The sequence below is a fragment of the Schistocerca nitens genome, chromosome 11 (genome assembly GCF_023898315.1).
Source record: "Schistocerca nitens isolate TAMUIC-IGC-003100 chromosome 11, iqSchNite1.1, whole genome shotgun sequence".
In the NCBI taxonomy this organism is placed as follows: Eukaryota; Metazoa; Arthropoda; class Insecta; order Orthoptera; family Acrididae; genus Schistocerca; species Schistocerca nitens.
Window position 1 is genome coordinate 179,393,338 of NC_064624.1, and position 72,089 is coordinate 179,465,426.

The following is a 72,089-nucleotide window of genomic DNA, read 5'->3' on the forward strand; positions in this document are numbered from 1 at the left end:
CACCTTCGTTCTGGAAATCTGTCTCGATACAAACGTACCGCGCCACGGCTATTGCCCCGTGCTAATCCGTACATCAAATGGACATCTGACAACTCCGCATTTGTAAACATTGCACTGACTGCAAAACCACGTTCGTGATGAACACTAACCTTTTGATGCTACGTACTGATGTGCTCGATGCTAGTACTGTAGAGCAATGAGTCGCATGTCGACACAAGCACCGAAGTCAACATTACCTTCCTTCAATTGGGCCAACTGGCGGTGAATCGAGGAAGTACAGTACATACTGACGAAACTAAAATGAGCTCTAACATGGAAAGTAAGCGTTTCCGGACACATGTCCACATATTTTCTTTCTTTGTGTGTGATGAATGTTTCCTGAAAGTTTGCCCGCACCTTTTTGTAACACACTGTACTGGGGTGGAGAGGCAATGGTCAGTGTGGGCCCATCGTTAGCACACTGCATGGTGAGGTGGTTGTGAAGATGGACCTTGCCATGGCCGTGGAGAGCGAAGTTGTGCAACATGCAGCCTATTGCACACAGTTTGAGTCGTAACACGACGTCCTGTGGCTGCACATCAAGCATTATTCAACATGGCGGCGTTGCTGTCAGGGTTCCTCCGAGCCATAATCCGTAGGTAGCGGTCATCCACTGCATTAGTAGCCCTTTGGCGGCGTGAAAGAGATACGAGGTGTGGCTAGAAAAAAACCGGACTAGTACTGGTGAAACAATAAAACGAATGCAATAAGGCTGAAAGTCGCGTGGCCTGTCACGTGACTCTCGCTCCGCCTACTGCTCGAGTTTCATCTGCCTCCTGCACTCAGTCTGCCCGTGGCGTCTGTTTTAAGTAGTTGACGTTTTGTCTGTGCGTCGGAAAATGTTGAGTGTACAGAAAGAACAGCGTGTTAACATCAAATTTTGTTTAAAACTAGGAAAATCTGCAAGTGAAACGTTTGTAATGTTACAACAAGTGTACGGCGATGATTGTTTATCGCGAACACAAGTGTTTGAGTGGTTTAAACGATTTAAAGATGGCCGCGAAGACACCAGTGATGACACTCGCACTGGCAGACCATTGTCAGCAAAAACTGATGCAAACATTGAAAAAATCGGTAAACTTGTTCGACAAGATCGCCGTTTAACAATCAGAGCAGTGTCTGAGTTAACAGGAGTTGACAAAGAATGTGTTAGGCAGATTCTTCATGAAAGTTTCAATATGAACAAAGTGTGTTCAAAAATGGTTCCAAAGTGTCTCACAATTGAGCAGAAGGAACGCCGAAGAATGATTTGTTCTGACATCCTGGAAAACTTTGAAAGTGATCCCACCTTCTTACAAAATGTTATTACTTGCGATGAATCGTGGTTTTTTACTTACGATCCCGAAACTAAACGCCAATCGATGCATTGGAAAACTCCTGGTTCTCCACGACAAAAAAAAGCACGAATGTCAAAATCGAAATTCAAGGCAATGATGATTGTTTTTTTGACATCAAAGGGATTGTGCACATTGATTGGGTACCAGAGTGACAAACAGTGAATCAGCATTACTACATTAGCGTCCTGGCTACCCTACGTGAGCGAGTACGGAGAAAACGGAACGATGTGTGGAGAAAAAAGTCATGGATCCTTCACCAAGACAATGCCCCAGCTCACAGTGCGTTGTCAGTGAAGACGTTTTTGGCAAAACACAACATTCCCATCTTAGATCATCCACCCTACTCACCTGATTTGGCCCCCTGTGACTTTTTTCTTTTCCCTAAAGTCAAGTCAGCTTTGAAAGGAACTAGATTTGAGACTGTTGAAGCAGTAAAAGAAAAAGCGACGGAAGTTATGTATGGACTTACCGAAAATGATCTGCAGCATTGCTATGAACAGTGGAAAATTCGTATGGAGCGGTGTAGAGACCGAGGAGGAGAGTACATTGAAGGAAATAACATGAAATTGTAAATAATTGTAAATAAATGTTTTTTCCAGCATCAGTCCGGATTTTTTCTAGCCGCACCTCGTATGTCATGGACAGTTCCTTTCTCTCTGTATGTCCTGCATGCCCAAATAACATCGCTTTGCTTCACTCCGAGACGCCTGGAAACTTCCCTTGTAGAGAGCCCTTCCTGGCATAAAGTACCAAGCGGACGAGATCGAACCGCGGTACTGACCGTCTAGGCACGGTTGAACCACAGACAACACGAGCCGTGTACCTCCTTCCTGGTGGAATGACTGGAACTGATCGGCTGTCGGACCCCCTCCGTCTAATAGACAGTGCTCGTGCATGGTTGTTTACATCTTTGGATGGGTTTAGTGATATCTCTGAACAGACAAAGGGACTGTGTCTGTGATACAATATACACAGTCAACGTCTACCTTCAGGAGTTCTGGGAACTGGGGTGATGCAAAACTTTTTTTGATGTATGTATGTGGTATAGGATGGCTCGGACAGAGACTGTTAGTAGCACAGATCACTGTTAGGGTTGTAAAATACACACTCAGAATAAAGTATTACGCAAGGTTATTGAACATGATTTGTAGCCAACTGCGGCTGTTTTTGAGGAACAGTATTGTTACTCCACATTGGTTATTGTGTGGGAATTTTTGGTTCGCTACTCCACCTCTGTCTTTGGCACTGTGAGTGGGTTACTGATTCACTGTACATGCAGACCTGCAGATAGTGTGATGGGATAAAAGTACGAATAGTCTGCCAGGGACTGGACAAGAAGGTAGGAATGGTTACGTGGTGAACTGAAAAGTGGAGATGAGTAGATTATAAGACAGGGATGAACTACTCAAAGGAAGCTGTAACTCGGGTGGCAGGTTACTTGTGAGTGCACGCGGGCGGTTTCACGCTAGGCAGTAGTTTGAGGTACTCCCATGAACACTTGCCAGCTGGTACACATATAGGGAAATCAGACCGCATTCAGAGTAAAAATTTTATCAGTAAATTTTCGAAGTATTGGTAACAAATTTCCCGAATTTACCGCCGTCCAGAGAAGTTCTCAGCCTCAAATTATTCTTGGAATTGAGAGCTGTCTAGTATCCGAAGTAAAAAACTCGGAGATATTTTACGAGTCTTGGACTGTTCATCGGAAAGACACATTAGACGCCGTAGGAGGGGCAGTGTTCATTGCAGTCGACAGCAAATATTTTGTCTACTGAGGTTGAATTGGAGTGTGACAGTGACGTTTTCTGGTCGCGCATAACAAGTCCAGGTGGAACCATGTTTATTGTAGGCGTTTTCTGTCGCCCAGTGGACTCTGCTCAGACAGATGGAGAGTCATTCTAAGAAGGTTTATAGTCAGCTGTGCATAAATATTCACATCACGCGACACTAGTCGGTGGCGACATTAACCCACCAAGTATACAGTGGGACGCTATAGATTCACTGCAGGGGGTACATCTACATCTACATGATTACTCCGCAATTCATATTTAAGTGCTTGGCAGAGGGTTCATCGAACCTCAATCATACTATCTCTCTACCATTCCACTCCCGAACAGCGCGAGAAAAACGAACACCTAAACCTTTCTGTTCGAGCTCTGATTTCTCTTTTTTATTTTGATGATCATTCCTACCTATGTAGGTTGGACTCAACAAAATATTTTCGCATTCGGAAGAGAAATTTCGTAAATAGATCTCGCCGCGACGAAAACCGTCTTTGCTTTAATGACTTCCATCCCAACTCGCGTATCATATCTGCCACACTCTCTCCCCTATTACGTGATAATACAAAACGAGCTACGCTTTTTTGCACCCTTTCGATGTCCTCCGTCAATCCCACCTGGTAAGGATCCCACACCGCGCAGCAATATTCCAACAGACGACGAACGGGTGTAGTGTAAGCTGTCTCTTTAGTGGACTTGTTGCATCTTCCAAGTGTCCTGCCAATGAAACGCAACCTTTGGCTCGCCTTCCCCACAATATTATCTATGTGGTCTTTCCAACTGAAGTTGTTCGTAATTTTAACACCCAGGTACTTAGTTGAATTGACGGCCTCGAGAATTGTACTATTTATCGAGTAATCGAATTCCAACGGATTTCTTTTGGAACTCATGTGGATCACCTCACACTTTTCGTTATTCGGCGTCAACTGTCACCTGCCACACCATACAGCAATCTTTTCTAAATCGCTTTGCAACTGATACTGGTCTTCGGATGACCTTACTAGACGGTAAATTACAGCATCATCTGCGAACAACCTAAGAGAACTGCTCAGATTGTCAGAGACAGACAGTCATGCAAAATACTTTTGAACAAGTTTTCTGAAAACTGTCTTGAGGAGCTAGGTCGGCAGCCTATGCGCAATGGAAATATCTTAGACCTTATAGCTACAAACAGACCGGGCCTAGTCGACAGTGATACTATGGAAATTGGGGTTAACGATCATGATGTCAGTATAGCAATTACGATTACGAAAGCTAATAAATCAGTCAAAAAGGCTACAGGAGTGAATCTGCTAGATGTAGCAGATAAGCAGTTGTTAACGTGTCACTTCGACAGTGAACTGACAATACTTCGAGTGAAATGGATGTAGAGGAATTATGGGCAAAGTACATTGTAAATCGTGGTCTGGGGAGTTATGTGCTTAGTAAGTGGATAAAGGAATGGATAAGACCCACCATGGTCTAAAAACGAAATTCGGCGGATTCTGAGGAAGCAGGGGCCGTTGCACTCTCGGTTCAAAAGGGAACACATAAACGACGACAAGCGAAGGTTAGCAGATATTCGTGCGTCTGCAAAAAGATCAATGGGCGAAGCATACAACAGCTACCATCCTCACACCTTGCCAAAACTTCTGGCAGAGAACCCGAGAAAATTCTGGTGACAGGTAAAATCACTCAGAGGCTCCAATGCTTTCGTTCAGTCTCGGGTTGATAGATCCTGCTGGGCAGCTGAAGATAGCAAAACGAAAGTCGAAGTTTTAAATTTCACATTCAACAAATCATTCATACAGGTGAATCGTATGAATGTACCTTTTGTTTGACCGTCAGACAGACAGAAATAAGCATAACTGGCATAGAGAAAGCAAATAAATCGCCAGGTCCGGATGGAATCCCAGTTCGATTTGACCACTATGGCACTGTCCCCTTACCCAGCTTGCATTTAACATAAATCTCTCGCGCAGCACAAAGTCCCAAGCGACTGGCAAAAAGTGCAAGTGACTCCAGTGTATAAGAAAAGTTAAAGAACGGACACGTAAAATTACGGACCAATATCCGTAACTTCTGTTTGATGTACGAGGTGCAGCTAGAAAAAAACCGGACTGATGCTGGAAAAAACATTTATTTACAATTATTTACAATTTCATGTTATCTCCTTCAATGTACTCTCCTCCTCGGTCTCTACACCGCTCCATACGAATTTTCCACTGTTCATAGCAATGCTGCAGATCATTTTCGGTAAGTCCATACATTACTTCCGTCGCTTTTTCTTTTACTGCTTCAACAGTCTCAAATCTAGTTCCTTTCAAAGCTGACTTGACTTTAGGGAAAAGAAAAAAGTCACAGGGGGCCAAATCAGGTGAGTAGGGTGGATGATCTAAGATGGGAATGTTGTGTTTTGCCAAAAACGTCTTCACTGACAACGCACTGTGAGTTGGGGCATTGTCTTGGTGAAGGATCCGTGACTTTTTTCTCCACAAATCGTTCCGTTTTCTCCGTACTCGCTCACGTAGGGTAGCCAGGACGCTAATGTAGTAATGCTGATTCACTGTTTGTCACTCTGGTACCCAATCAATGTGCACAATCCCTTTGATGTCAAAAAAACAATCATCATTGCCTTGAATTTCGATTTTGACATTCGTGCTTTTTTTTGTCGTGGAGAACCAGGAGTTTTCCAATGCATCGATTGGCGTTTAGTTTCGGGATCGTAAGTAAAAAACCACGATTCATCGCAAGTAATAACATTTTGTAAGAAGGTGGGATCACTTTCAATGTTTTCCAGGATGTCAGAACAAATCATTCTTCGGCGTTCCTTCTGTTCAATTGCGAGACACTTTGGAACCATTTTTGAACACACTTTGTTCATGTTGAAACTTTCATGAAGAATCCTGTTAACTCAGACACTGCTCTGATTGTTAAACGGCGATCTTGTCGAACAAGTTTACCGATTTTTTCAATGTTTGCATCAGTTTTTGCTGACAATGGTCTGCCAGTGCGAGTGTCATCACTGGTGTCTTCGCGGCCATCTTTAAATCGTTTAAACCACTCAAACACTTGTGTTCGCGATAAACAATCATCGCCGTACACTTGTTGTAACATTACAAACGTTTCACTTGCAGATTTTCCTAGTTTTAAACAAAATTTGATGTTAACACGCTGTTCTTTCTGTACACTCGACATTTTCCGACGCACAGACAAAACGTCAACTACTTAAAACAGACGCCACGGGCAGACTGAGTGCAGGAGGCAGATGAAACTCGAGCAGTAGGCGGAGCGAGAGTCACGTGACAGGCCACGCGACTTTCAGCCTTATTGCATTCGTTTTATTGTTTCACCAGTACTAGTCCGGTTTTTTTCTAGCCACACCTCGTAGAATCCTTGAACATATTCTCAGTTCGAAAATAATCAACTTTTTACAGACTGAGGAGCATATGTGCACGACTCAGCACGGTTTAGAAAGCATCGCTGGTGCGAAACTCGGCTTTTCCTTTTCTCACATGGTATACTGAATGCTATGGATAAAGGGCAACAGGCAGATTTCATATTTCGAGATTTTCAAAACGCATTTGACACTGTGCCCCATCGCGGACTGTTGAAGAAGTCACGGTCGTATGGAATAAGTTAACACATATGTGAGTGTCTCAAGGATTTCTCACATAATAGTATGTTTTTGTCGTCGGTCAATGTTCACCAGAGACAAGGGTATGGTCAGGAGTGCCCCAGGGAAGTGTGACAGGACCGATGTTGTTCTCTGTATACGTAAATGGTCTGGCGGACAGGGTGGGCAGCAATCTCCGGTTGTTTGCTGATGATGGGTGTGCTTATTCGAAATGATCTCAAATGGAATGATCAGGTTACACAAGTAACGGGTAAGGCAAACTGAACCGTGAATTTACTTTCAAAACCTTTTCTTAAGAATTTGCTTTATTTACTAGCGATTCATGAAGAACATTAACACATTTAATCACACTATGTGAGCGTGAAAGTAGTTGCCACTGGGTAACTGATGAAAACAAATTAAATTTATTTCAACAAATGGAAATTTTATTCCTAAAAGCCCTTTTTTTAATAAACAGATTTAAAATTATAATCAGAAATCACCCTCTAAAAATCAAGTTACAATTTATTCAGAGGCAGAAAGAACCAATTTTGACAGTATGAGCTTTTCGGGCTGAGAACCTTGCCGCTCCCTTTTGACACGGCCGTAATCACAACAACCTCTGAAAGACTACACTGGTGCAAATCTGCAACACACCAGATTACTTCAAACTAAAAATTTTAAAAACTCACACAAGCACATAAACTATGCACCCCGTAGGAGGGATGGAAATGGTACAAAACACTAACATTAAAAAAAAAGTTAACTTGACACCGAAAATGCAACTTGATTTAAAAAAAAAAAAAAAAAAAACGCATACGGTGGAAGGGTGGCAACTTTATATACTAAAATGACCATTTACATAAAATGTACAAAGATGCTCTACATTACACATATACCTCCTCTCAAGATGATAGGCAAGATAAAAACATATTTCAGGAATTCGGCCGTTACACTTCAAGCAATAAATTCGTTAACACCGAATCCGACACACATGACACAGGCAGCTATTAACGTACGGCAGACCGACAGGCAGACAGACACTAACTGCCTAACAAATGCGGACGAGAGACAGACGAGCAAGCTGGGGACGAGAGACTGACCAAGAAAACAAGTAGAATTTAACAAGTAAATCAACCAAGATATGACTAATCATTCAACTTCTAATAAACCGCGATTTCTCGAGAAGACCTGGCGCAGCACCCCCAACGCTCTCCCGAACCGTCCGCTGCCAGCCGCTTCAACGGACGCAGGAAGGCGCGCCGATCTCCCGTCTCACGGCGTCGCAGCTCGCACCGGCCAGACCGACGTCGTGGGTTGACTCCTGTTGCTCTCGTGTCGGCCGCGAAGCCGCTACCCCTCGCTATACGGCGCGGCCCACTGGACTCACGTGGCGACCTCACATGCGCCGACGCTCAAGGCAGACGTCGTGTCTCAGTGCGCCACCGACCGGCCGATCGATCCGACCGCCAATGACCACTGCCTGAGCAACTCGAGCAGACTGGCGGCCTAACACATACTGGCACTCCGGACGACAGACAGACACTGACTGCCCCACACTGACCTGGCTGACCAACTGACCAGACTCACTAACTGGCGATCTTTTTTTTTTTTTTTTTTTTTTTGTGGTGGTGCTGAAGTCTGATCAACTTCGTTGGTTTTTACTTCTGTAGGGAATGGAAGGGGTAAAAATTTTCTCTTTATTTATTTATTCTTCTTTCAGCTTTAGTTTGGGCACACAGAAGGGTCCTTTAACTCGCTGCTTTTGGTGTGTGTTTGAAAACATGTGTGTAGAAGTGCTAAAGGACGATATGTCCTTAAATTATGGATTTGTGGTTGCGTAAGGGTTCTACCACACCTACTGTGGTGAGTTGTGGTGTACTGTCACGTATCATGTCCAACTTCCGAAATAAGGTTCGTGCCTTCTCCTTGACCTTGTCTGAGAGGTAAGATTCGCTTAAGGCTCGATGAATGTCATGATTTCGGATCCACCATTGGACTCCTGTGATCCGATCCATCGTAGGCATCTGCTTTGTACAACCTGTAACTTCTTGTAGTTAGTGGCACACGTAGTACCCCAAGAGGTCGATCCATACAAAATAGATGGTTCGACTGTGGCATGGTACAACTGGAGTTTCGTGCGTTGGCTGAGGTATGAGCTCTTCAGAAAGGGGAGGAGAGCTCCCAGCATTTTGAGGCCAGACGTCTTCTTCTCCATAATGTGATGACTATACAACAGTTTGGCGTCCAGATGGACTCCCAGGTATTTTACAGTTGTTCCCCAGGGGAGTGGCTGGTCTGATATCCGCAGGCGGTCATTGACGATGGGTCTCCGACGTGTGAAGATTGGCGAGCTCATAGCGCCCCTTAAATGCACGTGAACAGGCAGCCTTTCCCCTTTCCCACCAGAGGGAGACACCAAAGCTGCGATTGCCACAGCGGCGCCACCGCCAGAAACGGAGGCCGACTGCTTCACACTACGCGCTGCGGCGCGCTCTTCAAAACAGCAATTTTTACCACGGCTCACAAACTCTAGATTGCGGTTTATTGGTAGAATCCTGAAGCGATGCAGTCCTTCAACAAAGGAAACAGCTTACAGTACGTTAGTTCGTCCAGTCTTATTGTTCGCCTGTGTGGAACCGTTAACAGTTGGGTCTGATTCAAGAGATTGAGAAGGTCCAAAGAAGAGCGGCAAGATTCGTGACTGGTACATTTAGCCATCGCGAGAGCGTTAGAAATCTCCTAGAAAGTTTGAAGTGGGACACACTTGCAGATAGATGGTGCGCTAAACTGAAGGGGCTGCTCACTAAATTCCGAAATCCGATCTTCACCGAGGATATAGAGCATATATTATTACTACCAACTTTCAAATCGCGCAATGATCACCATTCAAAGATAATGGAAATCGGAGTTCTTACTGAGGCGTTCAGACAGTTGCTTTTCCCTCGAGCGATCCGCGAGGGGAACAGAGGGGGGCGGGGGGATATTACTTTCGCGCGAATTGTGCCTTCCGCCACACACCGATTGGTGGCTAGCGGAATATATATGTAAATGTAGATGATGGTGTGGTATACGGTAAGGTGTCGAAATTGAGTGACTATAAGTTGACACAAGATGACGTAGACAAAATTTCTAGTTCGTGTGTTGAATGGCAGCTGGCTCTTGCTGTAGAGAAACGCGGATGAGTAGCAAAAACAAACCCGTAATATCCGGAGACAGCATTCGTTGTGTTGCTTGCCACAGTCACCTTGTTTAAATATCATGGCGTAACGTTGCGATGCGATATGAAATGCCATAAGCGTGTGAGTATTCTGGTAGGGAAGACAAACGGTCGACTTCGGTTTAATGGGAGAGCTTTAGGAAAGTGTGATTCATGTGTAAAGAAGACCACGTATAGGACGCTCGTGACACTGGTTCTTAAGTATTGCTGGAGTGTTTGGGATCCGCACCTGGTCAGATTGAAAGAAGACATCGAAGCAATTTAGGGACGAGAAGGGTGATTTGTTACCGGTAGGTTTGATCAGCATGCAAGTGTTACACATATGCTTTGGGAGCTCAGGTGGAGATCGCTGGAGGGAAGAAGACATTCATTTCCAAGACCACTGCAGAGAAAGTTTAGAGAGCCGGCACTTGAAGCTGACTGCAGAACGATCCTACTGACGGCAACATAAATTTATGGTATGCACCACCGGCCGGTGTGACCGAGCGGTTCTAGGCGCTTCAATCTCGAACCGCGCGACCGCTGCGGCCGCAGGTTCGAAACCTGCCTCGGGCATGGATGTGTGTGGTGTCCTTAGGTTAGTTAGGTTTAAGCAGTTCTAAGTTCTAGGGTACTGATGACCTGAGATGTTAAGTCCGATAGTGCTCAGAGCCATTTGAACCATTTTGGTAGGGACCACGAAGGTAAGGTACAAGAAATTAGGGCTCATAGGGATGCATAGAGACAGACGCTTCTCCCTCGTTCTATCAACGAGTGGACCAGGAAAGGAAAAGTCTAGTTGTGGTACAGGGTACCCTCCGCCAAGCACCGTGTATGTAGATGTAGATGCAGAAGACGATAGCTGAGAGGAATCAATGGTTTCATGTCCATAAATTTAGTGAAACCATTTTTGGTTTGGTTTTATTTGGAATGGTGAGGGTTTATCTGCTCTATTTCAATTGTTTGGTCCTATGACTGCACGCATGAGGCTTGTGGGGTAATAGGCGGCCCCAGTTGGGTGCAGATGAGGACCATTAACAAGAGTTTAAGACTGTGGTGATGACGCTACACTGGTGGCGGATGTGGTTGGAACTCGTGGCAATGGCAGTGGTGTGGGCAGAGGAGTGGGTCGCGGTTTTGGGGCTGGCGACGGGGTTGGTGACAGAGCCGGCATCGTTGCTGGCGAGGGAGTCGACGATGGTGTAGGTGACGGTGATGGTGATGGTGCATTTTACGGTGGCAATGGCGAAGAAGTTGCCAAATTACGGCTCTTTGCGAATGGTAAGACAATGAAGAAGAAGAAGAAGAGGAAGGGTGGGAGATTATCAGTGAAGAACCATTAGGAGAGTACAGGTGAAAGAGCTGAGGTGGTGCCGTAGTATAGTGGGTCATATCAATAAAACGGAGAATATACTTCATACTGGAAATTTTGGGAGAACATTTTCATGTTCGCAGAGTAAAGCGAGTCAGAGAACATAAGAGGGGCGTTTGAAAAGTCCGCGCAGTGTCCGAGAGATGGCACCAGCGGCGCGCATCGACGTCATGTTCAGTTAGTAGCATCTTTGGAAAGAACGCACACCAAGTTTCAGACATATTGGTCTATTTCTTTGTGTTTGGCATTCGTGTGAATCAAGGAAGTCGAGTGACTGTCAAGAAATGGAGGAAAAAGAATTTCGTGTGGTGATTAAACGTTACTTTATGAAAGGCAAAACGCCCCAGGAGACTAAAGAGAAGTTTGATAAACATACGGTGACTCTGAATCTTCGATTAGAACAGTTTATGAGTGGTTTCAAAATTTTCGGTGGGGCCATATGGGCACAAGTGATGCAGAACGTTCTGGACGCCCTGTGGAGGTTACGACTCCAGAAATCATTGATAAAATCCGTGATATGGTGATGGATGACAGAAGATTTAAGGTGCGTGAGATTGCTAGTCATGTGGGCATCTCGAATGAACGGGTACATAATATTTTGCATAAACATTTGGACATGAGAAAGCTATCCGCAAGATGGGTTCCACGATTGCTCACGTTTGACCAAAAACGGCATCGTGTTGCAAGGATAGTTTGCAGCTCTTCAGGAAGAATCCGTAGGAGTTTAAGCGTCGTTTCGTCACTGTGGATGGAACATGGATACATTACTACACTCCTGAGACCAAACAACTATCTAAACAATGGGTTACCAATGGAGAATCTGCAACAAAAAAGGCGAAGACCATTTCCTCGGCCGGAAAGGTTATGGCGACTGTCTTTTGGGATTCGAAGGGGATAATCCTCATCAACTATCCGGAAAAGTTGATGTCCTGATACCCAGTTCTAAGCAAAGAAGGGAAAGCAGAAAGGTGGAAGGAGTATATAGAGGGACTATACAAGGGTGATGTACTTGAGGGCAATGTTATAGAAAGGGAAGAGGATGTAGATGAAGATGAAATGGGAGATACGATACTGCGTGAAGAGTTTGACAGAGCACTGAAAGACCTAAGTCGAAACAAGGACCCAGGAGTAGACAACATTCCATTAGAACTACTGATGGCCTTGGGAGAGCCAGTCCTGACAAAACTCTGCCATCTGGTGAGCAAAATGTATGAGACAGGCGAAATACCCTCAGACGTCAAGAAGAATATAATATTTCCAATTCCAAAGAAAGCAGGCGTTGACAGATATGAAAATTACCGAACTATCAATTTAATAAGTCACGGCTGCAAAATACTAACGCGAATTCTTTACAGACGAATGGAAAAACTGGTAGAAGCCGACCTTGGGGAAGAAATATGGGAACACGTGAGACAATACTGACCCTACGACTTATCTTAGAAGTCAGATTAAGAAAAGGCAAACCTACGTTTATAGCATTTGTAGACTTAGAGAAAGCTTTGGACGATGTTGACTGGAATACTCTCTTTCAAATTCTGAAGGTGGCAGGGGTAAAATACAGGGAGCGAAAGGCTATTTACAATTTGTACAGAAACCAGATGGCAGTTATAAGAGTCGAGGGACCTGAAAGGGAAGCAGTGGTTGGGAAGGGAGTGAGACAGGGTTGTAGACTATCCCCAATGCTATTCAATCTGTATATTGAGCAAGCTGTAAAGGAAGCAAAAGAAAAGTTCGGAGTAGGTATTAAAATCCATGGAGAAGAAATAAAAACTTTGAGGTTTGCCGATGACACTGTAATTCTGTCAAAGACAGCAAAGGACTTGGAAGAGCAGTTGAACGGAATGGACTGTGTCTTGAAAGGAGGGTATAAGATGAACATCAACAAAAGCAAAATGAGGATAATAGAATGTAGTCGAATTAAGTCGGGTGATGCTGCGGGAAGTAGATTAGGAAATAAGACGCTTAAAGTAGTAAAGGAGTTTTGCTATTTGGGGAGCAAAATAACTGATGATGGACGAAGTAGAGAGGATATAAAATGTAGGCTGGCAATGGCAAGGAAAGCGTTTCTGAAGAAGAGAAATTTGTTAACATATAGATTTAAATGTCAGGAAGTCGTTTCTGAAAGTATTTGTGTGGAGTGTAGCCATGTATGGAAGTGAAACATGGACGATAAATGGTTTAGACAAGAAGAGAATAGAAGCTTTGGAAATGTGGTGCTACAGAAGAATGCTGAAGATTAGATGGGTAGATCACATAACTAATGGGGAGGTATTGAATAGAAATGGGGAGAAGAGGAGTTTGTGGAACAACTTGACTAGAAGAAGGGACCGGTTGGTAGGACATGTTCTGAGGCATCAAGGGATCTCCAATTTGGTACTGGAGGGCAGTGTGGATGGTAAAAGTCGTATAGGGAGACCAAGAGATGAATACACTAAGCAGATTCAGAAGGATGTAGGTTGCAGTAGGTACTGGGAGCTGAAGAAGCTTGCACAGGATAGAGTAGTATGGAGAGCTGCATCAAACCAGTCTCAGGACTGAAGACCACAACAACAACAACCTTAATTGGGTTTTTATCTTGTTAAGATTTCTTGTTGGAGGCCTTCAGCCGTGAAAGAGTTCGGTAAAGATTCGGCTATGTGCCGCTTTGGTTGTAAAGGTTATTAAATTACAATAAATCACAATTAGTAGCAGAAACTGACTTCAACCCTTGGCTCTTTCCGCAATCCTATTACCTGTTCTGCCCAGCGGGTTTAGCGGACGTATCAGATACCTTTAGTAATGGCTCCAGCACTACAAGCCAGAACCGTCGATCGCGCGCTGACCCCTGCCTCTGCACGCAAATTGACGACGATTGTCCTCCGTGGTAGTGGTCTGCCCCGCATGTCGGCACTACAGGTCCTTGGGGCGAGTATTTTTGCGGCTTCTGTTGATTTGACACTTTGTGAGGCAAAGTAAGTGCTCCTAAACTTAATTTGGCACTCAGTATTGTATCACTACAGCTGTGTAGTACATTACAAATTGTCCAGAAGTTTCGAGATTTTCTTTACACTTCGTTGAGTATATGTTGACCTCCTTCCTCTAGTTAAGGGGACCACACCCTGCCTATCTAACCCGTGTTAATTTAGGCAAGTATTTGAACCATTTCTGAAAAAAACTATTTGATGCAGGACCTTAATATTTTTACTGAATGTTACATGATGCTAATAGAGTCAACTGTACTAAAATCTACTTTATCCATTTTATAGTTTTTAAGAAATACTTTTTTAAATTTATTAACAAAAAATATTAAGTTTTTTCTGCAGAAAATATTTTTTGTTAACTTCCTAATGGGGGAATATTAATGAACGTAGTACCAGAGGTGGCTTTTTATGTTATGGAGAGTCTCCGAGAATTTCGTTCATTTATCTATGGTAGTTTCTGATATAATGGGGCATATGTACCGAAAATTTTAGTTTGCGGGAAATTGACTTTAAAGAAAAAACTTTTGAAATTTGTTATTTACAGTTAATTAAAACTGTCCTGCTGCATATGATGGCCCTTCTTTGGCCTGTAGCAGGTCTTGCAGCTTCTTTTTCACCTTGCTGGATGTTTGTCTTGCTTTCTTGGCCATATTAGATGCAGACCTGTCTACATCGGCTATCCTCATTTTATCGAACTGTTGCAGCCCAGTGATCATGTTTTCACCAGGATTAATTCCCAGCTTTTTCAGTACCCAACACTTCCCAATAATACCACAAATGAGTGTAATAACAGCATCATGAACTCCTAGTTTCATTGTATACATGCCTACAAATACAGTTTCAGGAAGGCGGTTCCAAATTATGCTGTTGAAACATTCATTTGGGTTCTGTGTCTGCCCATGCAGACATTTCCTTAGCAAGTCAGGATGAGCCAAGTCTCTGAAAATAGGTGTAATTGCTCTAATAACAGCAGCAGGAAGAGAATGCTGGTGTGAATAAGATTCTCCAGTTGCCTGAGCCCTATTGTATTTGTACCACGAATTTTCTCCTGCTGGACACAATCCATGACATGGCTTATCAACACTAGAGGACTTATGGAAGAATATGGTCCAAACATCTATCTTCATTGCCTTCAGATTTTCTTTATTTGTCCTAATTGCATTCCCATAGTACACATGCAAGTTTTCTATTTCAGTTTTAGTTAAGCGACCCTGACCGGTCAACATTTTTCCATGTTCTAATTTTTTCCTCTCATATCAACAGTTAGTTTTCTCAGCCTTGTTCCCAAACGTTTCTGAACATGGCCTACAAAGTCTATTTTGCTAATAGTGGCATCTCCGTGTGGCTTAGAGTTGACAGTGGGTGGGTTGACAGTGGGTGACAGAAAAGTGGGCGTGGCACATAAACACACATGGTAGGAAAATGCTCTTTAAATGGTCGAAAAACCTTTTTTCAGGAATATCGTTTTCATAGTACTTAAATAAAACCTTAATCTATCGAAATATGATGAAAACCTGAACCAGAATGTGGTCCCCTTAAATCTGTTCTTTGGTTGCCTTACGGAATGAACCGTTCCATTACGTTAAAAACAGCCCTTTCCCGAAATTCTTCCCCAGCCAAATCTCCGTATAATGATTATTCAGATCACTGTCAGTACGCGGGTACTTCCTCCATCAGGGGCATGCAAATGATGAATTTCATAACGGCATTCTGAGTCCCAGCTTATTAGTGGAGTACGTGTGGTACTGTACAACCAAGGAGAACAGCGTGCTGGGATAAGTCGCATGGAAACGATATGCGAGCCTTAGCACCATGGCACCACATGTCTTGGGAGGGACTGCTTTCCGGTGAAACCGGGGACCCAGACATCACACGCAACTCATTATCATGCAGCTTCATGCTTTAATTGACAACGTTGTTCTCAAGTAACAGTGATAACCAAGGATCATACCACAGGGAGTACAGGGAGTACTGATTGTTCTGCATTGTATCTGGCAGTATGTTGTGCTATAGGGAACGCAGTCGTAGATTAATTAGGAATCATATCCGATTTTGAGGGTTCCATTCACATCGTAAGATGTACCTGATACATATCCATCTAATCGGTCTACAGAGCACTGATCTTAGGACCAAGTTTTACGGCCAAGAATTGCCGAATGATAACTTGCACTGTCAAACAAGAGACCCACACCAACCACTCACGAAGCGAGACCCAGCGAATGGTTCAGAACCAAGTAAACAAACATATGTATGGAATAGTGGTGCGTCATTTTGTCAAGTTTAATATCAGCAAACATGTGCTTCTGCTCGTCTAGCTGCAAATATATCAAACATAGCAGAGTGAGGAGCTGGGATGCGCACTTCCGGATGCAAGCAGAAACATTATACACACGTCAAAAAAAAGTTTTTCGTAACCCCGGTTCCCAGAACTCCTGAAGACAGATTTGACTGTGGATACTTTATCGCAGAGACAGTCACTTTAACTGTTTAGAGATGTTACTAAACCCACCCAAAATATAATTAACCATGCACAAGCACCGTCTATTAGACGGAGGAAGTCCGACAGCCGGTAAGTTCCAGTCATTCCACCAGGAAGGAGGTACACAGCTCGTGTTGTCTGTAGTTCAGCCATGCCTAGATGGCCAAAACCGCGGTTCGATCGCATCCGCATTGTTACTTTGGCCCAGGAAGGGCTCTCAACAAGGGAAGTGTCCAGGCGTCTCAGAGTGAACCGAAGCGATGTTGTTCGGACATGGAGGAAATACAGAGAGACAGGAGTTGTCGATGACATGCCTCGCTAAGGCAGCCCAAGGGCTACTACTGCAGTGGATGGCCGCTACCTACGGATTGTGGCTCGGAGGAACCCTGACAGCAACGCTACCATGTTGAATAATGCTTTTCGTGCAGCCATAGGACGTCGTGTTACGACTCAAACTGTGCGCAATAGTCTGCACGATGCGCAACTTCACTCCCAACGTCCATGGTGAGGTCCATCTTTGCAACCACGACACCGTGCAGCGCGGTACAGATGGGCCCAACAACATGCCAAATGGACCGCTCAGGATTGGCATCGCGTTCTCTTCACCGATGAGTGTCGCATATGCCTTCAACCAGACAATCGTCGGAGACGGTTTGGAGGCAACCCAGTCAGGCTGAACGCCTTAGACACACTGTCCAGCGAGTGCAGCAAGGCGGAGGTTCCCTGCTGTTTTGGAGTGGCATTATGTGGGGCCGACGTACGCCGCTGGCGGTCACGGAAGGCGCCGTAACGGCTGTACGATACTTGAATGCCATCCTCCGACCGACAGTGCAACAATATCGGCTGCATATTGGCGAGGCATTCGTCTTCATGGACGACAACTCGCACCCCCATCGTGCACATCTCGTGAATGACTTCCTTCAGGATAACGATTTCGCTCAACTAGAGTGGCCAGCATGTTCTCCAGACATGAACCGTATCTAACATACCTGGGATGGACGACGTGACCCACCAACCACTCTGAGGCATCTACGACGAATCGCCACTGAGGAGTGGGACAATCTGGACCAACAGCGCCTTGATGAACTTGTGGATAGGATGCCACGACGAATACAGGCATGCGTCAGTGCAAGAGGACGTGCTGCTGGGTATTAGAGGTACCGGTGAGTACAGCAATGTGGACTACCACCTCAGAAGGTCTCGCTGTATGGTGGTACAATATGCAATGAGTGGTTTTCATGAGCAATAAAAAGGGCGGAAATGATGTTTATGTTGATCTCTATTCCAATTTTCTGTACAGGTTCCAGAACTCTCGGAACCGAGGTGATGCAAAACTTTTTTTGGTGTGTGTAAAAATGAAAGAAACACACAGTTTTTGTAGCTGCAAAGAGGGATTTACCTTAAGTCATCATATCGTGCTGTCCTTACCATTGGATCAGCTGAAAGGAACTGAATAAGTGGAACTGTTTGACGGTACATTCATGTTTCTGTGAGAGTTCTGCTTTCAGCTGGCCTAGAGTCTTGATATGCAGATGTCACATCGGTTAATGCCGACACGAAACTACCTGGCAGGCTAGAACTGTGTGTCAGATCCCCGACATTTCTAGTGAGTGAACTCCCCACTGCAGAGTGAGAATTCATCCAGGAAGCGTTTCCCGAGGGCACTGGTAACTGCAGTATCATCTCTTCCTGGAGTGCTGTTCCCGCCAGACGTGCAGGGGAGCTCGTGTGACGGCTGGCAGGCAGGAGGTGAGGTCCTGGCGGAAGGATAGCTGGGAGGGCAGGACTCCGTCCGTGCCTGGCTAGCTCGATGCGCATTTTTTTAAGGACCTCATATTCGCCATTGACTGTAAAAATTATTTGTTTTGCAATTGCAGTTTCGGCTTTGGGCCATTTTTAAGTGGTATTGAGGAGGATTTCGCTTCAGCTCATGTCAGACTTTAAGATCCATATGTGAACAAGTCACCATCTAAAATAAGCGTTTTTATTGTAGAAATAAAGTAACATGAAACAAGTGCGAACGTCTACACATGGTGAAATTATAGTTTCGAAAAATTGTGCGTGACTGTGAACCACAACGGTGAAAAGTTAATAAGTGCGTACTGTTGTGAATCTTCAGATTTGGTGGCGCAATGATTGTTCCATTACGTTTCGGGTGTGCAACCGCAAGAATTCTACTCCTCCTTCTTCTTCTAATATTTCGGCTGTATAACGTTCAGACATCTTCAGAGTGAGCCGCAAGACTGCCGCTCCAGTTTTTTTTTGTTTTTTGTTTTTTTTTCCTTTATTGAATTTCGATTCCCCCCCCGAAGGGGGTATGCCGCTCTTCAGCCTACAGATTTTAAAAAGGTGAAGATAATAAATAATAAAAAACAGGCGATAAAAGTGAAGACTTAAAGGGTAACATGGCGAAACAAATCGTGGAACTTAAAACAGAACAAAGGGAGGCTGATGTTAATAAAAATACATACGAAGCAGACAGATAAAATAATAGACAGACAATTAAAAGGAAAACGGCGACAGTCTGGTTTCTGTTCGCAAAGGACATAACATTCACACCCAGCGACAGCATGGTTTCTGTTCGCTACATGGGAAAAGATGAAACAACACTGAACATGCACTGGAACACTGCACTAAAATATGACATACCACAGCCGAGAGCACATGGGGGGAAACTAGACAGATGAGGGGAAGATAAAAAAGGGGGGACGGAGAGGAAAAGCAAAGGGGAGGAGGCAGGAAAGGAGCCAATGGAGGAAGAGGACCCATAAGAGGGATGGAGGGTGCTGGTCAGACGCGACAGGGAGTGGGGAAGGCAGAGGAGGGGAATACAGAAGGACTTGGGCGGGGGGGGGGAGAAGGGAGGTAGGGAGAGGTTTGTTGGGGAGAAAACAGGATGGCAGGGGGGAAGAGGGAGCCCAGGGAAAGGACAGAGGAAAGGAGGGGGGGTGGGGATCAGAATTGATAGGAGGGATAGATGGAGGGAGAGAGGGCATCATCCGGGAGGGGGAGTTGATGGAAGCCACCTTGGGAAAGGAGATGAAGGGTGTAGAGATGGAGGGTAGGGGGGGGACAACAGTGAAGACGTGGCAGGGGGCGGGGATGGGAGAGGAGAGGAGCAACCAGGGGGTGAGGGGGATCAAGGCAGCGGGAGGTGTAGTGGATATGTTCGAGAAATAGGAGCAGATGGGGTAAAGGAATGAGGCCATAGAGGATCCGCACGGGGGACAGGAGGCGTATACGGAGGATGAGGCGGAGTGCATGACGCTCGAGGATCTGGAGGGACTTATAGAATTTGGGAGGGGGGGGGGACAGATATCCAGGCAGGACTGGCATAACAGAGGATGGGACGGATTAAGGATTTGTGGGTGTGGAGGATGGTAGAGGGGTGCAATCCCCATGTCCGGCCAGAGAGGAGTTTGAGGAGTCGGAGGCGGTTGTGGGCTTTGGATTGGATGGAGCGGAGATGAGGGATGTCGCGTCCCGGCACAGGTCCCGGATACCAATATAGAGTTGGTCGAGCCTGCGTGGCGCAATCAGGACGTTGACGACAATTATGGGTTTGTGGTTCCCTTTAACTAGTCTTTATTACGGAGGTGAGAGGGAGTAGAATCTCCTGGACTGGCTAAGGGCGTGTAGGAGGTGTAGATACCTTATACAATACTTCCAATAGGTAGCGGGTACAAAGGGGAATTGTCAGTACTGAAAACACAGTAAGGTGAGATTTCTCCTTTAACTTAATTTATTCAATTAATATCACAAAGAACATGTGAGGTGTCAGACCCTTCCCCTTACTTTGTATACTTCTATAGATTCAGCCAGAATCTCCACTTTACTCTTCGTTCAAATAAAGGACCTTTATACTATCCACAGGAGACAAGCCCCAGCCAGTGACTTGTTCCTATTATTGCTGAAACTAGCTGTAGAAGCTACTTGAGACGGAGACAAACTGTCCCTGTTCAAAACTATTCCACGGTAACAACTTCTACTTAACTGACAGTTGTAGTTGATTCCACCAGAGCATCACCGTCTTCTCGTAGTTGCAGTTACTATGAACTCATTAGTAGCGGATGCTACCTTCTCGATGCTGCCGGGCCTTGGGCGCTGCTTGTGCCCTCTTCGACTTCTGCGACGACTCTGCTTCATGCTGCTCGTGGATGCCCTTAAATACTCATTGTGAAGGTCTGCCCTGCTCGGACGCAGCCCTCACATCCACTTTCTCTAACTTATTTTTCGGTCTTCTCGGACATTTCGTTGCTGTGGACCTACATTGGTTTCGATATGTCGAGCCGAGTCCCTGACGGAAAGTTCCTTCTCACCCTCCAAGGTCTGGGAGACGCGCTGTTCGTCCCCTCGACGTGTTTACTAGCTCCGGCTATTTGTACTGTGTGACACTTTCCCTTCCGTGCCCGCGGTACTGCGCGGCGTCCGCGTAAGAAATACTGGCTGAACCTTTACATTATGAATAGCTATGTCATTTGGTTAATTAAATCCTCTGGGGACCTGACAGGGATCCAGGTGAGGTGACGGTCAATGGTGAGGCCAAGGTAGGTGAGGGTGGGGGTGAGGCGGACAGGACGGGCGCAGACGGTAAGGGAGAAATCCAGGAGCCGCAAGGAGCGAGTGGTACGACCTATGACGATCGCCTAGGTCTGGGAAGGATTGATTTTTAGGAGCCACCGGTTACACCGTGCGGCAAAAAGGTCAAGGTGATTCTGGAGAAGGCGTTGGGACCGTTGGAGGGTAGGACCGAGGGCGAGGAACGCGGTGTCATCGGCATATTGCAAGAGGTGTACTGGAGGAGGGGGTTGGGGCATATCGGCCGTGTTCAGGAGGCGCTCACTTCGTCCCTTTACACTCGTGTAACGCGCGACTGCGCAAGCGGCCACAGATGCAATGCACCAGAGACGTTGGTCGGCGGCAGAGACGTGCACAGTGCGCGAGTTACATCTGTGACTCCGCAGTCGATCTGTGTTGGCATGTCGATATATCCTTGTGAGCTGCACTGTGACGACGTCTTTGTGAGTTTATTACACCAAGTGCCGGATTCCATGATTTGACAAGTTTGAAATCACTATCTCTATTGGTTAAATTGGTCGTCAAGCGAATCTCAATTGCCTCCTTCACTATCGAGTCCCATAAAGATGATGTAGTTGCCACAATTTTGACGTTGTCATACAACATACTGTGACCAGTGTCAATACAGCGCTCTGCCACTGCCGACTTGTTAGGTTGTAAAAGTCGTGTGTACCTGCGGTGTTCTGTACATCTTTCTTGGACAGTACGAGTTGTTTCTCCAATGTCAGAAAGGCCACATTCACATGGAATTTTGTAAACTCCAGACTTTCGGAGCAGCAAATCATCTATGACAGAGCCCACGAGTGCAGCTGTCTTGGGTGGAGGACGAAAAATCACTTTTACTTTGTGTCTGCTGAGGATCCGTCCTATTTTTGATCAGAGGCTACCCACATATGGCACGAAGGCCATCGATTTAAAGGTTTCTTCGTCTTCTTCTGCTTTCTTTGTGGCCTCTTTCGTGCTTGACAAATCATGGAATCCGGCACTTGATGTAATAAACTCACAAAGACGTCGTCACAGTGCAGCTCACAAATATGTCGACATGCCAACACAGATCTACTGCGGAGTCACAGATACAACTCGCGCGTTGTGCACCTCTCTGCCGCCGACCAACATCTCTGGCGCATTGCATCTGTGGCCGCATGCGCAGTCGCGCGGTACACGAGTATAAAGGGACCAACGAGTTAAAATTTCATAGAGTGGCTATAGGTCCGCCATGTTTGAAGCAAATTGAAGTTCTGGCCGCCATGTTTTCTTTAGTCAAGGCAATCGTCTGCTGTGTCCCGCCCCCTTGTAACTGCGTTTGACTTACTTGAAATAGCCCATACTAGCTTCATTTTTTCTAAAAAAAAAAAGCAATAGACAGCAGTGATTTCAGTGTACACTGACAGCAAAAAGGGATGCTTTTGTCGAAATATGGCTAAACTTTTCGATGTAGACAACTCAAATAAGTCTGTCCATCCACTATAACGTTACTTGTTGCTCATAAATTAATGCAATTAGAGCAGGTACCGCCAGAATATTACGGTGAAACTTCTAAACATGCTCTGGTTAACTATTAGAAACAGTAACGGGCGCAGAAATGCGATATTTTTGTCGCTATGTCTTGGCAGAATAAAAGTGTAGGGTCAGGGCAAATTTCCTTATTTGCTGAGAATAATGGCATACTTTAGCACTGCACTGAAAATCCAATAGCTCCTTCAACAAACCAACTACATGTTCACTGTTTAACATATCACAAACTGAACTACATAGCCTTCTTCTCAAACCAGCAACTAAAGTCTGTAACTGCACTATTCTTCTTTTGTGTCGTACACTAAGTTGCTTCATTTGCTTTATCCGCTTCTTTAGTCGCACATTCTCTGCTTGTACTCTGTTATATTGTGTTTTCAACTTCTTAGGGCTTGGTAGACAGTAATTGTGGTCAGCAGAAACAGATGTGGGTCCGACAGGCACTGAAAGAATGCAGTTACATCATAAGTTTATAACAGAGTTACACCATAAGATTATAATAGAAAGTATGCAATTCAAAGTAATAAGAACACGGAGTAAAATTAAATTATTGACTTACTTTGTGCTAATGATGTCACTGTAACAGCACTATCTTGCAAATTGTCGAAAGATCGCTTTCTGGGTTGTGGTCGTAATACTTTATCTTGCTTTTGTAAATGTGGTGGAAAGTTAAAGATAGTAGGTACTGCTTTTGACAAAAGGCGCCTCTGGACATTTGTGTGGTACATATATTTCTCTTCAAAATGAGCTGAACAGAGGTAACTGGCTGTAGTAGGAAACCAGTTTTCTCGCTTCATATTTATAACCCATCTTTTCGTAATTTCCTTATCTTTTAAAGGAAATCTGTAATCAACGATAAATAAATTACTTTCCTGCATTTGTCTTAAGCATAATTACAGTTCCAATGCAAATGACTCTTTAATAAACATTAAAAAACGTGTGTCGTATTTCGGTACTAATATACTTACTTATAATATGAAATATTTGTTGTTTTATCGCTGCGATTTGTGCAGTTGAACGCTGAACACACTGCAGGCATGTTGACTTTATATTTTGTAACAAAAAAGTCAACTAGAAAAGTTAAATATTGCAGTAATATCACAACAGATGACACACTTCCAACATAAACAACAGTAACGCTTTCCTAATGTTTTGACTAAGGAGAACATGGCGGCCGAGTTAGCGTTGGTTGCCGCTAGGAGCGCTGTAACTAGTATCTCAGCCACTCTATGAAATTTTAACTCGTTGAAAGGGACGCAGCGAGCACTGGAGCGGCAGTCTTGCGGCTCACTCTGAAGATGGCTAAACGTTATACAGCCGAAATATTAGAAGAAGGAGAATTCTTGCGGCTGCACATCCGAAACTTAATGGAACAGTGTGTATTGTATTTCACCTCTCAGTTTTATTATGTGTACAGTTTAGTCAACACAAATGTGGACAACTTCATCTATAAGAAATTTTAACAAGTCATTCACATCCTTAACAGAAATATCACATGTTCACTCTCTTGCAATGCATGCGAAATTCTTCTTTAAGGCCGGCCGCGGAGGTCTAGCGGTTCTAGGCGCTCAGTCCGGAACCGCGCGACTGCTACGGTCACAGGTTCGAATCCTGCTTCGGGCATGGATGTGTGTGATGCCCTTAGGGTAGTTAGGTTTAAGTAGTTCTAAGTTCTAGGGGACTGATGACCACAGATGTTAAGTCCCATAGTGCTCAGAGCCATTTTCTTCTTTAAGGAAAAGACATATTCTGCGGCTAGTGCTGCACTTCTGCTGTTTAATGTGTCTAAAACCAGCTCAAAAGATATAGCAGCGCAGAACGGAGTGAATGATGTGCAAGAAATAGTTAAAAATCTGTATCTGACTTAAATGCTCTGAAATCTGAAGTTGATATCTCGATGTGCTAAAATGCTGAAAAACCAATGCGTCTGCGATTGTTTGCTGTGTTTCTGTGCTTCCTTTAAACAATATAAGCGCTGCAGTCATGGACTGTGCGGCTGGTCCCGACGGGGGTTCGAGTCCTCCCTCGGGCATGGGTGTGTGTGTTTGTCCTTAGGATAATTTAGGTTAAGTAGTGTGTAAGCATAGGGACTGATGACGTTAGCAGTTGAGTCCCATAGGATTTCATAGACATTTGAACATTTTAAACAATGTAAAAGTTCAAGGATTCAGTCCCAGTCCCAGTCTCACACACTGTTTTGATGTACCGGAACGTTTCTAATCCATTGCTGAGTGGAAGTCCAGTGTGGATACTTTTACATTCTTGCATACAGTGTACACGCTTGGTTTCTAACTATTAACCTCGCAGCTTGTGTGTTACAGGCGGCCGCTGCTGAGTGAACAACTGCTGCACCATCAGCCGTGGAACGTCTCCTTCCACGACGACTTCAGTGGGCTGTGCGAGCAGCGGCAGCCGGAAGCGTCGCAGATGTTCAGCCTCGCAGCCACACTGTACGCCTCCTACCGTGTCTACTGGTACACCGCAGCCGTGTTCATGGATAGGTCCTACGAATTTAGTTTCAAGCCTGTGGGTAAGTTCAATACTGGGACCGCTCCACTTCACGCTTATCCACTGCCGACTGCCCAATTATGCGAGGAATGAGGTTCAAATGTCCTCCTCAATATATACACTCCTGGAAATGGAAAAAAGAACACATTGACACCGGTGTGTCAGACCCACCATACTTGCTTCGGACACTGCGAGAGGGCTGTACAAGCAATTATCACACGCACGGCACAGCGGACACACCAGGAACCGCGGTGTTGGCCGTCGAATGGCGCTAGCTGCGCAGCATTTGTGCACCGCCGCCGTCAGTGTCAGCCAGTTTGCCGTGGCATACGGAGCTCCATCGCAGTCTTTAACACTGGTAGCATGCCGCGACAGCGTGGACGTGAACCGTATGTGCAGTTGACGGACTTTGAGCGAGGGCGTATAGTGGGCATGCGGGAGGCCGGGTGGACGTACCGCCGAATTGCTCAACACGTGGGGCTTGAGGTCTCCACAGTACATCGATGTTGTCGCCAGTGGTCGGCGGAAGGTGCACGTGCCCGTCGACCTGGGACCGGACCGCAGCGACGCACGGATGCACGCCAAGACCGTAGGATCCTACGCAGTGCCGTAGGGGACCGCACCGCCACTTCCCAGCAAATTAGGGACACTGTTGCTCCTGGGGTATCGGCGAGGACCATTCGCAACCGTCTCCATGAAGCTGGGCTACGGTCCCGCACACCGTTAGGCCGTCTTCTGCTCACGCCCCAACATCGTGCAGCCCACCTCCAGTGGTGTCGCGACAGGCGTGAATGGAGGGACGAATGGAGACGTGTCGTCTTCAGCGATGAGAGTCGCTTCTGCCTTGGTGCCAATGATGGTCGTATGCGTGTTTGGCGCCGTGCAGGTGAGCGCCACAATCAGGACTGCATACGACCGAGGCACACAGGGCCAACACCCGGCATCATGGTGTGGGGAGCGATCTCCTACACTGGCCGTACACCACTGGTGATCGTCGAGGGGACACTGAATAGTGCACGGTACATCCAAACCGTCATCGAACCCATCGTTCTACCATTCCTAGACCGGCAAGGGAACTTGCTGTTCCAACAGGACAATGCACGTCCGCATGTATCCCGTGCCACCCAACGTGCTCTAGAAGGTGTAAGTCAACTACCCTGGCCAGCAAGATCTCCGGATCTGTCCCCCATTGAGCATGTTTGGGACTGGATGAAGCGTCGTCTCACGCGGTCTGCAAGTCCAGCACGAACGCTGGTCCAACTGAGGCGCCAGGTGGAAATGGCATGGCAAGCCGTTCCACAGGACTACATCCAGCATCTCTACGATCGTCTCCATGGGAGAATAGCAGCCTGCATTGCTGCGAAAGGTGGATATACACTGTACTAGTGCCGACATTGTGCATGCTCTGTTGCCTGTGTCTATGTGCCTGTGGTTCTGTCAGTGTGATCATGTGATGTATCTGGCCCCAGGAATGTGTCAATAAAGTTTCCCCTTCCTGGGACAATGAATTCACGGTGTTCTTATTTCAATTTCCAGGAGTGTAGTTTTAGATCCTACGTGATTTTCTATGTCTCGCAAGATGCTCTTTCCAGAGTCAGTGTCCGCAGCTCGTGGTCGTGCTGCAGCGTTCTCGCTTCCCACGCCCGGGTTCCCGGGTTCGATTCCCGGCGGGGTCAGGGATTTTCTCTGCCTCGTGATAACTGGGTGTTGTGTGATGTCCTTAGGTTATTTAGGTTTAAGTAGTTCTAAGTTCTAGGGGACTGATGACCATAGATGTTAAGTCCGATAGTGCTCAGAGCCATTTGAACCATAGCCAACCAGAGTAAGTTTTTCGACTCCTTGGTAACTGTCCATCTGGACCTGTTACAAGGTAACTACTTCATATAAACTATGGAATGCTTAGAGAAGAATAAAAGGAGCAAATTTTTATGCGACACAGATGTCACAGGTGCACTCTCTACGCGCTCGTGGTCCGTGAATGTTGCGACGCTACTGATGTTCAGAGACTGTGTGATGTTTTAGAGATGTTACTCGAGTGCAAACCCGCCAGGTTAGCCGAGAGCGATAATGCGCTGCTTGCTTCCTGGACTCGGATAGGCGCGCCGGCCCGGGATCGATTAACGACGAGAGCCGGTGTGCTCGCCAGCCTGGATGTGCTTTTAGGCGGTTTTCCACATCCCACTAGGTGAATACTGCGCTCGTTCCCACTTCCCACCTCAGTTACAAGACTCGCAGAAATCTGAAACACGTTCGCACTATTTCACGGTTTACACTAGACGCCGACAGCTGGGGGTACACTATTTCTGTCCCAAGGGGTACAGCGTGGTGACAGGAACGGCATCCAGCCACCGTCTGGAGCTAACATAGTAACAACCCAGACCTGGCGGTAGCTGGTGCGGGATTCGGACACAACAACAACAAGTGCGAGCTGGGTGCTAATGATTGTATAACACACTCGAAACAAGTGGGTGTTTCACAAATAGTGCTTGCAGCCTCAGCCTAGCAGGCAGCTAGCTCACCTGGAGTGTCAGCCAGTGCCTGGTACACCGAACAACTCGTCTCCCTCCCGTAGGAGGCCCGCAACATCTCTAAAAGAGTATTCATCCCTCAGCAGACTGAACACCATCAGTGGAGGTGCAACATTTGAGTCACATAAAAAAGTGTTCCTTTTTATCTTCTCTAAACACTCTAACATGTAGTTTTTTTCAGAGCCAGTATAAGGCTTGCTTTGAAAACAGCTGTTGGTTTGTGTAAAATAACGACTACTGACAAACTAATTTTTTTATTAATACTGTAACTGGTGTAGTGTTCTAAATTTCTCTCTAGTATGAAATTGTTCGTATTTACTAATTTTATTTGACGAATAATACACTATGCGATCAAAAGTACCCGGACACCCCCTAAAACAAACGTTTCTCATATTAGGTGCAATGTGCTGCCACCTACTGCCAGGTACTCCATATCAGCGACCTCAGCAGTCATTAGACATCGTGAGAGAGCAGAATGGGGCGCTCCGCAAAAATCGCGGACTTCGAACGTGGTCAGGTGATTGGCTGTCACTTGTGTCATACGTCTGTACATGAAATTTCCACACTCCTAAACATCCCTAAGTCCACTGTTTCCGATGTGATAGTGAAGTGGAAACGTGAAGGGACATGTACAGCACAAAAGCGTACAGGTCGACCTCGTGTTTTGACTGACAGAGACCGCCGACATTTGTAGAGGGTCGTAATGTGTAATAGGCAGACATCTATCCAGACCATCACACGCAAATTCGAGACTGCATCCGGATCCACTGCAAGTACTATCACAGTTAGGCGGGAGGTGAGAAAACTTGGATTTTGTGTTCGAGCGGCTACTCATAAGCCAGACATCACGCCAGTAAATGACAAACGACGCCTCGCTTGGTGTAAGGAGCGTAAACATTGGACGAGTGAACAGTGGAAAAACGTTGTGTGGAGTGACGAATCACGGTACACAATGTGGCCATCCGATGGCAGGGTGAGAGTATGGCGAATGCCCGGTGAACGTCATCTGCCAGCGTGTATAGAGCCAACAGTAAAATTCGGAGGCGGTGGTGTTACGGTGTGGTCGTGTTTTGCGTGGCACTATCACAGCTCAGGCCTACATTGATGTTTCAAGCACCTTTTTGCTTCGCGCTGTTGAAGAGCAATTCAGAGATGGCGATTACATCTTTCGACGTTATCGAGCACGTGTACCTGTGGCAGAGTGGTTACACGACAGTAACATCCCTGTAATGGACTGGCCTGCACAGAGTCCTGACCTGAATCTTTGGGATGTTTTGGAACGCCGACTTCGTGCCAGGCCTCACCGACCGAGATTGATACGGCTCCTTAGTACAGCAGTCCAAGAAGAATGGGCTGCCATTCCCCAAGAAACCTTCCAGCACCTGATTGAACGTATACCTGCGAGAGTGGAAGCTGTCATCTACGCTAAGGGTGGGCCAACTACATACTGAATTCCAGCATTACCGATGTTGGGCGCCACGAACTTTTAAGTCATTTTCAGCCAGGTGTCCGGATACTTTTGGTCACATAGTGTATTTCGATTTGTAACTTAAGTTAACTGGACAGGATAAACTGTTAACATTATTCTTACAAATAGTTTTTACTATGGACTGTAGTAGGACTGAGGAAACTCTGTACTTTCAGCAATGGCACCTGCCTGATAAATAATTCTATTTTTTTTTAATTTATTGTTTTATTCTTGTTGCTAGACTTTATCTCCTACTCGATCGTTCCATCTGCCTGTCGTGCACCAGATTTGAAAGAAGTTGTAATTGTTCATTTCGCTCTTTGTAACTGCCTGATAGGTTCTTGCTCAGTATGGAGCAAATCAATTTAAATGAAATGATTGGGGTGGGGGAGGGGTAGGGGGGGAGGGACAGCGAGTTTGTGCTCTCTCCACGGGAAAATTAATGATGCCTACCGGTGTCGCTCTTGACCGCTTCAGACAATCGGATTGGTATTAAAGTGACTAATTAAGAAACATGATCAGCAAGTGTTACAACAGATAAAGAAGTAAGTTATCATAAGAATATGCTTATATTAGAACCAGGAACTCTAATACTGCAAAGACCGGCCTTTACAAAATTTCGGCTGTCGACAATAATTTACAGCTGACTCATGAGCATAATAATGGCGCATAAACGGAAATACTCATTGTTAGCAAATTACTAAACAAGAAGACGTGTTGGGGAATGAGGCACACTTGCCCCATTTGTTGCTAGACTGTGCAGCTCTCTGCAGCATGTGTATAATTACGACTGAAACTGTAATGGACGCAGAGGATAAATGTGTGAGCTGAAGTTATGTTTCAATTCCTTGGAATGCTAGCGAGTAGCGACAAGATATTATAGAGTGAGTACCGACGACACCTCACAGAGGTTTGGACAACTGGCAGTTTATCTGGCAGCTAACTTCAAGCCCGACATTGAAGACATCTTCAGGGCAAAGCTGTCGTGATAATCCATAGAGATCGGAGAGATCGTGGCAGTTCGGTCGAGATAACAAAAGAAGGGGAGGGGGGGGGGGGAGGAATCTCTTCTGAGCACGTGGCAATGTTGGATTGCGGCATCCAGCAGGTTGCCGTCGCCGCTTTAAAACCGTGGCTCTTTACTTCCGGCTGCTTTACGCATCACTGTCCAGCAGAATCGTAACGAGAGTAGGCGGCAAGTCCCTGAGCCAAATTCGGAAACCTTTTATCACATACGAGTGACCGACCCCACAAACCCTATGACGTCAAAAATTAGGACTAATTTCAACTGCTGCCAATGGCAGCGGCCACCATGTACCTGCCGGTACACAGAAAGCTGATAATGCCTTCATCCCTCAGAGGTTTTCCGTCCTGCCTGGGTGGCAAGTGGCGCAAGGAATGACATTTTCTGCATCAGGGCGCCTCTTTGAAAATTAGATTCTAATGGCTTTCACTATTCGGAAAAAATTATGTTATCACACGATGGTCGTATCAAAAATCAGATTCAGGAACGTTGTTCTCCGGTATTTAAGGAATCTGGCCCCGACTGTCACTTTACTCTCTGTTTTTCCTATAAGGGGGAATATACAAATCAAAAAAAAGTTTTGCATCACCTCGGTTCCGAGAGTTCCGGACCTGTACAGAAAACTGGAATAGAGATAAACATAAACATCATGTCCGCCCTTTTTATTGCTCATGAACACTACACATTGCATATTGTACCACCATACAGCGAGACCTTCAGGGGTGGTGGTCCAGATTGCTGTACACACCGGTACCTCTAATACCCAGTAGCATCCACAAGTTCATCAAGGTACTGTTGGTCCAGATTATCCCACTCCTCAACGGCGATTCCCTCAGATTGGTTGGTGGGTCACGTCCTCCATAAATACCCCTTTTAAATCTATCCCAGGCATATTCGATAGGGTTCATGTCTGGAGAACATGCTGGCCACTACAGTCGAGCGATGTCGTTATCCTGAAGGAAGTGATTCGCAAGATGTGCACGATGGGGGCGCGAATTGTCGTCCATCAACACGAATGCCTCGCCGATATGCTGCCAATATGGTTGTCTTATCGGTCGGAGGATGGCATCACATATCGTACAGCCGTTACGCCGCCTTCCATGACCACAAGCGGCGTACGTGAGCCCCACATAATGCCACCCCAAAACAGCAGGGAACCTCCGCCTTGCTTCACTCGCTGGACAGTGTGTCTAAGGCGTTCAGCCTGACTGGGTTGCCTCCCTCCAAACACGTCTCCGACGATTGTCTGGTTGAAGGCATATGCGACACAAATCGGTGAAGAGAACGTGATGCCAATCCTGAGCGGTCCATTCGGCATGCTGTTGGGCCCATCTGTACCGCGCTGCACGGTGTCGTGGTTGCAAAGATGGACCTCGCCATGGACGTCAGGAGTGAAGTTGCGCATCATGCAACCTATTACGCACAGTTTGAGTCGTAACACGACGTCCTCTGGCTGCATGAAAAGCATTTTCCAACATGGTGGCGTTGGTGTCAGGGCTCCTCCGAGCCATAATCCGTAGGCAGCGGTCATCCACCGCAGTAGTAGCCCTCGGGCAGCCTGAGCGAGGCATGTCATCGACAGTTCCTGTCCGAACAACATCGCTTTGGTTGACTCCGAGACACCTGGACACTTCCTTTGTTGAGAGCCCTTCCTGGCACAAAGTAACAATGCGGACGCGATCGAACCGCGGTATTGACCGTCTAGGCACGGTTGAACTACAGACAACACGAGCCGTGTACCTCCTTCCTGGTGGAATGACTGGAACATCGTCTTTTGACTCCCTCCGTCTAGTAGGCGCTGCTCATGCATGGTTTTTTACATCTTTGGGCGGGTTCAGTGACGTCTCTGAACAGTCAAAGGGTCTGTGTCTTTGATGCAATATCCACAGTCAACGTCTATCTTCAGAATTTCTGGGAACTGGGGTGATGCAAAACTTTCTTTGGTGTGTTTATTTCCCCAGTAATGGGAGGGGGGATGGGAGCTCGAAGTTGCTCATCACCAGGCCTTGTGTCAGTGTCCTTCATTAAATTACCTCTCCTCAGTGTGTCATGGCACGTGGGCCTGTGACACTGTTGAAGGTAACGTATGTGGTGTCGACGATGATCGCCAGTGGCAAATCGTCAGTCGACCGCCACAGAGGTGTTGTACGCCTAAGCTGCATTGCCAGGCGTCCATGAGAAAGAAACAGAAAGCCACTCCTCCTGTAGTTTCGAGGCGCGACATAGGACAGTGCAAGGACAATACCCAGTTGCGTGGAGGAAGATAAGCGTTTCTCCCTGCTTACATGCGCAGAGGACTCTCAATTTCTTTCTCGTATCTTGGACTACCTACACACTCCCAGCGTACAACAGACTCAAAAATGGTTCAAATGTCTCTGAGCACTATGGGACTTAACATCTGTGGTCATCAGTCCCCTAGAACGTAGAACTACTTAAACCTAAGTAACCTAAGGACATCACACACATCCATGCCCGAGGCAGAATTCGAACCTGCAACCGTAGCGGTCACGCGGTTCCAGACTGAAGCGCATAGAACCACTCGGCCACACCGGCCGGCACAACAGACTCAAATTAAGAAAGCAGCAAACTGGACATACGTGGGTATTCCATCATTCAACCATCCTTTGTACTTGGAAAAACCCGCTGAATGAGGCGGTGTTGTGGTAAGCTGATGGTTCCAAACTCGATTTTCGATCAAAATTTCGTTTCTCTGTGATGTCCCTAAGCAGCTTAAGGTGAATGATACGATGGTTCCTTTGGATGAATGCAGCTGTCTTGCTTCCCCATATTTCCCAATTCTAGCTTATGCTCTGTCTCTAATGGCTCTGTCATCAACAGGACGTTAGCCCCTAATCTTGTTTCTTCCTTCGTCTTTCCAAAATCCTGTTCATGTCTTACTTCCACCAATATAGCCTGGATCTCTGCCCTCTCACAATTTTGCCATTCCTTACAGTCTTAGAACACGATGCACTCTGTATCGTCTTCCTCCTCTCACACGCAACCTCTGCTAACTAATTACATTGCCTTCTCTTCTGAAGTTCCTCTATCTTTGTCACAAAGTGTATACGTTCCATAAACTTGGGGATCAAAAGCAGATTTTTCTCCCCAATCCCATGCATACCTTCTGCGCCTCTACTAACATACCCACCCGCCATCTGCGCTCCTTGCGTATCCTATTCCAGCGAAACTTGAGCTGGATGCTTCTTCCTGTTCCAGAATAGTATGTTGACACCCATCCAACCAGCTATAATCCTTGCGTTTATATCCCTTCAATATATAGAGGTTCCCGCTTCCAGCCTCCTGGCCACCATAATCCCTCCCTCACACCTCCCTCTTCCCACATCAACTTATCAATCTTACTTCCCAGCCCATTCCAACACCTCGTAATGCATACACCCTTTCTGGCCTGCACCTGCATCATACTGTATTACCCTCATAGCATTTATTGGAACCTGACTCCCAATGACTTGCCAGAAGCACTAGCTTTATCTTCACCATAGCACCATCATCAACTTCAACATCTGTGTGTTTGTTTAGAGACGATATGCCTTTTGTTTTTCATTCAAACAATAAAAAACTATACAGGCATTTTTAACCTCGATAGGCTGAAGAGCAGCAACTTGTGTGCAGCTTGCCCACCACTCCATCATGTGGTGGGAGTGAAATGAATGACAAAGAAATTGAAGTGTCTACGACAAAGCCGTGTATCCGGCCTTTCACAGAATCTGTGTATAGGAATCGTAGTGTGTCTACACTTGCGCTCAACACGCCAATGAACTATGTACATTGGCTTGTGTACAAGCCTATACTTCTGTCTACCCTGAGAAGGAGACCTCACTGGACGTGAGGCCATTTTCTAGGATGGCCTACGGCTGTGTGTCTGAGAGGGACTGAGAGTGTAATATTTGTTTTTACATTTACACATATTTTCCAAATCGGGCCATCCCTTAACCTTATTAATATCAGCACTAGTTTCTGGTTTACAATAGGTTACAAATTTAAATCGGTTCCTTCTACTATATTTTCTCCATGGAACGTCTGATGATCGTTCCGGCTTCAAACTAAATGGCCCTAACTTATTACTACATGCTAAACGTACTTTTTCCAAAGCACCCTGATCTTCAAAAATCTTTTTGTTAGCTCTGTCATCTAGTGTTAGTCTTTCAACCCTTACATTGATTCTATACACATATGTTACTATCTTATTAATAATAACAGAATCATATTTATTAGAAAAGAACTTAAATTCATCGGTAATGTCATAGTGTTTTAGAGTCGTAAAGTTCTGTGCGTTTTCATCATGTTTCTCTACAGCTCCCATCTTGCCATATTCAAAGCGCACTCCATCTGATTGTGTGTATTCCGTACGCCACTTGCACATTCGTCCAAAATACGGCCTAGTCAGAAGATTCCGACGGCGTATCCAACGCCTGGGGCGTGCACGGCGAAACCGGCTCATCATCCTCGTCCGACGAAATGCATATAATCTCTTCCTCGGCCTCCACGTCCGACGTGTCCGACGCCATTTCCTCCTTAACATTAAGACAATGTATTGTGTGGCAATCGGCATGTATAACAGTTAGACGTGATATCAAGGCTTCATCGCCAATATTAAAATCATTTGACACAAAGATAACAAGTCCACGATGTTTTATAACAAGACCTGGTTTGTTCTTTACATTAACAGTGACAGGTCTGCCCTCGACTATTCGCTTTAAAATAGATGCATATGGCCGCCATCGCAACCAATCAAACTCTTCAAATTATATTACATTATGTATTCGAGGGTCATATCCACCAAATCCGAATTCGGAACAAAATGGCATATAAACATGTTGTTTCCTAGTCAATACCTTTTCTATAAGAGTGGATTTGCCAATATTTGTGTCTCCGTGGAGGTATAACTGTCTCTTACGTACCACTTTGGACCGAAAGGCCTCCATTATACCAGCGGACCACGCGGCCCGCCCAGCCATTATATGTTAGATGACACTCGGTTAAGGAACGTGCGACACACTTCTTTCCCTGAAATGATTCAAAATACTTTTCTATAAAACGTACACGGGACCAATTATTCACTAGAAATGGATCTGTGTAGTCTATAAATTCGGTACGTTCGGCCCAGCGGCGCAGTATCATTCTTCTTTGATTTATGCTGTGGAAGTGAGTGGTGCTCGAGAAAAACGACTATCAGGACTTCTCAGAAGGCAAAAGCTAAAGCTGTCCTCAAGCTGAAGCTTGGTTAGGCCACTGCAGTGCTTCGCCAACCATGCTCCTACTGCAGGTTGTGGTCATTGGCCATCTTCCTACTTTTGAACTAAATTAGCCAGTTACTTATTGTGGGCCACAGTTAATTATTGGACCTCTGAACCATTCTGCAGTTCCGACATTTTCGACTTCGATAAATCAGTGTCAGAGGTAAAAGGCGTAATAAGTGACAGAAGGAATGTCGGGAGCAATCTGTGAATCCCACATCTCTCGAGTTCTAATCCCACATTCATCCACTGAGCAACTGAGCCACATGTGCCCCAATTGCATTTATTGCTGCATTATTATCGTCACAAAAGGTGCGTGTGAGATGATGTAGTACTTTTACATTTCTGTGCGTGTTTTTGAATATTAAGAGTAAACCGTTCATTGTGGTAAAGATATTTCCTAAATCTTCAGCTACTGTAGTTTGTTGTGCTTTTCCTCGACATTCTCGCACTAACGAAACAAACTGGTGACAAATCTGCTCCGTCACTTGTCTTAAATCTGCGTCATGGGGATCACTACGTTAGGGGACAAAAGTGAAATATCAGAAAGACGAGAATTCAGCCTGCATCCTCTTTCATTGTACAGCATGTCCCAATGTCCCCATAGAGTTATGTCAAAAGAGCATGTTCCCTGTTGAGGTACTTAGATATGAAAAGTAAGTGTCCAGCGGATACACAGAGAGCTATGTGTCTCCATGTCTCCCTAGCATATTTGCTTATCGGCCTTGTAATTCTGCTTAGAAAGGCTTCCTGTACACTTGCGTCAATTTTCTATTGATCTTTTAACGTTGAGCCACATGGAACTTAATTTATCTTCATATTGAGTTACTAGGTTGTTCTTGTGGTCTTCCGTCCTGAGACGTTTGATGCAGCTCTCCATGCTGCTCTATCCCGTGCAATCTACTTCATCTCCCAGTACTTACTGCAACCTACATCCTTCTGAATCCGCTTACTGTATTCATCTCTTGGTCTCCCTCTACGATTTTTACCCTCCACGCTGCCCTCCAATACTAAATTTGTGATCCTCTGATGCCTCAGAACGTGTCCTACCAACCGATCCCTTCTTCTAGTCAAGTTGTGCCACAAACTTCTCTTCTCTCCAATCCTATTCAATACCTCCTCATTAGTTATGTGATCTACTAATCTAATCTGTAGCACCACATTTCGAAAGCTTCTATTCTCTTCTTTTCCAAACTATTTATCGTCCAGGTTTCAATTCCACACATGGCTACACTCCATACAAATACTTTCAGAAACGCCTTCCTGGCACTTAAATCTATACTCGATGTCAACAAATTTCTTTTCTTCAGAAACGCTTTCCTTTCCATTGCCAGTCTACATTTTATATCCTCTGTACTTCGACCATCATCAGTTATTTTGATCCCCAAATAGCAAAACTCCTTTACTATTTTAAGTGTCTCACTTCCTAATCTAATTCCCTCAGCACACTGTCCATTCCGTTCAACTGCTCTTCCAAGTCCTTTGCTGTCTCTGACAGAATTACAATGTCATCGGCGAACCTCAAAGTTTTTATTTCTTCTCCATGGATTTTAATACCTAGTCCGAATTTTTCTTTTGTTTCTTTTACTGCTTGCTCAATATACAGATTGAACAACATCGGGGAGAGGCTACAACCCTGTCTTACTCCCTTCCCAACCACTGCTTCCCTTTCATGTCCCTCGACTCTTATAAATGCCATCTGCTTTCTGTACAAATTGTAAATAGCCTTTCGCTCCCTGTATTTTACACCTACCACCTTCAGAATTTGAAAGAGAGTATTCCAGTCAACATTGTGAAAAGCTTTCTCTAGGTCTACAAATCCTAGAAACGGAGGTTTGCCTTTTCTTAATCTAGCTTCCATAATAAGTCGTGAGGTCAGTATAGCCTCACGTGTTCCCATATTTCTACGGAATCCAAACTGATCTTCCCCGAGGTCGGCTTCTAAATGGTTCAAATGGCTCTGAGCACTATGGGACTTAACATAGAACTTAGAACTACTTAAACCGAATTAACCTAAGAACATCACACACATCCATGCGCGAGGCAGGATTCGAACCTGCGACCGTAGCGGTCACGCGGTTCCAGACTGAAGCGCCTAGAACCGCACGGCCACACAGGCCGGCCGGCTTCTACCAGTTATCCAATATATACTATTCATTGTTAAATATTTACTGTGTGTTAGGAAGCACAGAGACATCAGGCTACTGGCCTACCTTTTGTTCTATTCCTTTGATAGCCGGCCGGGTTGGCTAGCGGTTCTAGGCGCTACGGTCTGGAACCGCGCGACCGCTACGGGCGCAGCTTCGATTCCTGCCTCGGGCATGGATGTGTGTGATGCCCTTAGGTTAGTTAGGTTTAAGTAGTTCTAAGTTCTATTGGACTGATGACCACAGCAGTTAAGTCCCATACTGCTCAGAGCCATTTGAAGCCATTCCTTTGATATATGTTTATTTAATTTGTTTATGTATTTAATAATGTGTCTTAGAGCGTGTTTACGGTCCAGCCGAAGGAATGTTTAATTAATTTCCAGTTATTCAGATGTAGATCCAGTATTTCGAATGTGTTTGATTATGTTTGTGTGGGTGCGTTGGCTTGAAGACATGACGGGAGCGCTCTAGCCAATGACAGCGCTCGTGAGTGGGGAGACTGGATGAAAGCCGGAGAAGAGCATCGTTTCGAGAGAGGTCAGGGGGGCGTGAGGAACAGTACGGCACGGGACAGGGGAGGTGCTGGACGTAACGGTTGCGAGGAAGGACTTGGAGTGTGGAGCGGTTTGTGCGTCGTCGCGGCAGATAGAAATACACTCCTGGAAATTGAAATAAGAACACCGTGAATTCATTGTCCCAGGAAGGGGAAACTTTATTGACACATTCCTGGGGTCAGATACATCACATGATCACACTGACAGAACCACAGGCACATAGACACAGGAAACAGAGCGCCGGCCGAAGTGGCCGTGCGGTTAAAGGCGCTGCAGTCTGGAACCGCAAGACCGCTACGGTCGCAGGTTCGAATCCTGCCTCGGGCATGGATGTTTGTGATGTCCTTAGGTTAGTTAGGTTTAACTAGTTCTAAGTTCTAGGGGACTAATAACCTCAGCAGTTGAGTCCCATAGTGCTCAGAGCCAACCAGGAAACAGAGCATGCACAATGTCGGCACTAGTACAGTGTATATCCACCCCTCGCAGCAATGCAGGCTGCTATTCTCCCATGGAGACGATCGTAGAGATGCTGGATGTAGACCTGTGGAACGGCTTGCCATGCCATTTCCACCTGGCGCCTCAGTTGGACCAGCGTTCGTGCTGGACGTGCAGACCGCGTGAGACGACGCTTCATCCAGTCCCAAACATGCTCAATGGGGGACAGATCCGGAGATCTTGCTGGCCAGGGTAGTTGACTTACACCTTCTAGAGCACGTTGGGTGGCACGGGATACATGCGGACGTGCATTGTCCTGTTGGAACAGCAAGTTCCCTTGCCGGTCTAGGAATGGTAGAACGATGGGTTCGATGACGGTTTGGATGTACCGTGCACTATTCAGTGTCCCCTCGACGATCACCAGTGGTGTACGGCCAGTGTAGGAGATCGCTCCCCACACCATGATGCCAGGTGTTGGCCCTGTGTGCCTCGGTCGTATGCAGTCCTGATTGTGGCGCTCACCTGCACGGCGCCAAACACGCATACGACCATCATTGGCACCGAGGCAGAAGCGACTCTCATCGCTGAAGACGACACGTCTCCATTCGTCCCTCCATTCACGCCTGTCGCGACACCACTGGAGGCGGGCTGCACGATGTTGGGGCGTGAGCGGAAGACGGCCTAACGGTGTGCGGGACCGTAGCCCAGCTTCATGGAGACGGTTGCGAATGGTCCTCGCCGATACCCCAGGAGCAACAGTGTCCCTAATTTGCTGGGAAGTGGCGGCGCGGTCCCCTACGGCACTGCGTAGGATCCTACGGTCTTGGCGTGCATCCGTGCGTCGTTGCGGTCCGGTCCCAGGTCGACGGGCACGTGCACCTTCCGCCGACCACTGGCGACAACATCGATGTACTGTGGAGACCTCACGCCCCACGTGTTGAGCAATTCGGCGGTACGTCCACCCGGCCTCCCTTTGCCCACTATACGCCCTCGCACAAAGTCCGTCAACTGCACATACGGTTCACGTCCACGCTGTCGCGGCATGCTACCAGTGTTAAAGACTGCGATGGAGCTGCGTAGCCGGCCGGAGTGGCCGTGCGGTTAAAGGCGCTGCAGCCTGGAACCGCAAGACCGCCACGGTCGCAGGTTCGAATCCTGCCTCGGGCATGGATGTTTGTGATGTCCTTAGGTTAGTTAGGTTTAACTAGTTCTAAGTTCTAGGGGACTAATGACCTCAGCAGTTGAGTCCCATAGTGCTCAGAGCCATTTGAACCATTTGAGCTGCGTATGCCACGGCAAACTGGCTGACACTGACGGCGGCGGTGCACAAATGCTGCGCAGCTAGCGCCATTCGACGGCCAACACCGCGGTTCCTGGTGTGTCCGCTGTGCCGTGCGTGTGATCATTGCTTGTACAGCCCTCTCGCAGTGTCCGGAGCAAGTATGGTGGGTCTGACACACCGGTGTCAATGTGTTCTTTTTTCCATTTCCAGGAGTGTACTTTGGAGTGCGGACTTGTGAACTTGTGAGATTTCCGTGGCCTCTACATTGAAGACGTAGTGTGCGTTTCGAAGTGAATATCTCTCGAGCTATGTTCTTGCTCATAACTAATTACGTAAAGTAGGAATCTATTGTTTCCCCGTAATTCAACTAGTATTTTATTTAATATCTGGACCATCGACACCAGTAAGTGTTTTGCAGAAATATACCGCATTCTCAAAAGTACTTGTACTGCCGTACTCATCATTTAAAGTCATTAAGATAGTATCTGCAGATTTTATTTAACTGCATTCTTTCATTTCTAAATGTCTTCGTTACGTTCAAAATTCGCAGTTGCCGAGTGATAGGATCCTTCCACCATTCGATTCATGCTATATTCATATTGTATACTGTAGACTCAGCAGTATTTGGCCTGTAATGCGGCAACTACGTATCCCAGCCCCTAGACAACGAAACCAGCCAAAACTTTAATGGCTCAAATGGCTCTATGAGAACATTTGAGGTCATCAGTCCCCTAGAACTTAGAACTACTTAAACCTAACTAACCTAAGGACATCACACACATCCAAGCCCGAGGTAGGGTTCGAACCTGCGACCGTAGCGGTTACGCGGTTCCAGACAAAAAGCGCCTAGAACCGCACGGCCACGCCGGCCGGCTCAAAACTTCAATGTTTCACCTCTGAGTCAGAGGGTACGTAGTTGAGGGCTACACCCCATCACACCACATCATTCCATTTTCTCTTTTGAAAGCCCGCACGTGGACTCCTTTACAACTCTTGCTGATAATGGGCATTTTCCTTAGACAAGAAAACAATATTTCTCCCGTGCAAACTGCGATGTATGGCACATTTATCAGTAAACAAGACTCTTGAGCGAGGCACGGCGGAAGTTGTCACAACGAAGTACGGTAGGTCACAAATCGTTGCTCCACACCATTGTCAGATAATTCAGTAACAAACGTCGGCCGAAATCATTTCGTATTCAAATTTTTTTTCAGAGTGGTCGTGCGCTGTTGACCAAGATACTCGGAAGTTCCAACTCCCCTTTTGCGAATGGATTTCGCTGGAGACTGCTCATCTGATTAAGAGACGGTGGCACACCTTTCCTCTCACGCTTTATTGCTTCCAATACGTTGCTTGTCTTTCAGACAGCCTGAAAAAACAGGACATTTATCTCAATCAGGCAGGGCTACTTTATGACGTGAAGTGTGGCAAACGGTCTCATCAGAACTTTCATAGTTTTTCCTATCTGTCGAAGTTCATGCACCCACAAATCCGCCACTAATCTCTCATTTACAATATAACTGTTGCTCCATGGGGTCGGAACTCAAGGACTGCAGTGCTGAAACAAAAATACAATACCGATAACATTCTTTTTTGCCAGCTTCAAAGAATGAATAACAATAAAACCTGTCTGCAGCTCGTGGTCTTGCGGTAGCGTTCTCGCATCCCGCGCACGGGGTCCCGTGTTCGATTCCCGGCGCGGTCAGGGATTTTCCCTGCCTCGAGAGGACTGGCTGTTGTTGTATCGTCTTCATCATCATTCATCCCCATTACGGACGGAGGAGGGCAATGGCAAACCACCTCCGCTAGGACCTCGCCTAGTACGGCGTTGTTGGTCTCCCGCATCGTCCCCTGCGCTCCTAGGAGTATGGGGCCTCCTCACCATCAACAATAAAACCTATATATTTCCTCATTTTTATTAAGTCAATAACGATACACGGATTTCTTCGACACCTTGTAGATGAAACAGACTTGCATAGTAAAAATGACATCTGTTTACATAGTTCTCGGTAACTGAACCTGGATAATGTAGGTTGAAACGGTCCTATAGTCCCCTTTCATTATCATTTTATTTGCTTTCCAGTGCACTTTCACCCCACACTACTGGCCATTAAAATTGCAACACCAAGAAGAAATGCAGATGATAAACGGATATTTATTGGACAAATATACAGGGTTATTACAAATGATTGAAGCGATTTCACAGCTCTACAATAACTTTATTATTTGAGATATTTTCACAATGCTTTGCACACAGATACAAAAACTCAAAAAGTTTTTTTAGGCATTCACAAATGTTTGATATGTGCCCCTTTAGTGATTCGGCAGACATCAAGCCGATAATCAAGTTCCTCCCACACTCGGTGCAGCATGTCCCTATCAATGAGTTCGAAAGCATCGTTGATGCGAGCTCGCAGTTCTGGCACGTTTCTTGGTAGAGGAGGTTTAAACACTTCACCATTAAGAAAAAATTTTGCTTCATCACTGAAAACAAGTTTCGCACTGAACGCATCCTCTTCCATGAGCTGTTGCAACCGCGCCGAAACTCAAAGCGTTTGACTTTGTCATCGGGTGTCAGGGCTTGTAGCAATTGTAAACGGTAAGGCTTCTCCTTTAGCCTTTTCTGTAAAATTTTCCAAACCGTCGGCTGTGGTACGTTTAGCTCCCTGCTTGCTTTATTCGTCGACTTCTGCGGGCTACGCGTGAAACTTGCCCGCACGCGTTCAACCGTTTCTTCGCTCACTGCAGGCCGACCCGTCGATTTCCCCTTACAGAGGCATCCAGAAGCTTTAAACTGCGCATACCATCGCCGAATGGAGTTAGCAGTTGGTGGATCTTTGTTGAACTTCGTCCTGAAGTGTCGTTGCACTGTTATGACTGACTGATGTGAGTGCATTTCAAGCACGACGTACGCTTTCCCGGCTCCTGTCGCCATTTTGTCTCACTGCGCTCTCGAGCGCTCTGGCGGCAGAAACCTGAAGTGCGGCTTCAGCTGAACAAAACTTTATGAGTTTTTCTACGTATCTGTAGTGTGTCGTGACCATATGTCAATGAATGGAGCTACAGTGAATTTATGAAATCGCTTCAATCATTTGTAATAGCCCTGTACTATACCAGAACTGATATGTGATTACATTTGCACGCAATTTGAGTGCATAGATCCTGAGAAATCAGTACCCAGAACAACCACCTCTGGCCGTAATAACGGCCTTGATACGCCTGGACATTGAGTGAAACAGAGCTTGGATGGCGTGTACAGGTACAGCTGCCCATGCAGCTTCACACGATACCACAGTTCATCAAGAGTAGTGACTGGCGTATTGTGACGAGCCAGTTGCTCGGCCACCATTGACCAGACGTTTTCAATTGGTGAGAGATCTGGAGAATGTGCTAGCCAGGGCAGCAGTCGAACATTTTCTGTATTCAGAAAGGCCCGTACAGGAGCTACAACATGCAGTCGTGTATTATCCCGCTGAAATGTAGGGTTTCGCAGGGATCGAATGAAGGGTAGAAAGACGGGTCGTGACACATCTGAAATGTGACGTCCATTGTTCAAAGTGCCGTCAATGCGAACAAGAGGTGACCGAGACGTGTAACGAATGACACCCCATACCATCACGCCGGTACACCCGATGTCGCCAAACACGGATGCGACCATCGTGATGCTGTAAACAGAACCTGGATTCATCCGAAAAAACGAGATTTTGCCATTCGTGCACCCAGGGTCGTCGTGGAGACACCATCGCAGGCGCTCCTGTCTGTGATGCAGCGTCAAGGGTAACCGCAGCCACGGTCTCCGAGCTGATAGCCCGTGCTGCTGCAAACGTCGTCGAACTGTTCGTACAGATGGTTGTCGTCTTGCAAACGTCCCCATCTGTTGACTTAGGGATCGAGACGTGGCTGCACGATCCGTTACAGCCGTGCGGATAAGATGCCTGTCGTCTCGACTGCTAGTGATACGAGGCCGTTGGGATCCAGTATGGCGTTCCGTATTACCCTCCTGAACCCACCGATTCCATATTCTGCTAACAGTCATTGGATCTCGACCAACACGAACAGCAATGTCGCGATACGATGAACCGCAATCGCGATAGGCTACAATACGACCTTTATCAAAGTGGGAAACGTGGTGGTACGCATTTCTCCTTACACGAGGGATCACAACAACGTTTCACCAGGCAACGCTGGTCAACTACTGTTTGTGTATGAGGAGAAATCGGTTGGAAACTTTCCTCATGTCAGCACGTTGTAGGTGTCGCCACCGGCGCCAGCCTTGTGTGAATGCTCTGAAAAGCTAATCATTTGCATATCACAGCCTCTTCTTTCTTCCTGTCGGTTAAATTTCGCGTCTGTAGCACGTCATCTTTGTGGTGTAGCAATTTTAATGGCAATTAGTGTACATTACAATTCGGGTTTTTTCGTTGCTAAATTTCGCACCGGAGGAGACTGAGCTATGATTCAGTCTAGCCACAGGTCTTCCATATTATTTTTTTTTTTGTATGTAACCCAACTCACGAGTATGATTCCATAAAATGTTTATCCCTTGTTCTCCTCTTCCAAAACTCCATGGCATGCGTGAGTGAATGAATGTGGGTGTGTTTCATTTTGCTGTACGGCGGTTTAGTCTGCTGCAGAGAATCAGTCCTACAGAATGGCCAACCCTTGTAGTTTACAGGTAGGCAATGAGGCTTGTTCGCTTCGTGTGAAAGTTGCCGGTGTTAAGTTGGTGGTGGAAGCACCATGTGTGGACTTTCCTGGTCACGGAGTCGTGTGGGAGAAGTTTTGGTGTGAGATGGGCAGTTGATTCGAGATCTCCGAGGGCCTGCAGCCGAGGTCTCTTCGAAGAAGCGTGAGTCGAACTAACCGCGTGGCGCGTTGTCTCATAGCGAGAGGGGAGCTTTTAGCTTTTGACCTCGCGCTTTGTCTTATAGAGATTGTTTTGCTGGGTCGCAGCAAGGAATGCAAGACTTTTACATACTTTCAGTTTGATTCCTAATGGCAGACTTTGGTTCGTAAGAAGAACGTAACACATAGGTGTTGCATATGTTGAAGGGATCTCGCGTAGGAATTGCGCCTCCGTTCATTGTGAATGTTTTGTGTGCCCGCGACTGCGTGTGCATACATTCTAATCTTTCCCGAGTCTTGATAATTTTTGCCTCTTTGTGAATTTTCCTTGTTTCATTGCTATATGTCCGTCGGAAACCGTCCACGTGGGTTACTATTAGAGTTTGTAGGGCCTCTGCCATTACCCTTCGTCTATTCAAATGTGTCGTCTGTAAAATGTTAATTGCTCGCGTTTGCGTGGTTTAATGTTGCTAAAATTTGGCCATCATACGTACAAATTGTCTCTCCATGAACCACGTGGCCACACGAGTTAACTGTGAGCCTAACTCTCTCGTGTGGCAACGGCCTTGCCGCAGTGGATGCACCGATTCCCGTGAGATCACCGAAGTTAAGCGCTGTCGGGCGTGGTCGGCACTTGGATGGGTGACCATCCGGGCCACCATACTCTGTTACCATTTCTCGGGGTGCACTCAGCCTCGTGATTCCAATTGAGGAGCTACTCGACCGAATAGTAGCGGTTCCAGTCGAGGAAAACCATCGTAACGACGAGAGCGGTGTGCTGACCACACGCCCCTCCTATCCACATCACCTGAGGATGACACGGCGGTCGGGTGGTCCCGGTGGGCCAGTTTTGGCCTTGAGACGGAGTGCTAACTCTCCTGTGACCCCCTGTCTCTGTCCTAGAGTTTACGTATTGCTCTGATTTTGGAATATTAAATACCGGGTGATCAAAAAGTCAGTATAAATTTGAAAACTGAATAAATCACGGAATAATGTAGATAGAGGGGTACAAATTGACACACATGCTTGTAATGACATGGGGTTTTATTAGCACCAAAAAAATACAAAAGTTCAAAAAATGTCCGAGAGATAGCGCTTCATCTGATCAGAATAGCAATAATTAGCATAACAAAGTAAGACAAAGCAAAGATGATGTTCTTTACATGAAATGCTCAATATGTCCACCATCTTTCCTCAACAATAGCCGTAGTCGAGGAATAATGTTGCGAACAGCACTGTAAAGCATGTCCTGAGTTATGGTGAGGCATTGGCGTCGGATGTTGTCTTTCAGCATCCCTAGAGATGTCGGTCGATCACGGTACACTTGCGACTTCAGGTAACCCCAAAGCCAATAATCGCACGGACTGAGGTCTGGGGACCTGGGAGACAAAGCATGACGAAAGTGGCGGCTGAGCACACGATCATCACCAAACGACGCGCGCACAAGAGAGCTTTCACGCGTCTAGCAATACTTTTTTTTTTTTTTTTTTTGTTCTAATAAAACCCCATGTCATTCCAACCATGTGTGTCAATTTTTACCTCTCTACCTAGATTATTCCGTGGTTTATTAAGTTTTCAAATTTATACTGAGTTTTAGATCACCCGGTATACCCTGTCTGGATTATTCAGTTGTATTTGTGGTTTGTGATTTCATGTTAAGTGCGTAAGCATCTATGTGTAGCCTTCGTTGAGGCTGTTTCTCCAAACCGAGGTTCAAGTTTAAATGCAACCGTGATACTCAGATTTACTCTTTTATTTAATCATTTCTCAATACAGCGGAACAAACCTCCTAGCTTCGTTGCATGTTGGTGTTGGGGCCGTCCTTGCTGTTCTTTGAGTGAATCTGGGTCTTACTGCGAGTATTAAACCTTTCCCGTCTCCCTCTAATTACGACCGCGATTCTAAATTAAGAGATTCTGTTGTGAATCGTATAGCGTATCACAAGCAATCTTTTGCAGTTACCAGGCAACAGCAGTTATGTAGATGTCTTATATAAATGACTTAAGAAATAAATAATTTTGTTTCAAGTCTTATCCAGTGTACCGAAGCCATGTCTCCTTTACCTAAGCCATTTACCTGTAGTTTCCTTATGAGCCCATCCATAGCGTTTCCATGCAAAGAGGTCCCATAATTAGTGCTCCCATTTTATTAAAGAGAAATTCTTTAGAATAGATCTTGCTCTCAGGAATGTTGCTGCAAGCTGCTCTTATTCACAGTGTTCACACACTTTTTACTTTATTTTAATATTTGATTCATCTGACCAATCCCTGTATCATATTATTAATTACTCCAACCGAGAAATAATTTTTAGAGCTCAGAAGCGAATAGTAAGAGTAATGTGTAGTGTAAATCCAAGAACATCATGTCGAAACCTATTCAGAGAAATGGGCATACTAACCACAGCTTCTCAGTATATTTATTCCCTAATGAAATTTGTTGTAAATAATATGTCCCTTTTTCCAACTAACTGCAAAGTACACAGTATCACTACTAGGAATAAGAACAATATACATAAAGATTTAAAATCACTCACTCTTGCCCAGAAAGGAGTCCAGTATTCAGCAGCACATATTTTCAGTAAGATACCAGCAACCATTAAGAGTTTAGTTTCAGACAAGGCACAATTTAAACATAATTTCAAAGAATATTTGGTGGCCAAATCCTTCTATTCCATCCTTGAATTTCTCAACAAGTGTACTAGACCATTTTAATGAAAATTTATTATACTTTAATTTTTGACAATACTTGGTTGTAACTACCTACTGTGTGAATTATGATGTATGAAAAGCAGATATGAGTCTTAAGTCTGTAAATATTGGAAGTTTAATTTTAAATCTTGTACATAATTTGACTATTCTTAACTGAGGATCATTCAAATGAATAGTTTACTTTAATTTTTGACAACACTTGATTGTAATAGCCAAGTAGGTATCTATTGTGTGAATGATGGACGTGTGAAAAGCAGATAGTAGTCTTTAGTCTGTAAATAGTGGAAGTTTAATTTTAAATCTTGTACGTAATTTGACTATTCTTAACTGAGGATCATTCAAATGAATAGTTTACTTTAATTTTTGACAATACTTGGTTGTAATAGCCAAGTAACTAGCTGCTGTGTGAATGATGGATTTAATGGAAGCAGAAGTAAGTACTAAACCTGTAAATATTAGAAGTTTAATTCTAATTCATGTATATAATTTTACTGTTTATTGACTGAGGATTATTGAAATTAATGAAACTCTCAAGTTTTTCTAATTTCATCTTTATAATGTGTTTATCTGACATGTTCCACACCCAGGAGGATCCCCTCTTTTGTGGGTCTATGGAATGAATAATTAATCTAATCTAAACATCCCATTCTTTATGCATGTTCTTTTATGAGTTTTTGTTATGACTAAATTAATTAATTTTCTAATTCAGTCGAAGTTCTCGTTTGCCGTGTGGCTAGAGTTGGTGGCGACCCAATATTTTACTTTGATTTTAATGTCAGATAGCATTTCCATTTGCGTGAGGATGTTTTATCCATCAGGATATAGCTCAGGGCTCCACTCATTTCACAAAAGCCACTTAAGTGCACATCACTTACAAGGTAAACGATGCTGAAACTTATCACCCAGAGGGGAGTTTGGGTCGAGCTGCCTGCAGTGTATGGGCACCACCTACTTGTAGTAATTTTTTTGCAGACGAGGAGTGGCAGTTGGAAGACAGAAGCAACACCACCCTCTCCGTGGACACTGACTGCGTGCAGGTGTTGATGAACGCCCTGGACAGCCCCACGTGTCCACTGGATGACCTGCCAGTGGAAGCCGTCAGCCAGCGCTTGCAGTGCCGTGCGCAGCTGTGGGACGACATGGTGCAGCGGTCGCCCCACATACCCGTCACCAGCTACCTGGCCTACACGCAGAGGGTGAACGTCAACCTCTGCCTGCTGGCCTGGATGGCTGTCAACTCGTTTGGCATTTGTCAGGACGTCCCATTTAGTATCATGCAATCAGTGCACGATGCTCGCTGCTACTTCGATAGTCCTGACGATCAATCGTGTCTGCAGTCGAACGCTACAGATGCCATCTGCTCTGTTTCCAGAGCTGTTCTGTTGCTGAAGTGTCAAGACTTTTTCTTCTTTAAGCCTTCCAATAGTTGTCGGGTCCTTTTTTATCTATTTAGAGACGTCCCATTGACGTATTCTATGCTAACAGAACAGTCACTGGCCTACAAAGCCACTTTGAACAACGCCACCTTGAGATACAAGGATTTCAAAATTGACAGTTTAAAGTATTTAGAAATCTCACTTATAGTGATAAACATTATTTTCCGCTTTTCGACTGCCGGAGTGTACCTGTACCTTCCACCGTTACGTAACCTGCCTGGAAAGATATTCTTGTCCTTTCAGATCACTGGCATAATCCAGGTCCTGTGTTCTGAGGTCGTGTACCGTATGGCAGGTTTCCCTGACTTACCTACAGCAGTGCTGATAGACGGCGCCCTCACACTTCTCAGCTGTATCTGGCTGAACATATTCTGCTACGAGATGTACGCCTGTGTTCGTCATCTCAGGCTTCCTAACGACATACTACCTGCCGAACTAAGCCAGTTATTCTGTCGCCAAGTCCTGTTGGCGTTAATACCGTGGAGTATAGTATGTGTAGCAGCTGTTGCATTGGAAAAGACCAGTAGACACTACCTGATCCACAGTCGTATACTAGTCCTTGCGGGGATTTCAATCTCAGTCACTTTCAATTTGGTTTGTCTCGGACTGGTCGGATACATGTACCTACGTACTCGGTATTTCATGCGGCGACTCAAAATTGTTGGTAACAATAAATTTGCCTCAAAGAAGCAATGTCTTTATATGTCAGTTAAGGCCGTTATCTTAAGCGGACTAGGCATTATAATTAGGATCGGGTTCCACCAGGCTCAGGGGGTGGCGCAGTTTGTGTACTACGTACACCTTGGTACGATGGTGCAAGGACCGGTGCTGTTCGTCTGCTTCATCTGCAACGGAACGACGCTCCCCGTGCTGAAGGAGCGGATACTCGTGTGGTGGAGCCCGACCAGCGCCCTAACAGGCCCGGAGCTGTGCTCCGCAGCTGAGAGGAACCTGGCCAGGAGGAACAACGAACAGACCGTGGTTGCAGAATCCTCGCTGTAGCTTCACTGTCTTCACACCAGAGTGCACTAAGGCCAGCAGTGAAAATGGAATCTACCTGATATGACGACATTAAATGTGATATCGTACAGCCAGTACTTCTCTTTCCTACTGTCTACTTCATTTATAACTGTGGGCTTGCTTGTAAATGGTAGCCTCTGTCTACATATTCTAATGCTCTGAGGGCACTTACTAAAACGCATTGTGTACCCTAACACACACAAACACACATACATACATACCAGGTGATCAAAAAGTCAGTATAAATATGAAAACTGAATAAATCACGGAATAATGTAGATAGAGAGATACAAATTGACACACATGCTTGGAATGACATGAAGTTATATTAGAACCAAAAAAATACAAAAGTTCAAAAAATGTCCGACAGATGGCGCTTCATCTGATCAGAATAGCAATAATTAGCATAACAAAGTAAGACAAAGCAAAGATGACGGTCTTTACAGGAAATGCTCAATATGTCCACCATCATTCCTCAACAATACAATAGTCGAGGAATAATGTTGTGAACAGCACTGTAAAGCATGTCCGGAGTTATGCTGAGGCGCTGGCGTCGGATGTTGTCTTTCAGCATCCCTAGGGATGTCGGTCGATCACGATACACTTGCGACTTCAGGTAACCCCAAAAGCAATAATCGCACGGACTGAGGTCTGGGGACCTGCGAGGCCAAGCGTGACGAAAGTGGCGGCTGAGCACACGATCATCACCAAACGACGCGCGCAAGAGATCTTTCACGCGTCTAGCAATATGGGGTGGAGCGCCATCCAGCATAAACATCGTACGTTCCAGAAGGTGTTTATCAGCGAGGCTGGGGATGATGCGATTCTGTAACATATCGGCGTACCTCTCACCCGTCACGGTAGCAGTTACAAAACCAGAATCACGCATTTCCTCGAAGAAAAAAGGCCCGATAATGGTAGATGTGGTAAATCCAACCCATACCGTGACTTTCTCGTCGTGCAATGGAGTGACCACGACAGTTCTAGGATTTTCGGTAGCCCAAATTCTGCAGTTGTGGGCGCTGACAGACCCCCAGAGCGTGAAATGAGCTTCGTCGGTCCACAACACGTTACTCAACCAATCGTCATCTTCCGCCATCTTTTGAAACGCCCGCACCGCAAATGCCCTCCGCTTCACTAAATCGCCAGGTTACGATGCCGATGGATTTTGTACGGATAGCATCGGAGGGTACGCCTACGTGACAACCAAACAGTAGTGTACGGAATGCCGGTGCGACGTGCGGCTGCACGAGCGCTGACTTCCCCGTGCACAGACGAACCCGCTACAGTCTCCGTTTCTTCCTGAACTGTCTCAGCAGCATTACGCCTTGTGCTCGGTCGGCCACTACGGGGTCTATCGTCTAAACAACCCGTGGCTTCGAACTTCGAAATCATTCTCGCCACAGCTGCATTTGTCAACGGACCTTTACCCTTTGGAATCCCCTTCCTATGGCGATAGGATCGTAACGCTGAACTAGCACATTCCCTATTCTGATAATACAGCTTCATTAAAAGCGCCTCTTCATGTTGCGATTGCAGGCACATCTGATTCTCTCTCTCATTACACATGATTGTGATGTGCAGTCACTGACTTTTTGCTGTCCAGCACCATGTGTCGGACATTTTGTGAACTTTTTTTTTTTTCTAATAATACCCCATGTCATTCCAAGCATGTGTGTCAATTTTTACCTTACATTGTTCTGTGGTTTATTAAGTTCTCAAATTTATACTAACTTTTTGATCACCCAGTATATAGTGTTAATTAACATATGTTGTCTGAAATTAGGAAGTTTTATATATGTGTGTCAAAGTTGTACTTCTATATGATTTGTAATTTAAGTACCATGGCAGAGACATTCAAATCTTTACAAAGTCTAAAGAGCAGGGCAATGGCTGAAGTAGTGTGTGGACGAACGTGTAAATGGGTGTGTTGAGCTTATTAGTGGATCGATTCCATAAAGTGGCTCAAACAGGTAGAGTAAAAAAAAGTAATAAATAACTGTCTGTGTGAAATGTGGCTTGAAGTGAAGGCAGAGTGTGGAAGGACAGTGTTATACCAGATTAGAGTTACTGCGTTTGTGAGACAGGATGGTGATTTCTTGAGCTACAGGTTCGTCAGAGTACTGCAGCTGGTGTTAAAAATTAGTGTTACATGCGCTACTCTTAAACAAGGAAGAACGTTACTTAAAGAGGCATTTATTGAAACAGAACTGTGGAAGAATAAACATGTGCCAGTAGTGTGAGTCCTGGAAGACATGTGCCATAGTAGCTTAACTAGAATGAGACAGTAAGCCAAATTTATTGTGATTCGTGTTCAAATAAAACCTGAGTGAGAAAAGTAAACGAGTGTATGTGTCAGTTTAATATCCAGCCCAACTGAAACTCCTGCGATACATAATACTACGTGGACTGATTTTCGGAAAGGGATCATCACTCATTTAGCAGGCATCCACAATGCTGACAGCGATTTTCGTGAAGCAAGAGTTGCCGTACTGGAAGTGGCGGGACCAGAGACTGCAGCGTGACTGCCCACCGTGGTTCGTCACGAGGCAGGTGCCGGGTGCAGCCCGCCTGCACGCTGCCTTGACCACAGGGGGGGGGGGGGGGGGGGGGGGGCGCTCACAGCAGGTGCGGGTCAGGTCTGGCCCCGCTGCCACAGCCCCCCCCCCCCTTTCCATCAGCGTCACGCCAGCTCACACCCACTGTCAGGCCAAACTCCGCACCATTCCTGACTCCGGTGTTCCAGATCCGTCAGGTGGCGCCCTAGAGACGCTTACTGCCGGAACCAGATATGTGTCCCGCACAGATACACACATAAAGTCAGTCTGACACGAGGATCGCCAGCCGAGACTTGACCCGTGAGACAGGACTGAACCTCATCAGCCAAGACTCAGTAATTAATAAATGGTTCAAATGGCTCTGAGCACTAGGGTACTTAACATCTGTGGTCATCAGTCCCCTAGAACTTAGAACTACTTAAACCTAACTAACCTAAGGACATCACACACATCCATGCCCGAGGAAGGATTCGAACCTGCGACCGTAGCGGTCATGCGGTTCCAGACTGAAGCGCCTAGAACCGCACGACCACATCGGCCGGCAGTAATTAATATGCTAATGCTACCTACACTATGTAATCAAAAGTATCCGGACACCTGGTTGCAAATGACTTACAAGTTCGTGGCGACCTCCATCGGTAATGCTGGAATTCAGTATGGTGTTGGCCCACCCTTAGCTTTGATGACAGCTTCCACTCCCACAAGCATACGTTTGAGTCCCGGTAGGGCCACACATTTTCAACTCTCCCCATTGATATTTATCAACGCCTGTAAGCAGCTAAAGGTCTGGATTTCATTCTAACTTCATTCTTCGAGAGCTGCAAGATCAACCATGGTATCTGTTTTTTCGGACATGCTCCAAAAGAACAGATACCATCTTCATATACAGGGTGTTACAAAAAGGTACGGCCAAACTTTCAGCAAACATTCCTCACACACAAATAAAGAAAAGATGTTATGTGGACATGTGTCCGGAAACGCTTGATTTCTATGTTGGAGCTCATTTTAGTTTAGTCAGTATGTACTGTACTTCCTCGATTCACCGCCATGATTTCATACGGGATACTATACCTGTGCTGCTAGAACATGTGCCTTTACAAGTACGACACAACATGTGTTTCATCCACGATGCAGCTCCTGCACATTTCAGTCGAAGTGTTCGTACACTTCTCAACAACAGATTCGGTGACCGATGGATTGGTAGAGGCGGACCAATTCCGTGGCCTCCACGCTCTCCTGACCTCAACCCTCTTGACTTTCATTTATGGGGGCATTTGAAAGCTCTCGTCTACGCAACCCCGGTACCAAATGTAGAGACTCTTCGTGCTCGTGTTGTGGACGGCTGTGATACAATACGCCATTCTCCAGGGCCGCATCAGCGCATCAGGGATTCCGTGCGACGGAGGGTGGATGCATGTATCCTCGCTAACGGAGGACATTTTGAACATTTCCTGTAACAAAGTGTTTGAAGTGACGCTGGTACGTTCTGTTGCTGTGTGTTTCCATTCCATGATGAATGTGTTTTGAAGAGAAGTAATAAAATGAGCTCTAATATGGAAAGTAAGCGTTTCTGGACACATGTCCACATAACATATTTTCTTTCTTTGTGTGTGAGGAATGTTTCCTGGAAGTTTGACCGTACCTTTTTGTAACACCCTGTATAAAGGCAGAAACTGGCAAAGAAACCGCCAAATCGCTGTAACTCGCACTAAAACAGTTGCCTGGGCCACCAAGTCGTTCACCAAAAATTCCGAAAAGCTTTGCCAGCATCACAGCACCCCCACCAGATTTCGAAACCCAAGAAAACACTTTGAGTTACTTACCGATCTGAAGCAACAGTAACGGCAATCACACCGCACGCCAGACAGTAAGCAAAAGAGAAACCGCACGCACTCACGCTCACCTTTGGGATAACCAATTTTGACCGTGATATGACAATCGAAAAAACTGAAGAGGACCTGAAAGTACCGGGAAATTAAATCAAAATTCCGTGCTCATCATTTCACACATCATTCCAGGACCTATTAAAAAATTCCGGTCATATAGTCGCAAACAAACAACAGAGAAGGTACTTGAATGAGATTTTCACTCTGCAGCGGAGTGTGCGCTGATATGAAACTTCCTGGCAGATTAAAACTGTGTGCCGGACCGAGACTCGAACTCGGGACCTTTGCCTTTCGCGGGCAAGTGCTCTACCATCTGAGCTACCCAAGTACGACTCACGCCCCATCCTCACAGCTTTACTTCTGCCAGTATCTCGTCTCCTACCTTCCAAACTTTACAGAAGCTCTCCTGCGAATCTTGCAGGACTAGCACTCCTGAAAGAAAGGATATTGCGGAGACATGGCTTAGACACAGCATGGGGGATGTTTCGAGAATGAGATTTTCACTCTGCACCGGAGTTTTAATCTGCCAGGAAGTTTCATATCAGCGCACACTCCGCTGTAAAGTTTGGAAGGTAGGAGACGAGATACTGGCAGAAGTAAAGCTGTGAGTACCGGGCGTGAGTCGTGCTTCGGTAGCTCAGTTGGTAGAGCACTTGCCCGCGAAAGGCAAAGGTCCCGAGTTCGAGTCTTGGTCGGGCACACAGTTTTAATCTGCCAGGAAGTTTCAGAGAAGGTACTTGCTCGCCATTTCAGACTGCACTGCGTACCTCACAAGGATGAACAATCCAAAGCATTCAGTCTGGAACCGCGCGACCGCTACGGTCGCAGGTTCCAATCTTGCCACGGGCATGGCTGTGTGTGATGTCCTTAGGTTAGTTAGGATTAAGTAGTTCTACGTTCTAGGGGACTGATGACCTCAGATGTTAAGTCCCATAGTTCTCAGAGCCATTTGAACCAATCTAAAACACTACCTCATCAATAACAGCAACGTTCAAGTTGCAACACTTTCCAACATGCCACCAAAAACTGCTGTAATAGACCGAAATGTGGAAAACGGAGCCGACCACGCCGAATTTTTAATTGCGAGACCCGAAAAAAGAAGCAGTTGCAACATTGATAACTTTAATAGTGATGAGAGTTGCAAAGAAAGACCAAAAAAGGCTATCTCAGCCAACAAAACTGAAAACATTAAGTGTGCTGATGAAACTATCGCGGTCTTTGACCCAGAACGAAATCAATCAAACGGAAAACACTCTCTGAGCCCGTCTCAACATTATATTTGAAAGGAGCGAAACAACAACAGTTTCTAAAAAATTGCTACGACACACTTTGGCGAACACGGATCCACATGTATAATGCCAAGCCGATCGACAAGAAGGCCTAAACTTAACCTAGCATGAGACACCACGAACAAGCCTGACAAGGGAACCTCCCCCATCGCACCCCCCTCAGATTTAGTTATAAGTTGGCACAGTGGATAGGCCTTGAAAAACTGAACACAGATCAATCGAGAAAGCAGGAAGAAGTTGTGTGGAACTATGAAACAAAAGCAAAATATACAACCTGTAGTCCATGTGTAAGATAGGCAACATCAAGGACATATATAGCTCAGGAACGCCGTGGTCCCGTGGTTAGCGTGAGCACATGCGGAACGAGAGGTCCTTGGTTCAACTCTGCCCTCGGGTGAGAAGTTTAATTTTTTGTTTTCAGACAATTATCAAAGTTCAGGCACTCACACATAATTAACTTCGCTCTCCAAAATTCCAGGACATATTCAGATTTGCTTGGACATATGCAGGATTTGACGGTCTACACACGGAAAAATTTGAAAACGTTAAAAACATATGTTTTGACAGAGCACAGGGAAAACTGTACGACTGTGAAACTGTTGCATTCATTTGTTGCAGTTTACGTGACAAACTCTTATGTTTTCATCACTTTTTTGGGAGTGATTATCACATCCACAAGAAAACCTAAATCGGGCAAGGTAGAAGAATCTTTTTACCCATTCGCCAAGTGTGCAAGTTAGGTGGGTCGACAACATATTCCTATCATGTGACGCACATGCCGTCACCAGTGTCGTAAAGAATATATCAGACGTGTTTTCCTGTGGAGGAATCGGTTGATTTATGACCTTGCGATCAAATGTTTTCGGTTCCCATTGGAGAGGCACGTCCTTTCGTCTACTAATCGCACGGTTTTGCGGTGCGGTGGCAAAACACAGACACTAAACTTATTACAGTGAACAGAGACGTCAATGAACGAACGGACAGATCATAACTTTACGAAAATAAAGAAATTAAAATTTTCACTTGGGGGAAGGCTTGAACCAACGACCTCTCGTTCCGAAGGTGCTGCCGCTAACCACGGGACCACGGCGCTCCTGAGCTATAATTGTCCTTGATATTGCGTATCTTGCACATGGACTACTCAGTTTGTATATTTTGCTTTTTTTTTCATAGTTCCACACAACTTCTTCCTGCTTTCTCGATTGACCTGTGTTCAGTTTTTCAAGGCCTATCCACTGTGCCAACTTATAACTAAATCCGAGGGGGGTGCGATGGGGAGGTTCCCTTATGAGAAAGATTTTGCCACTGTCTGCTTTATCAACGCATTGGGTTTCTTCCCGAGAAAGAAACTTCTTGAAGACGTAGTAACAGAAAAAGAAGTTAGTATTATTGTCATAGCAAACACCTGATGCCCAGGCAGAGAAATCAATCTACACAACCACATCCGTCACCGACTTGACCAACCAAAACCAGGCCATAGTACACTCATGCTCCTAAATTAAGGATAATTGCAGAAACTGGCGCCGCACAGCTTGGCACTACACAAAACTAGCGCTAACAGCTTAGGCACACAGGGAACACACACATCTGTAAGTCCAGGTATTGGAGATAAATTGAGAAAACCGTCCCGAAACAAATGTACTACAAAACGCCACTGTTTCCAGAGCATGTACCTCGATGTCTATATGGGATATGACCACCACGCACACGTACACAGGGTTGTCATGCTCTGGATCAGGTGGTCGAGTAGCTGCTGGGGTATAGCCTCCCATTCTTGCACCAGTGCCTGTCGGAGCTCCTGAACCGTCGTAGTGGTTTGAAGACGTGCAGCGATACGTCGACTGAGAGCATCCCAGACGTGCTCGATGGGGTTTAGGTCTGGAGAACAGGCAGGCCACTCCATTTACCTGATATCTTCTGTTTCGAGGTACTCCTCCATTTGGCAGCTCGGTGGGGCCGTGCGTTATCATCCATCAGGAGGAAGGTGGGACCCACTGCACCACTGAAAATGCGGAGATACTGGTGCAAAATGATGTCCCAATACACACCTATTACATTTCCTCTGTCAAATACACACAGGGGTATACGTGCACCAATCATAATCCAACCCCATACCATCAAACCGCGACCCTCATACAGGTCCCTTTCAAGGACATTAAGGGGTTGGTATCTGGTTCCTGGTTCACACCTGATGAAAACCCGGCGAGAATCACTGTTCAGACTATACCCGGACTCGTTCGTGAACATAACCTGGGACCACTGTTCCAATGACCATGTACTGTGTTCTTCACACCAGGCTTTACGGGCTCTCCTGTGACCAGGTGTCAGTGAAATGCACCTTGCAGGTCTCCGGGCGAGTGAACCGTGTCTGTTCAGTCGTCTGTAGACTGTGTGTCTGGAGACAAGTGTTCCAGTGGCTGCGGTAAGGTCCCGAGCGAGGCTACCTGCAGTACTCCGTGGCCGTCTGCGGGCACTGATGGTGAGATATCGGTCTTCTTGTGGTGTTGCACACTGTGGACGTCCCGCACTGTAGCGCCTGGACACGTTTCCTGTCTGCTGGAATCGTTGCCATAATCTCGAGACCACACTTTGTGGCGCACGGAGGGCCCGTGCTACGACCTGCTGTGTTTGACTAGCCTGCAGTCTCCCTGGTATTCTACCCCTCATAACGTCATCAATATGTGTTCTTTGAGCCATTTTCAAAACACAATCACCATTAGCACATCTGAAAACGTCTGCACACTTACTCGCTACACCGTACTCTGACATGCACCAACACACCTCTGCGTATGTGGACTGCTGCCAGCGCCACTGTGCGACGACCGCAGGTCAAATGCACCGCACGGTCAGAGCCCGAGGTGATTTAAACCCGCAAACCGCCCACCAGAGCGTTGTTTCACCATGTATCAGCAATATCCTTAATTTACGAGCATGAGTGTAGAAGCTGAAATATGTGCGTGGCAATCTTTCATACACTCCTGGAAATGGAAAAAAGAACACATTGACACCGGTGTGTCAGACCCACCATACTTGCTCCGGACACTGCGAGAGGGCTGTACAAGCAATGATCACACGCACGGCACAGCGGACACACCAGGAACCGCGGTGTTGGCCGTCGAATGGCGCTAGCTGCGCAGCATTTGTGCACCGCCGCCGTCAGTGTCAGCCAGTTTGCCGTGGCATACGGAGCTCCATCGCAGTCTTTAACCCTGGTAGCATGCCGCGACAGCGTGGACGTGAACCGTATGTGCAGTTGACGGACTTTGAGCGAGGGCGTATAGTGGGCATGCGGGAGGCCGGGTGGACGTACCGCCGAATTGCTCAACACGTGGGGCGTGAGGTCTCCACAGTACATCTATGTTGTCGCCAGTGGTCGGTGGAAGGTGCACGTGCCCGTCGACCTGGGACCGGACCGCAGCGACGCACGGATGCACGCCGAGACCGTAGGATCCTACGCAGTGCCGTAGGGGACCGCACCGCCACTTCCCAGCAAATTAGGGACACTGTTGCTCCTGGGGTATCGGCGAGGACCATTCGCAACCGTCTCCATGAAGCTGGGCTACGGTCCCGCACACCGTTAGGCCGTCTTCCGCTCACGCCCCAACATCGTGCAGCCCGCCTCCAGTGGTGTCGCGACAGGCGTGAATGGAGGGACGAATGGAGACGCGTCGGCTTCAGCGATGAGAGTCGCTTCTGCCTTGGTGCCAATGGTGGTCGTATGCGTGTTTGGCGCCGTGCAGGTGAGCGCCACAATCAGGACTGCATACGACCGAGGCACACAGGGCCAACACACGGCATCATGGTGTGGGGAGCGATCTCCTACACTGGCCGTACACCACTGGTGATCGTCGAGGGGACACTGAATAGTGCACGGTACATCCAAACCGTCATCGAACCCATCGTTCTACCATTCCTAGACCGGCAAGGGAACTTGCTGTTCCAACAGGACAATGCACGTCCGCATGTATCCCGTGCCACCCAACGTGCTCTAGAAGGTGTAAGTCAACTACCCTGGCCAGCAAGATCTCCGGATCTGTCCCCCATTGAGCATGTTTGGGACTGGATGAAGCGTCGTCTCACGCGGTCTGCACGTCCAGCACGAACGCTGGTCCAACTGAGGCGCCAGGTGGAAATGGCATGGCAAGCCGTTCCACAGGACTACATCCAGCATCTCTACGATCGTCTCCATGGGAGAATAGCAGCCTGCATTGCTGCGAAAGGTGGATATACACTGTACTAGTGCCGACATTGTGCATGCTCTGTTGCCTGTGTCTATGTGCCTGTGGTTCTGTCAGTGTGATCATGTGATGTATCTGACCCCAGGAATGTGTCAATAAAGTTTCCCCTTCCTGGGACAATGAATTCACGGTGTTCTTATTTCAATTTCCAGGAGTGTATAAAACACCTAGCTGCAGCACGATTCAACCAGTAGTAAAATCTAAACATTCATTCACTACACCATCTTGTTAAAAATTAGAGCACGGTATAAGAAACACGACACATGTACCTCCTGCTGAGGACCTCCTAGCTGATCTCATTATTTTTCATACCCTCACTCGGCCCAGCTAAAGTGTCAGAAGACTCAGAGCTAGGTCTACATATTTTCTGAAAAAAATCGAACAAGAAAAGTGGTGAACTTGTTGCCGCCATTTTGAGACTTAGAAATGACTCGCCAACTTTAACCAATCACTATGACACTTTTATCTTAGATCGCAGATACTGAAGCGAGACTGAATTTGGCGACAGCGATAGTACCTGCCGTTTACTATATGAACTACAGTTATTAACCACAAAAAGCAGAAAAAAATTAAAACCAACATAGATTCACGGATTCGGATCGCCGAAAAATTCAGACTGAGACGTTTAAGCGCAAAACCTACCGTATCAGCTACTGAAACCACTTATTATAACCCATTGCAGCCAACAAAGAGTGCAAGCAATACAACCTGCCGTAGCTGAAAACGGAGCTAAGAAGAAAATAACAGAAGACAAAGAAACGCTGCTTATGTACATAATAAACAAAATTAAACAGAAAGATAATTCTGGAGACAGTACAGCACTAACCAAACGGACGTGCTAAAATTGGCCTGAACAGTCTCAACGACCTAATGTGAAACCCGCCAAGTGATGGGCGAGGGAATAGCAATAATTAGGCTCCACGATGCCAGTTATTTCGGAAAAAAATTCAAATGAGCCATAGTATATCATCTGCAAACAGCCTGCCTTAATAGAAGATGAGAACGTCGTCCATTACTGACGACCTCAAGGAAGTTCAGCAAAGTGCTAGAAAAAAAAAGAGTCTCTATCAACCATATTATCCCAAATTCAACAGAACTCACGAACCACTTAACATTTACTTCTTCATAAGATTAAGGAACCTGAAATGGAAGAAGAGCAGCCGAGAGATTAGAGGCACCGGAAGATAACAACATAAATTACTCCTTTCAGAAGACACCTGCCTCAAAGACATTAGAACGTTGCTTCATCCCAGCCGTGAAACTGAAAACAGTCTCTGTAAAATAGAAGCAAGCTAAAATGAAGGTGATTTCCGAAGCTGATAGACCAGAAAACAATCCCGACTCATAGGTTACCTGCTCTCAGTGATAGGGAAACCTTTCGAGACAAACTAGAACAAAATTGAAGGAATGAAGCAAAAATGGTTAAAATTGCTCTGAGCACTATGGGACTTAACATCTGAGATCATCAGTCCCCTAGACTTAGAAGTACTTAAACCTAACTAACCTAAAGACATCACACACATCCATACCCAAGGCAGGATTCGAACCTGCGACTGTAGCAGAAGTGCGGTTCCAGGCAGAAGCGCCTAGAACCGCTTGGCGACAACGGCTGACGGCTTTAGAGTGAGGACAAGCTAAATATAATAGTAAAAAAAAACACACCACTATACCAAAACACAAAATGATGAACAAAAGAAATTACAATATTCCTCTACACCAACGAAAAAAAAAAAAAAAAATTCTGCAGGAATCGGACACTTCCCTTGACCTACATAGGTCAACCACAGGTGATGATACCAGAACACCAATACTTAGAACTAAAACAACGATAATTGTAATCGAACGTTTCCCTTAACCTAAACTGGTCAACAACAGATGACGATACCAAAACACCAACGCCTACAACTACGAAAAATAAAACAAAAACCACACCCTCAAAAATCCACAAATCAAACATCTCTGTGTAAGTTAAAAAACGTTCAATACACCATAAATACACAAAACATCACAACTCGAGAAGAATGGACAAATAAAAAATAAAAATAAAAAAAGATTACTTATCACCAACAAATTCCGGCACTGCAAACTAGATTGACCAGCCCAACCCCCTCCCTCCCCCACTCCACACACACACACACACACACAAAACACCAGACGGCACCATGAAACACAACAAGACGATATCTACAAAGACAACCAACTCATAAACCCCATGCCGTAATGACGTCACACACCACACATTTCTTACGTCACAGGTCAAAGCAGACGGGTGGAATCAGTCGCTTCCATTGACCCCAATACACATATTGAGGCCTTCTCTCTGATAATTGTGGTGACAACCATTCTCGCAGCCGATATTTCTTCAGCAGTTGTCGCATGTACTTCGTTGTTCCACAGCACACGTGTCACTCAGACAGAACTGCTGCCAACTGCCTGTGTAACTCGCGCCTTTCGAGAGAAACTAAAAAGAATTCAAGGAATAGAGCAACATAATCGCACAAGAACAAGCCGGATTCAGCGGCAACCGTAGCACAGGTAACCCGGTCCTAGGACTGTGCAGCAAAGCGACACAGGCTCAGCACAGCACGACAGAGGCAACGGCAGCACGCTTCGCGGTGGACGGCGGACGCGCGTTCCGTTATTGTTCTGGCACGCTAGACTGCTCTCTGAAACGTGACGTTTCAACTTCCCACGTGAAACGTTGTGGGGAACAGGTAAGTGCGAGGCCTACTCGGTGATCAACGTTCGTGGATTCTGAATGGGGCAAAATTCAGCATGGAGTTCCCCAGGGATCTGTCCTTGGACCCTTGCTGTTTTTAATATATGTTAATGATTTACCCCTGTCCATTAGTAAAAATTGTGAATTCACAATGTTTGCTGATGATACAAGCATTGTCGTAGATGGTAAGTCTACTGCTGATCTGGAGACTGATGTTAATGATATACTCAGAGAAGTTACAGCTTGGTTTTCAATTAATTCTCTTTCAGTTAATATTAAAAAAACTAATTTTATACAGTTCCACACAAAAAATAAAACTCTAGAAAATATAGTAATTGCTCATGACAACCAGGAACTAGAACAGGTGCAATCCACTAAATTCCTGGGGGTTCACATTGACAGTAGGCTCAACTGGGAACAGCATGTGTCCCTTACTCTAAAAAGGCTTTCATCAGCAACTTTTGCTCTAAGCATAATTACTCATTTTGGGGACATCAACATTTTAAAATCATCTTACTTTGGGTACTTTCACTCATTAATGAGTTACGGAATAATATTCTGGGGTAATTCACCAGCCTCAAAAAAAATCTTAACTGCTCAGAAGAGAGCAGTCAGAATCATGTGTGGGGTTCCTCCACGAACCTCATGTAGAAAACTTTTTCCACAGTTAGGTATTCTGACCACAACATGTCAGTACATATACACTCTGATGAATGTAGTTAATAAAGACTATGCTCAGTATGAAACCAATTGTTCATATCATAACTACTATACTAGAGGTAAAGATGATCTACATGTTGAACTAAAAAATTTAACACTTGTGCAGAAGGGAGTAAAGTATGCTGCTATAAAGACTTTTAATGCATTGCCTAATTATATTAAATGTACAATAGAAAATGAAACGCTGTTCAAAGGTATGTTAAAAAAATACCTGCTCGACCATCCACTGTACTCGTTAGATGAATTATTTTCCAGAAGTAATGCCCTCCCTTAATAATAGATGTACTTAGTCTCTTAGTTATTAGATGGATGATACAACATTATGTTAATGTCATAGTGTTAATGTTATAATGTTATATTGAGAATTGCTATACTAGTTTAATGACAGCTTGTAAATGAGATACTTATAATATCTATATCATTGTATTATATTACTATTCTGTAGCATTAATTGTATTTGTACAATTGTATTGACACATTCCACATCCAGGCGAATCACTCGCATGTACGGATCTATGGAATACGCATACCAAACAAAACAAACAAGTTCTACGCCAGCCTCAGAGACGCCACCTGGAACAGCCACGTCTCCACTACTACACACAAGCAACGCAGCTGACGTCGCCAAACCTCGGCCGAGGAAAGAAAGAACAGCGCCGCACACAGGTGACCCTGCGTACTGGTGTCACCGCCCAACATGCGGCAGAATTGAGCATGTCGGTGCCTTCCCAAGCAAGTAGCAATCTTCGCTAACCAAGTCGACTTAAAGAACCAACCCCGCAAAAAGTCAGTAAACATTGTTCTAGCACCGACGCCTTACTAATTTGCAAGCACGGGAACCAAAGAAACTAATTATTGTACTCTCCATCCCAGATCACCCTAAAAGCACATTTAAATCCCTTTTCACTCACTTAGACGATCTATTAAACTGGGTGAAAAACAAAACAGACAAATATAGCAGAGAATACACCTATGCTATTACGACTAGTAAAACACACAATGATCAACCAGCGCCATTGTTTACACATCAAATATTCATTCACCTGGAACTTGAACATGCAATGCAGACATGGCTAATGTCACGCAATCAAACTAAGAAAATGGTTCAAATGGCTCTGAGCATTATGGGACTTAACATCTGAGGTCATCAGGCCCCTAGACTTAGAACTACTTAAACCTAACTAACCTAAGGGCATCACACACATCCACGCGCGAGGCACGATTCGAACCTGCGACCGTAGCGGTCGTGCGCTTCCAGACTGAAGCGCCTAGAACCGCTCGGTCACAGCGGCTGGCAATCAAACTAAGAAGATCATATCTAACAACAAGAGGGTCCTATGAGTAACTGAAAACCTAGCATAAGACTTTCCTAATGCCTCTCTAACGACACACTCAATGCAAAAAAGGGAAAGACGCTAGATATAGGCTCAGTAGTTTAAAATACACTGGGTCCATGAAATCTATCCTTCAGCACCAACCAGGGACCTTCAACTACCCATACTTTAAATATCTATGTATTCCCCAACACATTATCCTTGAAGTTACATCAGACATATTCTGCCAGTCAGTTATAAACAATGAAGAAATACACCAACTGGAAAGTAAGATGTTGTACCGCAGATCATATTACATTAGATTAGATTCACTTTCATTCCAATTGATCTGTAGTGAGGAGGTCCTCCAGGATGTGGAACATGTCATAAAAACAATAATAAATGACAAATATTTACGTACAACTGAAACAAATAAACGAATGTACCTCCCATAGGTCCTGAGTGGGATGATCGTCATTTTTTTAATGAACACTAGATGAAAGAATCATTTTACAAACACTAATGCACTAAATTTAAAATAAAAAAAGTTTTTTTTTATTTATAAGGTAATAAACATGTAATATAACTACTACAATACTTATTTACAATGAACACATTACTGCACTGAAACGGTGCAGAAGTTAGATTGTACTTACACACACACAAACACAAACACACACACACTTATTTACAATGGACACATTACTGCAAGCGCTGAAATTGTGCAGAAGTGTATATATATATATATATATATATATATATATATATATATATATATATATATATATAAGTTGGTTTTACTGAGAAATTCATCATCAATGGAGTAGAAGGAGTTGGCCACCAATAAATCCTTTAAGGTTCTTTTAAACTGAATTTCATTGGTTGTTAAGCTTTTTATGGCTGCTGGCGAGTTATTGAAAATGTGTGTCCCTGAATAATGCACACCTTTTTGTACAAGAGCAAGTGACTTTAAATCCTTGTGAAGATTATTCTTATTTCTAGTATTTATTCCATGAATTGAGCTGTCGGTTTGAAAAAGTGATATATTTTTAATGACAAATTTCATTAAGGAATAAAAATCTTAGGAAGCAGTAGTTAGTATCCCTAGTTCCCTAAACAGGCTTCTGCAGGATGTTCTTCAGTTCACACCACATATAACAGAAAGATGTATGGGCTTCACTCTGAAGACTGCTTTTAAACACAGCTCTCCACTCTATCCTGTGAAAGCCTCTTCCTCTCCAAATAACTACTGCACCCTAAATCCTTCGGAATCTGCTTACTGTATTCACATTCACCACTTAGTCTTCCTCTGAGATTTTTACCCCCCCCCCCCCTCTCACTTCCCTTGGTTATCTCTTGATGCTTCAGAATGCGTCCTTACAACCGATCCCTCCATTTTATCGAGTTGTGCCACCCATTTCTTGACCCTCGAATTCTACTCAGTACGGTATATCCTCAGTAGTTGGGTGATCCACCCATCTAAGCTTCAACATTCTTCCATAGCACCTCATTTCAAAAACTGCTATTCTCTTTTTGTCTAAATTGTTTATCATTCATGTTTCACTTTCATACACGGTTACACTCCATACAAATAGCTTGAGAAATGACTTCTGAATACTTAAGTCTATATATGAAGTTAACAAATTCTTCTTCCTTACAAATACTTTTTTTTCCGATTGCTGGTCTACATATCATGTCCTCTCTACTTTGGCCACCATCAGCTATTACTCTGCCCAAACAGCAGATCTCATCTCAGTGCTTCATTGCATAATCTAATCCCCTACGATTATCTAATTCGATTTCACACCACCATCGTAGTTTTGTTTTTGTTGATGTTCATCTTACATCCTCCTTTCAAGGCACTGTTCTTCCACGTCCTTTAGTGTCTCTCACAGAATTACAATTCACCAGCAAACCTCAAAGCTTTCATTTCTTCTCCCTGAAATTTAACTACTGCTCCAAATTCTCTTAAATGCGCCTCGACCCTTATAACTGCCCTCTGGTTTCTGTGCAAATTGTAAATAGCCTTTCGTTCACTTTATTTTACACCTACTATCCTCAGAATTTCACACAGGGTATTCCATTCATCATTGTCAAAAACTTTAAGTCTACAAATGCAATAAACGTAAGTTTAACCCATCTTCTAACATAAATTGTATGGTTAGTACTGCCTCGCGTGTTCCCACACTTCTCTGGAATCCAAACTGAACTTCCCTGAGGTCGGCTTCTACCACTTTTCTCATTCTTATGTAAAGAATTCCTGTTAGTATCTTGCAATCATGACTTATTAAACTGATAGTTCAGTAATTTTAGCACCTGTCAGCAATTACTTTCTTTAGAATTGATATTATTACATTCTACGTAATGTCTAACGATGTTTTGCCTTTCTCATACATCTAACAGATGAAAGAGTTTTGTCGTGGCTGGCTCTCCATAGGCTATCCATAGTCCTGACAGAATATTGTTTACTCCTAGGGCCTTGTTTCGATTTAGATATTTCAGAGCACTGTCAAATACTTCTTGCAGTATTACATCTCCTATCTCATCTACACCTATGTCCACTGCCCTTTCTCCATTATGTGATATATATAACTGACACAACTACATTAGCTATAAACAAAAACTGTATGACTTCATGACAGCAGAAATTATTAATATGATGTACTATGCTATTGTGCACACAAAAACATATATCACTATACCATTCAGAAAATTGTAGTTTCTACTACATAACATAGCACTTAGCTCATTTTCGACAAAATCTGACTTAAACAATTATTTCATAAACAGCTTCGTATCATACTAGAGATTAGTTTTTAAAAATTAGTCGCAAAGACTACCAAAACACTGGAACAGGACACAAAATGCCTTGACGTTCGACGAACAACCCCAGGTGATGCTTTTTACATGGTGGTTTTAACCCAGACTTAGGGCGAATGCCAGGACTCGACAATAAGAATCACATCGTCCTCCAATCCACCAGCGTGACGCGCTATATCCAAACCAAATAGGAGCCTAAGATTAAAGATAAACGGTGTGACAACACCATTAAGCACCTACTAGTTCGAAGAGTAACACGTTTGGCAAGCCATACTGCTGCTTGGACTAAAAGATTTTCATTTTCACCTCTCACCTGCAAACAGTGACTGTAATTGGGATCGGCAACTGAGAAGCTGGCATTTTTTAATGAGGTCACTTTGAAATAGTCAACGAATGATCTTAATCGTAATCACATGTTATTAAGGCCTGACTTATCAGGTGATAGAAATAAGCGATCTTATGTATTTCTAAAACATTAAAACCAAATTACAAAATCTTTTAATTTTGTTGATCGCAAAGAACAATGATTTACTATTCATTACAAGTTTTGGATACGAATCAATCATCATCAGGCCTGTAAAAGAAACAAGAAAACGAAAATTGCCGTAGGTTTAACTGACTTTAAAAATCTTCAATAACATACTTTAATTCTACATAATGAAAGTTACGCAGTATGAAGTCATAATTTGCCACTCATGGTAAATAGTATGTGACTGTGAATTCTGTAGGCTTGAACGACATCACCTAATAGCATATCTTGGAACTATGTAAGTAAATGGAAAGTACCTGTCAGGTCAATGCGAACAGTAAACCGTTTTAAGATGTTATAGAAACAAGCAAACAGAAATAATAAAAAGAATATCATGTTGACTATTACACCAGCAAAGTTACAGAGTGCAACTCTGAACGTATTGGGAGAATCAAAACAGACCTTTTCGTTAAAAGTAAAGGCACTAGACCAGCTTAGAAAGAGTAATTAACTTAATGAAGAGATACTCTCTCTCGTTACTTATATCGCAAATTGGTATGAGCAGAAATTAGTAAGTGTAGCGGTCTTTTGGCCTATCAGCTGCTTACGACACTGCTTGGTGAGAAGGACCTCTTTAGGAATTCACGATTGTTATCTCATATCGCAAATTTAAGGACTTACTTTATAACATGTTAAGCAATAGATAATTTCATATCTAGTCTGACAAAGACAGATGTAGGGTACTTAAACGGAATGATGGTTTACTTCAAGCATCTGCGCTGGGGTAATACCTTTTTGGTCTGAACGCGCACGGCTTACCGGAATGTCTTCAAGCATATTGATTTATGCTGATGACATTTACTTGGTGGCCCAGAGCCACAACGTTTCTGATGCTGAAACCTCTTTATCCACACATAGGGAAGTCTTGAATGTATACTTCAAGAAATTGTGGCTCCATCTAAATCCTCAGAAAACAGTTATATCTACATTATATCTATGTACAAGACAGGCAGATTACATACCAGACGTCAGATTCAGAGGCCAAGTCTTGCTGTATTGCATTATACCGTAATACATGGCGCTGTATAGAACTCTTAACTTACAAGTTGTGGCAGCTAAAGTCAAAACGAGATACAACAGTCTTCAAAAATTTGTTGGTACCTTATGGGGAGCTAATGCCCCTGTTTTAAGAGCCATAGCTTTAACCCTATCATAGGTGCTGTGTTACTGAATATTATTGATCGGCCAGAATCAATAGCGCCTCTCAATCAGGCCTTACGAGATGTATTCAGAGTACAAACACTCTAAGACTTCCTGTTCTCAGCATCATCCCACCTCCAGCTGTGAGAAGACCAGCTCTCCTAAAGCTCTGGAAGAACATCCACAAGAAATCTCAGCTACCCATTCATCGAGATACTGCATAGTCAGAATACCAACGCTTGAAATCAAGGAAAACCTCATGGTGCACAGCAAAAAACCTTGTGGTGTGCTCTTTCAATGTCAATCATTCATGGGAAATTCATTAAACGTTGTCTTCATTAGTCAACAAGCATCTAGTCAAAGACCCTTTGATGCAGAGAGAAGGACTCGATCTCCCCAGATGTTAGTAGAGGATCATGAACTGGATTAACACTGGACAGTGCAGATGTGCTTATCTAAAGTAGGGGGCTCAGTGTTCTTTTACAGACAATTCAGTGTCACTTTCTAAGTATTCAATTTGCTCTAGCCTCAATATTATCGTAACAACAACAAGGTCACATGTTGCAACACCCTCTGAGGCGGTTGCATGCCCCGCACCCTGTCATGACGTCACATGATGATCCAATTCTGCTAATCCAGAGATCTCTTTATCCTCAAACGTAAGCTACTACCTGAGCCCCCATCTTACTGTTACTCGCTCCTGTGAACGGGAACGCGTTATGCAGATCTTGGTGCCTCTCGCGTCCATCTAGAAAAGATAACCTGAAGATGCCTAAATAAGGCGAAACGCGTCATTGAAAAATAAAAAAAAATAAAATTGCAACCAAGACTGTTTTTAACCAATACTATTCCACATATATAATACAATTAAATTTAAATTATATTTTACTTTCATCAAAGTATCCTCCTTCCGGTTTGCCGGCCGCGGTGGTCTAGCGGTTCTAGGCGCGTAGTCCGGAACCGCGAGGCTGCTACGGTCGCAGGTTCGAATCCTGCCTCGGGCATGGATGTTTGTGATGTCCTTAGGTTAGTTAGGTTTAACTAGTTCTAAGTTCTAGGGGACTAATGACCTCAGAAGTTGAGTCCCATAGTGCTCAGAGCCATTTGAACCATTCCTTCCGGTTTAATGACTGCCTCTCAAAATCGAGGCATGTGGTCAATCAGTTTTTGTAGGTATTGTGAATCTATATGATACCACACATCCTTAACAATATTCCAGATACGTTCTTCGCTGGATATATTAACTTCCCTGATACGTCTGTCAATTTCATCCCAGACCATTTCAACGGGATTACAATCGGGGCTGTGGAACAGCCATACCATATCATTCTGTACTTTCTGTTTTTCCTTTGATGCATTGTACTTCGTACAGTATGCCGACCGATGTTTTTGGGTCATTACCCTGTTGTAAAGCGAAATCCGCTCTGTATTGCATGATACTGAAGTACGCAATGGTACTGCTTCTGATCCATGCATCCATCTATTTTCACAATGTCGCCAACTCTAGCTCCAGAAAAACATCCACAAACCATAGTAGAAGCTCCACCGTGTTTAACTGTAGGTAGATCACACTGCTGAGCTACCCTTTCCCCTACCAGTCGGAGAACAAATATTCTCCTTCTGGTTCCAAAAATTTCGAACTTCGATTCATCGGTGAATAACACCTTAGTGCACTCTTTCGATGTCCAATTACGATGTCTTCTAGCCCATTCTAGTCTCTTCTGTTTATTTATGGGCCCTATAAGGGGTTTTCTTGCTGTGACCCATCCTTTCAAGTCGGCTTCAGTCAGTCTCCTTTCTACTGTTGCAACAGATATTGTTGTCGCGTTTATTTCTACCAATTCTGCACGAATTTGGGGCGCTGTTTTGAATCTATTTTACTGGTAATTCTGATATATTTATCATCACTTTCAGTTGTTATACGAGGTCGTCCTGGTCGTGGTATGTCCTTATTGCTAAAAAGATCTGTTGTTTTCGGGCGATGAAGGGTGTATTGCACTCTCCCTACAGACACACTACACTGTTTCGTAATTTGGCGAATAGATAAACCTGCTTGGTTAAGTGCTACAACTGCAGGAAGTTTTTCTGTGGATATCTCCACTCGTGGAGCCATACTAGCGATGCGCACACTTCAATGTCGTGAAGGAACTGAACTGCAGGAGCCACATGTTACGTATCGTAGCAATGCTTGCCTTTCGCTGCGGACATCACATAACTACAGGGAACAACATAGGTGCAACAAATGTGGCGTCCGTCGGCAGATAGGTTAACAAACATATCAGGTAGGTACATAACGTTTATGTACACAACATTGTTTGTTGGATACTATTGTATCTCAATGACCACAAATAAAACTCAGGACATGTGTACAAATGTTGTACTATTCCTTTGCTTCCTCGACTGTACCCTTGGTATTAGACCCTATCTTCAGAGAACTAGATGTCATTTATTGTGTGTATTGAAATTAATGAGCGGTTGTGTATGTGAAAGCGTTATTTAACGATGTTGTAAGTTATGTACGTGAAACGTACCATAGAAGACGATTTAGAACAACGCATAAATGTATGTATGCTTGCAGTACCGAAGTCTGCTACTATAACTCCTATAAATATTAAATCTGTGAAACTAGGTTTACAGATGGAGAACGGAAATATATTGTTCGTCCTGTTGGTTTGAACACAATGCAAGCAGAATTTATAGGACATAAAAAAGCTATTTAAACAATACTGTAGGAATGTAAGGCAGAATGAACAATAAGAAATGCCTCAACAACATATTTTTTTTTATTTTCTGTAGGTAAAAACCGTTAATAAAC

General features: G+C 45.0%; 1 protein-coding gene across 1 annotated transcript; it reads left to right on the plus strand.

Annotated features, from left to right (window-relative positions):
- Window positions 1-24,219: 24,219 nt before the first annotated feature.
- Window positions 24,220-50,355, plus strand: LOC126212756 (uncharacterized). The gene is made up of 3 exons (XM_049940163.1): window positions 24,220-24,227; window positions 25,174-25,382; window positions 48,579-50,355. Exons 1-3 carry the CDS (start codon window positions 24,220-24,222, stop codon window positions 50,042-50,044), a joined length of 1,683 nt encoding a protein of 560 aa, XP_049796120.1. The 3' UTR covers window positions 50,045-50,355.
- The last annotated feature ends 21,734 nt before the right edge of the window (window positions 50,356-72,089 follow it).

What these genes read in the sequence shown, in the direction of transcription:
- LOC126212756 (XM_049940163.1), top strand. An exon ending in ATTTAGTTTCAAGCCTGTGG is followed by an intron (nt 25,383 to 48,578) that starts GTAAGTTCAATA and finishes ATTTTTTTGCAG; the next exon opens with ACGAGGAGTGGCAGTTGGAA.